We start from the raw sequence: 55,952 nt of genomic DNA on the forward strand, positions 1-55,952 counted from the left end.
AGGTTCCGTCTAAAGACCTTTACCACAATTTGACATTCCAGACCTAAAAATTCATCTTGTAAATAACAAAAAAAGTGGAAAATGAGAAATTATCACCACTTTATATGTGATTATTATATACTTTATTATGTTGAGCACATGTTAATATAATAATACACTGGGTCGAATAAAATTTTGTAAACTCAATTTTAGAAGAGAAAAAAAGAAGAAGCATCGAGCCATTGTCGGTAGATATATCTCGCATCAATCTCTAACATAGACTATAAAATGGTTAGTCAAATGTTATTCCTTAAGTGATGTGGGTCCTGTTCCTCGGAAGATTCATAAGAAGTAGAGAGGTCATAAATGCTCTGATAATTTCGAAAGACTTTGTGCAAAGGAATTAAATGTAGCATTTGAAAGTTAGGATAGCTAGCTAACTAGCTGTCTCTAAAGTCTTGTTCATTTATTATTATTATTTTTACTTCTTCTTTTTTTTTTTTAATCAATTCTCCTATAAATATGAATATTTTGTATTGTAATTTCATCAAGAAATAATAGAAAAATGTGACCTTTTAGACTTTATTCTGTGAACGTAAGTTATAGACCGACCCACATATATTTTTTGTCTCTATTTTATTTATTATTCCGTTTTAATTTACTTTTCTTTTACTTAGATCTCAAAGAGAAATGTTATTTAGTAGACTGTTATATGATTGTTATATAACTTGATGATGTAGCAGAGAAAGCGACAATTAGATTAGCACTTGCAAAAATAAAAAACAAAAACAATAACTAATTCATATAGCTATATACTTAAATAGGATTAGTCAGTCTCAATAGGTTAAGTAATGCTAAACCTTCAACTGCTTTACAACTTGCCGATATGTTATAGCATGTTGAAGAGGTGACTGCAGAAATGGGCTTTATATTTTGTATGCTTTTTTATTCCACTTCAGGGCAGCTCTTCCAGCAGTCGCCTAAGGCCCTAGTGGAAGAAGCCCATAATACTAGATAAAATAAAGAATTAAGATGGATTTTTTACTTTTTTTTTTTAAATAAAAAAAAAATCCCAATTGGTTGTTAAAAGTTTTATTTTGAAAATAAAAAACAGAAGGAAGAAGGAAAATATGTCATCAAACAAAGCTGCCTGGCAAGGCTAATTGGTTATGAGCGATGATATACAATACTAAGGGTGTGTTTGAAATTTCGATTTTGTACGCAATAAGTGCGATTTTAAACTAAATAATTAAATATAAATCGTTTGGAAGCTACGTTTTTAAAAATCGCAATTTGAAAACGCAGAAAATCTACTTTTTCAAATCGCAAGTAAGATAGTGCTTTTTCGAAAACGTAAAATTTTAAAAGCTAATATGCGATTTTGCCAAATGCTTAACTGCATTTTTAAAAATTACTTTTTCAAATTGCACATTTTAAAATCGCAAACCCAAACAGATCATAATAAATGCCCTCAAGTGGTTTGTGTGTTTGGTCACACCATTTCGTAAGCTAAAAGTGGATTTATAAACAAAATTGTAAATACAATTTGGGAGTGCCTTTTTTTTTTTTTTTTTAAACAAAAAAAAAGTCAGTTTGAAAATGTGAAAAAAAAAAATCCATGTTTTTCAGTGAAAGGAGCATGTATTTAAAAATGTATGATTTTAAATACCCAGTTAACACAAATGACACTCTTTTACAGATTTTACCAATCGTTTAATTGTATTTTTAAACATTACTTGTTCATTGATTGCATTATGAAATTGCTACTTTTATTTTATTTTTTTCTAAAATCACATGTTCTAAAATCCTTAAACCAAACAAACAAAAGATGGAAATAATTGCAAGAGCGAAAATAAGTGAAAGCCCGAGGCACCCTGGTATGTCTGGAGGATTAGAAGAAATTAGAGTTAATTGTGATGTAAAATAGGTATAGATAACAAGTAAATAGTCATATATAATTACACGTCCATAGGGAAAATTCTAATTTGAATGATGTATCACTACTAAATTTTTCAGTTCACATTGATTAAGGAACAAAAGGGTTAGCAGATACGTACTCTAGTCTTGTCCATTGCATTATTGGGAATTTGGGAGGTGGGGGGTGGGAGCTTTTGTCAGTAACTAATTCAAGAGTATTATCGGTACAAAAAAAACTCTCTCCCCGCTGCAGAGCGTAAGGGTGGAGCTTTGCGTGTTGAGGAGGAAGTGTTCTAGTCTTAGTTTTAGGTTTTTAGATAAGCATCAGTGGCTTTTATCTCGTCCTGTTCTGGGATGAAGATATCGTTTTTATGTTTTGTTTTGTTGGGGGTGTAAAGGCAGAAAATCTTTGCCTTTTTCAGGCCTTGTGTTTTGCTTCATGGATTCACCGGTTTGATGGGTGGACTAGCCATCTTTTGGATCTGTTGTTCATTCTCCATGGTTTGGAGACAACTATGTTCACAGAATCACGGTCCTATCGGAAGTGGGCGCTGGTGGACGATCTACATTGGTGTACGTGGACGAGTGGTCTGGGATTTCTGCACCAGTAACAGTTCGACAGTTTCGGGTGCGGAAGTGAAGGCGCTCTTGGAGGGGGAAATGATATTTACCCACCCCAATGTATCTTGTGTGAGTGCAGTTGTTGTGATAGTGATGTGTAAGTATCATTTTTCGTCGGTCCTGTTTTAGATTGGCACCACAAGCCGAATTTTAACCAAGACGTGTTCCGACAATCTGGGTTAACTACGACGTGTTCATCAAGCCGTGCTACTGCCTGGTAGTTTCAGACGGTTTGAAAGTATGGCCCATTCCATGCGTTAAGCCAGCCAGTGAACTGTATTTATTGTTTCTTTCTTTGTCTATTGTAGTAGTCTTATTTGCGGTCTGTTCTTTTTTTAAGATCAAAACTTGGTTTATAAAAGCTAGTTTATAGCTCAGATATGCCCTCTCCTACTCCTAGATCGAGGAGAGACTTATTCTTGATATTTTCTTTTGTCTAAATTCTTTTGCAGAAGCTGTGATTTGTAATGAACTGAATTTGACTTTAGCATAGAAAACTTTATGCCCTGAGCTTCTTAGTTTATTAGGGAATCATTGTAATTGGACCGTTTGGTCTCTTTTTAATATATTGGAAGGTATCTTTGAATAAAAATAAAAAAACAAAATAAAATTCAAGAAAACCAAGTGTCTTCCGTTGATGTAAAAACCAGTCACCAAAACATATGTAACATTCCAAACAACAACATAAAATATTAATAAGATCAACTATGATATCACTAACTGTACATAAAACCTCTCTCAGGGATGTCTTCTTGAACACCGGTAACAAAAAAACCAGGCAATTACACAGGCGTTCGTATCCAACAGAGTAATCTTGGGTCATAATATATCTCTTTGTAAGATCTAAGTATCAGCAAATTACACAAGAATTCGGATTCTCATCTGCAAAAGAATTCGGATTCCCCTCTGTGCAACTGACAAACCCATGTTTGTTGTTCATGTAAGGATTGTAGGCTTGGTAGGCCTTCATAAGCTCATCCACATCACCCCTTTTCTCATCCTTCTTTGGCTTTTCTTTCTCAGGTTCTTTCTCCTCCTTGTCCTTCTTTGGCTCTTCTTTCTCCGTCTTCTTCTCCTCTTTTGCTGGTTCAACAGATAATATTTCCGTGCTGCAGAGTTTCTTCAACTTTTTGACTACATCAACCGGATTGACGTCCCCGATCACGTCCAATTTCTGGTCCTTCATGTTCATGCTGATTGATTCCACACCTACAAAAATTACATAACAGAACCAGCCAAATTAGTCAGCTTTTCAAGCTTTAAGATCTGGCATCTCTTTCTGTAAATCAAGGAAAATTCAAGAAATAAAATCAAATATACTAGTTCGACTAATCAGCTTTCATTATTGAGACAGATATTTCTTCAACTTTTGAGCCCAAACGACATGATAACGTATTTTCATGAAGCATAATAGCAGAGACTACCAAAGGGTTAGAATAACCTGGAAGACCAGAGACAGACTTCATGGCCTTTTGCTTCAATCTTTCATCTTGCAAGTGCACCTTCAATATCAGTTTCTGTCATAAAAGACGACAAAAATCCATTAAGATTTATATATCAGGAAATAAATTATTATTATTTTTTTTTTCAAAAAAAAAAGGCCACCAGACCCATCACATGATTTGGCAACCCAAGTTTTGTCACCAGATCCATCACCTATTGTTCCCCATTACTGCGAGGTGATCAAGCTCGAAAAGATCCGAGCTTCAACAACTCGCCGCATCATCATCTTCATAAATCTTATTCGCCCTCATCATCCTTCCCATGAAAATCTTTCATTAACAACATCTAACAGCTGATAAAAATTAAAATATACATACAAAATTTGTACCTTCATTTCCTGATGGAGGGCCTTCAGATCTTCACGTGGTGCTTCAGAACTTCACACGCCGCACACCACGTTATCTTGGCGTTGATGGTGACAGACGCGGGGACTGAAAGATGAGGGGCTTCAGATCTGAATGGATCCTGAACGGTTTTCGTCTCAGCCACGATTGGTTCCTCAAACGGTTCTGGATGGTTCCTTCGTCTGCTTCCCCTGAGCCCTAAATCTTCACGTATGAGCAGATGTTCATCACGACTCCACGGTCCACACGTTTTCTCTTTTGCTGGCCCCGTTTACTAACTCCTTTTCCTTTTCCTTCTCCTTCCCCTTCCCTTCCCTCCCCTTACTTTTACCTTTTCCAAAAAATATCAAATTCAAAACATTCTTTTTCTTTTCATTTTTTATATCACATCAATAATTTTTTATTATTATTTAAATAAAAAAATTCACTACAATATAAATTTTTTTTTTTTTCACTTTTTCATATAAATTCTTTCTACTTTATATCACATCAATCACTTTCTATTTTCACACAACAAAAAAATTCTCACAAAGGGAAGGAGAGGAGAAGGGGAGGGAATTACTAAACGTGGCCAGCTGTTTCTTCGATCTTCACGCCACTTTGAACTATTTTAGGCAACTTTTTTTTTTTTTTGGGTTTGGAGGAAATAATATTTTGATGTGATATTATTTGTGAATATTTTATGAAGAAAATTATTTGTTAATATTTTAATTTTTGGGTTAAAAAAAAAAACAAGAAAATAAAGAAATGAGTTAACAAACCAGCCATTTTCCAAAGTCAAGGTCAAAAATAGGAAAAACTGGAAAAGTGAAGTGAAAGGTGTGATGAAAATTCTAAAAAATTGATAAAAATTAAAAAAAAAAAAAATGGACAGTTGGTAGAATTTATGTGCTAAATTTGGGGTAAAATTCTATCTAGAGACAAAATAGATATATTATAAAAAATTTACTGAAATGAATTTTTTAAAAATATTCATCAAAATTTAGTGAAAATTTTGAAATGAAGAGTTTATCGAAGATATTCAAAGATCGGGATAAGTGTAAAAAGAAAGACTTGCTAGGTCAATATTACATATGCATTTATTTTTATTTTTATTTTTATCGCTTTTTAAAATTATCATTCATCTAAGCTATTGAATAGTAATTATAAAGAGTTGTATGATTGAAGAAAGACCATAAGAGAAAATGAGAGTTGTATGATTGAAGAAAGACCATAAGAGAAAATGAATCATTAAGATCAAAATAAAAAGATCTATTATTTAGTGTATTTGGGTTCTTCTTCCAATCTTTCATTTTGAAAATTAACCATTAAATTGGTATAATCTACACATAATTCACATGTGGGTCTTACAAATTCAATGATTAATTTATGGGAGGATGGAAAAATACAAGAAAATATTTTTTCAAAATAAATGCATATCTCCTGTTTTAAGGAGTCCATTTAAGAATGATGTGACTTTTAAAATTACTATAATTAAGATTTAATAGTGATTTATTACAAATCAAATAATAATTTTAAAGGCTATAATAATTTTTTTTTTTTTTTAAAAAGAAAACTTCAAGTACGTTGAAAGAGGGGAAAAAATTGTCTCAATTTTAAATTTAAATAATATTCAATATTGAGACAATTTTATCCATCTTTTTAACACTTTTACCGGCTCTTATTCCGTTGCTTAGAGGTGAGGAAAAATGAGAGGGGAGTGGAGGGGGAGAGGTTTATTAAACAGGGGTAAGCAACAGAATAAGAGCCTGTAAAAGTGTAATAATAAAAAGTGATAAATGTAATTTAAAATAAAAATAATTTGTATAGAAAAGTGAATAAATTTTATATTGTAAACATGAACATTATTGACACATAATAATAATCGGGTCAGATTCGTGTCAGACCCGTTTATATAATCGGGTCAGTCGAATTGACACGAATCCGACCCGTGAACCCGAATTACCAACCCAACAAACAACCACTTAATGCAAGAACAGTCCGTACCATCTAATGTTCGGTCCTTATCATGGTTACGGACAGCTCACACCTAAACGACAAATTGGAGTGGGCACAGCCGCACAGGGGCAGCTCACCAGCATCGAGACAGTGAGAGACAGCTCACACCTCATTAGAACGTGGGCCATCGAATGGAAATAGTTTGATAGATATATATTTTCTTCAAAAAAGAAAAAAAGTTTGATAGATATTACAAAATGAGGAGTGATCGGTGGTCGGTGCACCGTGCACGTACAATTGTTGCTTAACTGTTATGTGCCTTTTAAGAGACATAGGGTAAAATCCATCTTATGACTTTAAACTTTAGCACAATAACTATAAAATTGTTATGGAGAGTTTTTTTTTTTTTTTTTTTACAAAATTATCATAATTAAATAGTAAAGTAATGAAAATTAAATATATAGCATTATTTATGTAAATTAGGATAGGCAAAATATTTGATTATAAGGTGTCACGTGGACCTTGTCCTACAGGTAGATGAACTCTCCTGTAACGTGAGATTAGGGGTGATTTGTAGACTTATATGTTAAGAAATATGTTATTTGCACAACTTTTATATAATAATTATACGCAATGTTGATACGGAAGAAAGAGATAAGTGATGCACTATGTTTCATTTTTTTAAAAAAAAAAAATTAAAAACATTTTACACATTAATATTATTATGCAATTATTATATAAGAATTATATAAATATCATATCTCATCTTGTTAATTTCCAATTGGTCCTTTTGATTCTCTTTACAATTGACTAGGGAAGTTACGTTATCGGAAGAAAGCAACTTTAAAAAAGTAAAGCTGAACTGAATCCATCACGTGGAGATCGAAGAGTGTACGTAGATACATTTTCTCTCGGCCAATAATGTGGTAAACGGTAGCGGGCAATTGATGAATCTGATCTTACAAATCTACTCGACTTTTTGGCCAGAACTCCCTGCAAGGTTGAGTATCAAAAAACCTTAATTACCGTTTCTTAATTCGGAGTACTGAAGCTCATTCTGTAACGGCTAGAATTCGAATAGCAAGGTATGTTCTCTACTGCTGTAATTAAGTATTTGATGCAGTTGTAGTTGTATCAGTATTGGAGTGAATTGCAGTACGTAGTTGTATGCTGCAGAGTGTAGTGTGGTTAGTTTGTTAACTTCTGCTGTACGTTGTTGGTAGCAGTTCTTGAGTTTCCTTGTTGGAAGTATTCTAGTTTTCACCGGAGGGTTGTATACTGTTTTGGTTGTTTTATAAAGTTTTAATTCATAAAAAAAATAAAAAATAAAAATAAAAATCTTCACCATGTATATTTGTTGTTATCATCATGACTTTAGAATTTTTCTCTTTCTCCTTGCCATTATTAATTTTTTTTTTTTTTTTTTTCCTTTTGTAGCACTATATTCTTTCATTTTTTTAACACCAACCAAGCATCCTTCCTTTTTGTTTTTGTTTTTGTTTTTTTCTTTTCCAATCCATAAATCATAATCTTGTACTTAATTTTCTCATGGTGGTTCTTCCTTACTATTTTACAAATTGGGCAGAATAAAATTGTATCAAAAACCAAAAAAGAAATAAAGAAAAGGATCAATAAATTTGTTGCTAGTGACTCTCTTGCTAAAATTGACTCGTAAATCATGATTTGTTGTTAAAAATATCTCTATAATTTATATAACAGGGAGCTTTAGGTGTGAGATTTGTGTATATGTAACAATTTCAAAAAAGCTTTTTGCGTTCGCACTCTAAAATGATTAGCCAAATTACAATTTGATCAAATTTCATAATATCGTTTATACAGTCTAGCTTTTTTATTACATACCTTCTCAGTAAGGATGTATAAAAGGTTATAATCGGCGTTTATTGGCCAAAACCGCTAACCGCCTAGACGAAGACGATTATTTTTATAACAGTCAGATATCGGTTATTGTGTTTATAATTAGCGGTTTTAAAACTGCTTTTAAATTTGGGTTTTGAACTGATGTTGGACCTTTTGGCTTTTGGTACAAGACTTTAATAATTTTTTAAGGAGAAATGAAACTTAAGTATGAAAACCTAGAAACTTTAGATGTTTATTAAACATCTTCTTTTATGACCAAACCGTGTCGTTTGAGTATTTAAAATACAAAACAACACCATCCTCCCCCACTTTTTTTTTTACTTAATATATATATATAGGAAAACGGTTAGCAGTTATTAACTGTTTTTCGCAAACCCTATAACCGTTAACCGTATTTGCTTAGGCAATTATAATCGCTTTCAAAAGTGGTTATGCGGTTAACGGTTTAAAAGCAATTGTAATTGCCTTGTTTGTATACCTCTACTTCTCAGTATGGATCTATGGTGTTACAATCTCTTCCATTTAAATTCGTGGCATCGTCAGAGACATCTCACGCAATGCTTCAGAACTATATGACCTAATTACTACGTTACTTTGATACAATTCGTAACAACATATGAAAAACGCTAATTATATATGTACTATCACTCCAAAAAGATTAATCAAACTCAATCTTACCTAATAAAAAATCAATGTAAGACTTATGGGCTTCTTTATATTCTATCCACTCAATGTGTATTATACATTTCCTTAATATAGGACTGAAGTATTATACTATTCAATACAATTATCCTTATAAATCATTATTATCCATAAACTCAAATTATATCAAAATAGAGAATTTGTTCATGTTGACAGTACTGTAATACATATGTTTTTTAGAGTAATGCTGGACTTATAATTCTTTTATAATTTGTTGACATGTGTCAGTACATGAATGGAGTCACATCAGCAACTAAAAGAAATTTAACACCCAAAATCACATGCTGAAAGTTGTAAAAAAAAAAAAAAATGTAAAGGAAATGTAGGTATAGTATTTTTCATTTTTTTTTTTGGGGTACTCCTCATAATTATTTTGATCTAGATATACGTAACGTTATAATTGTTTTGAAAGAATGAATGAATTAATTTTCTATTTGATTTTTATTTCTTACGAAACCAGAGAAAAAGAAAAATGGATGGGCCTGCTGTTTGTAAAACAAGACCAAAGGCGAAGGTGACTTCTTCTGAACAAGCAACAAGCAGCTTAAATGGTAGGACATCCCAAGAAGAACCCGTGAAGATAGATGTAGTAGAGGAGCCGGAGGCAAGCCCAAGCGAGCATCGTGCAAATGAAACTCAAACGGATGGGAGTGAGTTCTCTCTTTTCTTGTCCCCATGCAGTCACATCACAAAATAAGTTTTTAGGATGTAAAAATATATGATGGGAAATTGGGAATTATAAAACAGAAGAGATTTAAAAGAGAAAATACCCAACGAAAGTGAAAATAGAAGTGAAAAGCGGAGAGATACTTATGGGCTACATTTTTACTGTAACCGCAATGACGCTATCTTAGGCGGTTAGCAGTTTAAAATAACCGTCGATTAGCGGTTATTGAAACTCATAATCGCACCGCATAATCACTTTTAAGAAATTGACATTTTGGGCTTAGTTTGGTGTTTTGGTCCTTCCTTAAACTTCTTTTTATGGCCTATTTTAAATGGTTTTGGGCTTCTTAAATAATTAGGAGACTTCAAAATGTTACAAAGCTCAAGAATATTATTATTATTTTTTATTTTTTTATGAATAAAGATCAATTTCACTAAACTCAAAACGAAAATCCTATATCAAATGCACCAAAGTCACGTCTTTTTTTTATATATTAATATATAAGGGTAGGCGGTTAATAGTTATTATCCGCCTCCGCCTAAAACCGCTAAGCACCTAGGGCAGGGCAGTTAGTGGTTATTTTCAACTGCCTACAAAAGTGGTTATACGGTTAGCAGGATTTAATGGTTAGCAAATATTAAACGGTTAATAACCGTTCACTTGTACACCCCTAGTGACAGCGACTACCATTAATGGCCAGAGGAGCATGCCAGAGTAGGTCGCTAAAGGGAAGTTGGAGGCGATAGCTTGAGGAGCGGCAACAATGATGAGAGGCGGCTGGTTGCTGGGCCTAAGGAGGTTGACGGTTGTTGGTTCGTGGATAAGTGGGTTGGTTTAAAGGGCCAATCTGACCCGAGACTTGTGGACTGGTTGAATGGATTAGTCTGACCCGAAACCCGCTGACCGAGTTGAATACTGTGGGCTGGTTGAATGGGTCGATCTCGCTTGAAACCCGTGGGTTGGTTTGGCCCGAAACTCGTGGACCGATTAAATGGATTGATCTGTCCGAAAACCCATGGATCAAGTTGAATACATTGGGTTGGTTGAATGGGACGATCTGGCCCAAAACCCATGGATTGGTCTTGCTCGACAATGGCAATCGAAAAATGGCAAAAAATGGTTTACAAAGGTTAAATCGCGCTGAAAAAAGCATGAACCAGGTCAAACCAAAATGAAAATGGCTTGAACCTGGTTGAATTGGATAGTAACACTCTACAATTGAGATGAACTGGCTGATAATGCTTTGAAACCGGGTTGTACCAATTGAAAACCTGCTGCACAGGGTTGAACCACTTTGACAACGAACCGGGTTGAAAACAGGTTGAGTTGGCAACTTGGCGGATCGAGTTGACTCGTCAAGCCACGTGCAAGTGCATCTAACTATGTTGAAGGAGGTCCAGCACGTGGGCATGTAAGTATGATGCACAAGGGTGTGCCGGTGCGTGGTAGATGTTGTTGATGCGTGGAGCGCGTTGGAGAAGCGACAGTGGACTCAGGCAGCGCATGGAGGCGTAGAGTATCGAAATGGGAAGAAACTGCATAGATCCATCGATTTAGGGCTAACAAACCATTGATAGTTTTTGTAAGCGAACAAAGCTAGTAGTAAACAAGCTGAGTTTAATTCGAATAAGCTCGACTCGAAATCGTTTCATTTATTAAATGAATAGAGCTTAAACATATTTTTAAGCTTGTTTATTAAACGAGCTAAACATGCCAAAATTCAGTTCGGCTTGTGAACAATGCTTCGAAAAGCTTGACTCGGCTTAGTAGGCTTGTTCATATATATATATATATATATATATATATATTAATATGGTTTGTCTCAACTTTGTCTTATAAATATAAATATAAATATTATATAATATATGAAGTCTAAAAGCCTCGGCTACTATATGGATTATTAATTATATTCATTGATTTTCACGTAATTTTGTAAGGCTTGACTACTACCTTATAGTCTTATAGATTTTGTCTTTTAGGGATAGTGATTGGAGAGACACTTGACCGACTTTCTCTCATTTTTTAATAAATAAACTCATTTTATTTCAAAACTAATTTTTTTTATTATTTTATGTTTTTTTTAATAAAAAAGATTTATTTATTCATAAGGAGGAGAAAGCCGATAAGTGTCCCAATCACTACCCGTCTTTTAGTTATAGACAATTCTTGCGTGGGAGCGTTAATGCCCTCACGTCTCAACTACTCGACTCATTTTGATCGTATGGCTTAGATCGAATGGGTAAAGATCCAACGTTTAAATGGTTTAAGTCTTCCTGCCTTCTAGTCTCTAGAGAATTCTCAACAGTAGGAGAGTTATGGTGCGTTTGGTTCGTAGTGATATTCAATATTCGAAAACCCATACCCAGATCCAAGTTGAATAAAACTCATGGGTCACTTGAATAAAGTTTGAATAGTTTGAATAAACCCATCATATATTTTTTTTAATTATTTTTTACCATACCAATCATTATAGACAACTTTTCATACAATCCAATCATTTCCAATCACTTTATACTATTATAAAACACTTTTTTCCAATCTTCCAAATTCAACACCCAAACACATATTCAAAAGAATCTAAATTACATTCAACATCCAAATACATTTTCATTGTCTTAAAATCCGTGATCAGATTCTGAATATTATTCATATTCGAAATATTCGATACCCATACACACTATTACTCTCAATCACTCACATTGAATGTGATTTGATCTCTGCCTCTCACTCTTTGCAATTTTCATGCTCTTTCTCAGCCTCACTATTCTTTCTCTGTACACAGTACACTCTAAAGATTTGGCTGTCAAATCTCGAAGATGATGAAAGCCACTTTTATGGGTTCACTCGCGCAAGCCATCCTCTTATTGTATATATTTTATTTTGGTACTTTGTCTAAGTCCCTCGGTTACTCTCTTCAGTCTCTTGCAAAAAGAAATTTGAGTTTTGAATTCTTTCTCCAAAAATCCTAGTGGCATTGCAATTTTTTTTTTGTTTTGGTGAATCTCTCTTTTTCATTCATCTTCATAGCCTTTCCCTTATCTCTACATCTTTTTGTTACTCTTTCGGTCTTTCTCACTATCACTTTGCTCTAAGTTTTGTCATTTGTGTATTGAGAAAATCGAAAAAGAAAAAAGAAAAACACTTCATTTTTCTCATTTATTCACAATTTTGAATGATTTTTCCTTTTATTTTACTCTCTTGCATTCTTGCTCTTTGATTGGGTTCTCGAAAAAAGAGGAAAAACTCATTTTTGTCAAAGGATCCATTCTTTGTCGGGTTTGAATGTATTTTGTTTTTGTTATTTCACTCTCTTGTTGTCTTGCTCTTTGTTTTGGTGCTAAAAACACATTAAACGAGCTCGTGCTCGTTTATTTGATCAATCTTATCGAGTTTAAGCTAAGCTTGAACCCATTGAGAAATAAATGAGCTGAGGAAGAATGTATGGCTTGTTCATATACAAATTTAACGAGCCGAGTCCGAACATGCCAAGTTCGGCTCAACTTGATTACGGTCCTTGAAAAGAGGTACAATGATGACGCATTGAGATTTTGCCGGTGGTGACAGGTCTTCCACATATGGATGGTACTTTAATAGACTTGATTATGGTTTTAGATTTTTAGAACTTGGTCTGAGAGGTTGAGATTGAGAAGATACGGATAACGCAAGCGGAGGTGCGTGGTAGTATGTAGACGATTGGAAGAAGGCCACAAAAAAATGACTCTGATACAATGTAAAAATATATAATTCGAATTATATACGAGAAGAGAGAGCGGAAACTGACAAACAGTGATGGGCTACATTTTGCTTGTATTATAGAGATATTATGAGGGATGGACAAACAAACCCTAAAATAACAAAGGAAAGTGAAAATATTCTTACAAGAAAAATAAAAACGGGAGAATATAAAAATATTTTAACATAGAATATAGGGAAAAGTGTTCTGAATGTGTACCCCTTTTATTTGTTCCGTTCCTTTCCAACTTCCAAATACTTCATAAAATATATTTAATTCCTCGGATTTCTTACGTTTGGCAACTCATTTTTTCAAAAACAAATTCTATTAGTTTTTGCTTCAAGAAAAAAAATCATATTTTATTCAAATTTTTTACCTCTATTTTACAAAGTCAAACCTCAAAATTTACGCAATAAATTATAATTGACTTAGTTATCACGGAAATACTGTTGTAATACCTTTGCTAGTTGGAAAAATTTCAGGGGAACAAACATGTGATCAAGTCTCTACTAATGACAAGATAAGAGATTCTCTCTATTTGGCTGCACGAAAAGGTGATTGGCGAAGTGCTAACAACATATATAAGAAATATCCAAATGCCGCTATATGGTACCTTCCCATAACACAGCAGAAAATGAATGTTCTTCAAGTTGCAGTTGCAGCAAAACAGACAGATTTTGTAAAACAACTCTTGAACTGTATGGAGGCAAAAGAGTTAGAATTCGAAAACGCCAACGGAGATACAGCCCTTCTCATTACTGCTCTGTCAGGAAATGTGAAAATTGCGAAGAAGATGGTGGAAAAGAACAAAAATCTGCCAGGGATTCGAAATAAAGAAGAACATCTACCACTCCTCACAGCAGCTATGCACAGACATAAAGACATGGTGTTGTATCTATACCGTGTGACAGATTTTGAAGAGTTGACTCCTGAAGAGCGCATTAAGCTCTTTTTGTATCTTATTTTCTGCGATTCATATGGTATGTCCTACATGTCACTGAATGTGCGTTTTAGACAATTAATGCATTGAAATTTCATAAGGTTACCGAATGAAATTCTAACTTTGAGAATGAGTTTTAGGCAGTTACACAAGTTGGATAAAGTTACCAATACCTCTTAATATCGACACTGATCATCAAATTATTGTGTTGTTTTGGTGAACAGATATAGCAAAGGAAATTCTGTCAAAGGATCCAACATTAGCAAAAGCAGAGGATGAAAATGGGCGTATAGCATTGAAAGAGTTAGCAAGGAAAGCTTTTGCAATTGGTAGTAGAAGTCAAATGTCAGCCTGGAAAAGATGCATACGCCCATGTTAGTTTCTCTCCAATCCAAACTCTCTTTCCTTTTATACTCAAATATATCTTTCTTTCTCTCGCTCAGTCTCTCTCTATATATACGAATAGGGATGTGTTATTTCTACATCACTTTAGTTTATATCAAGTTTACACCAAGACACTTTGAGTGTGGAACCCACATGCATGGAGTTTCACACCCTATGACCTCGTTTGGTTAGCAGAATAGACCACTGAAATGGAATGCCTATTCCTATGGAATAGTTATTCTTTTGTTTGGTAGGGGTCTATTCCTTTACGAAGAGGAATAACTATTCTTTGAGATAAATGCAATATTTTTCCAGAAAAAACCATTTATTTTATATTTTATTTAAAATAAAAACCCAAAAACCAAACCCTTAACTGGCTGGCTGGCCACCCCAATGGGTGGCCGGCCAGCTAGTATATGGAGCCGGGGGTGGTCGCGCCACCCCTGAAATGCCTCGCGGTGGACCCCCGAGGCGTTCCGGGGGTGGTGCGACCACCCCCTGCGCTTTTAGGGGTGGCCAGGCCACCCATGGGTTTTTTTTTTTTTTTTTTTTTTTTTAATAATTTGATTTTCTTTTCAATTTTTTTTGTTTTAAAAAAAAATGTGGGGGTTTTTTTTAGTAATTTTGATTGAATTCCAATTAAAATATATGTATTCTTACCAAACTAAAGATTAGGAATAGCCATTCCATTCCGCTACCTTCTATTCCTAGGAATGACTATTCATTTTCCTAATGGAATAGTCATTTTGCAAACCAAACAAGGCCTATGTGTCTTAGTGTAGAGTTGATGTACACCAATGTGATGTAAACAAATCATTACCCATAAGGGTAAAAGATATGATCTTTTGCCACCCCAATACACAACTTCTGATCGCCTAACCCATGTGATAATATGGTCCCCTAGTTAGTTTTAGGGTTTTTTTTTTTTTTTTTTTTTTTAAAGAAAAAAAATAAAAGTTGTCACGTGGGCAAAGGTGATCAGAAGTTGTGTCTTGGGTTGACAATGTATCATATCTCTACGAGTAAGGCTAGGAATTATCTTTTTATCTTTCTAAAATTGATGTGACTTTTAAATTACCATTGGATTTAGGATGTATCACTATTGTATTTGATTCAATGGTGATTTTAAAGAAATATGATACGTTTACAACTTCGTACAACTCTTGCACAAATCGAACAACTTTTTTTAAAAATCAATCATTGGATATGTAGGACGCACATGTAGAAAAATAAATCAAATTGTTAGCTTAGAAAAAAAAAAGGTAATGTCAAGAGTTATACGACAATCATTCTCGATTTTAAAAGTTACATAAACTTGGAGAGGATAAAAAGATGGTTTCTAATATTACTCACTTATATACATATATATAAAGAATAATGCTAGAAACCACATTTTTATCCCACAATACTGACATGACATTTTCAACAAATCATTGTTAAAATGAAAAAAGATATTTGTCAGCATTGTGAGATAATTGTGGAATAAAAATGTAATTTTTAACTTTTCTCGTGTGTATATATATATATATATATATATATATATATATATATATATGACAGGAACCATCTTTTTATTAAAATCATCATTGCATCTATTGGTGATTTTAAAATCACATTAATTAACTTGAAAAAGATAAAAGATAGTTCCAAACATTACTCGTGTATATATATATAGTACTTGTTTTTTATTGCATTAATCAAAATTAGACTACCAGTTTATTCGATACTCAAAATCACTTTGGGATGATGGAAGTAGTCTTTACTTGATCTCATCAAACGTTTAGTCTTTAGATGGTGTCTACTTAAGTATTTTGATAGAGAAATAATTGTTGTACAACTCTTGACATAATTCTTGTATAACTCTAACAATGTTTTTTTAAACTAATTATTGGATTTGTTTTCTTATATGTGAATCCTATATATCCAATGGTTGATCTTAAAAAAAAGTTATTTGAGTTGTACAGAAGTTGTAAACGCATCATATCTCATTCTAATAAGATCTAATGAGATAAGCCGTTTACTTGATATGTTTCAAACTATTGTAGAACTTGTACCCATTTCCTTTACGGGCACCAATAGCATTGCATTTGCAGGTAGCAATATTCTTTTTCCTCGGTACAAGCTAGCATTTCTTTGAGATATGATCTATTGTCACCCTAAGACAACTCTTCACCATCTTTGCCATTTTTAGAAGAAAAAAAAAAAAAAAAAAACCTAATGCTAGTTAGGGGACCACCTTGCCACATGTACAAGGTGGTTATGAGTTGTATCTTGAGGTAGTAAAAGATCATATACATAGGTCCCACACCCAATATGTCTTGATGTAGGGTAATGTAATGTAGGAATAACACATCATTTTCACTTAATTTAGTAGGAGATCTAATCCCAAAAGACTCCTAACTTGAATCCAATGATCTCATTGTGTTTTGATATTTGATTATGAAATGGGACTCTTAGCTCTTGTGATATAATAGTTAATTAATAGATTTTCAAATTAAAATCCAATATCAAGGGCCAACGGTAAAAATAAATCACTATTCATGTCAAAATATATAGAATTCATTACAAAGCCTATAGATCTCTATCAGGATTAAAAAAAAAAAAAAAAAAACAATATGTCGATCCCAAGAAATAATCTGGTGTAAGAAATCAACATCAAATCTAAATCAACATGCATGGCATTCTCAAAATGTAAGATGGGGAGGAAAGAGGCAAAAATTATTATTAGTTACAAAAGCACTTGTCTAGCCCACTATAACAATCAAGTTTGTTCATTGATTTATTAGAGGGAAAAAAAAAAGTCAGTTCATTGATGGATATTGTTAAAATAATGTATACAGAATAAATAAAATTTTCAATTTATTTTTAATAGATTCTTTTCCTAATCCTAGGTTTTAAAGGGGTCTATCACAAAGCGTTGATGCGGACCTTAGCCCATCAACTAGTTAAAGAAATTTGGGAAAATGTTCAAAAGTTGCCATCGGAGCAGTTTCAGAAATATTCCTCTACAATTTTTCTTGCTGCAAAGTTGGGGAATGTTGAATTTATAACTATACTTCTAGAGTCTAATCCTGACCTCATATGGATGGTTGATAAAAAGAAGCGAAATATATTTCACATTTCTATTCGATATCGGCAAGAGAGTATATTCAACCTAATACACGAGATAGGCGTTTTTAAGGATATGATTGCAACAAATTGTGACATAAAGAGCAACAACATGCTGCACTTGGCTGGAAAATTGGTTGATGTGGATAGACTAAATATTGTATCAGGTGCAACCCTTCATATGCAACGGGAGCTATTATGGTTTAAGGTGTGTTGATATTATTGTAGCTTCCTTTATTCTAATTCCATATATATTGGTCACAATTTTATTGTTCAATTTACATATCGGTTATTGTAGGAGGTTGAAAAGATTGTACCCCTTGCATTCTTGAAGGTGAAGAATTACAGAGGAAAAACACCTAAGGATTTATTTACAAAAACACATGAAAAGTTACATAAAGAGGGTGAAAAGTGGATGAGAGGCACGGCAATGCATTGCATGCTTGTTGCGACGCTGATTGCCACTGTGGTTTTCGCTGCAATCTTCACTGTACCAGGTGGTAATCAACAAGAAGAGGGTAAGCATCAAGAAGAGGGAACTCCTATCTTTTTGAAACATAATTGGTTTTTGGTATTCTTCATATCAGATTCAATAGCATTGTTATCCTCTTCAACTTCAATATTGATTTTCTTGTCAATTCTCACATCTCGTTACACAGAAAGGGATTTTGTTAGTTCATTACCTAGAAGGTTAATGTTCGGACTAACTGCGCTCTTCATCTCCATAGTAGGCATGGTTGTTGCGTTTGGTGCAACTTGCTTTTTGGTCTATCAACGCAAAAAGACAAAGGTTCCGACTATTATAATTACTTTAGCTGGTGTTCCAATTTGCTCTTATATTCTGCTACATTATGAACTTTGGATCGATATAATCAGCTCAACATACTTGTCTAGAATTCTTTTTCGGTCCCGTAACCGTATGTTTTGTTAGAAAGTGGAATATGTCCACTCTAACAATTGGTCTGTAGAAAGAATTGTCGGAGGCAATCAAGGGATTTGAACAAGGAAGGCCAAGGAAAGAGTGAGCAATTGGCTTGATTGTAGTAAATGGACCATTTAATGAGGACTTTTATTTGTCATGTGATGTAATATACCTCTCTTTTGACCTCATTTTCACCCATAAGTGATACCCTTATACACTAACTTTCTCTTTACATTTTTTTGTTGTTGCATATTTACATTTTTTTTCCTCTTTAGGGCATTTAAGATTGTTGATGAGTGCCAAATATTGAATATTTAAACCCCTTTAATTTATATTAGTTAATTGTTTAGCTATATCTTAATCTAATATTTTGTGTTAGATTTGTATTTTTAGTGTTTGGTAGGTTGCTAAAGAAAAATGACAGCTTTAAGGTGAAAAATGCAAAGTTTGGAAGAAAGCACACTTTGAGAAGACCTAAATGATGTATTTATGTTTAACCAAATCAATGAAATGATTAACTTGGAATTTCTCTAATTGGAGTCGAAATCGGATTGGATTAAATTTCAGATTCTACACATGTCATAGTATTTTGATAATAACTTTCAGCTCGAGTATCATATTAAGGTGAAATCAGTGACGTTGGAAATCTAACTCAAAATAATATAAATTATTGTGAAATAAAATTTTCCTAATTCGAACGTATGCTATGCCAAAAATGTCCTGCAATATAAAAACGCAAATCTGGACAAATCTTATTCCGATTTGTGTTAGAATTGCTTCCAAATTTGATAGGAAATTGAAATGCGATTTTTCTAGGATTTCTAGGGCTTCTAGGGTTTATTTGCTCCCTATAAATAGACTACTAAGCCTCAAGAGAAAGGAAGGGAGGAGAAGTTAGAGGCCAAATATATTTTTCTTCTTTTAGTTTAGTTTTTCTTTAGATTAGGTTTTATTTTTCATAATAATGTGTAGCTAATTTCTCAACTAAGGTTGAGGATGAAGCCTCATCAATGAAGAACAACAATATTTTCATGTAAGTTTTTATGATCTGATTTATTTGGTTTAATGTTTTCAATGTTTTACTTATTTTCAATGTATGGAATGATTCTTGGATATCTTTTGTAATTCAATGATACATTTGATTATTTGAGATAATTTCACATAATTGATTGTTTGGTTTTTATTTATAAAACAATTGGATATCCTTTGTAATTTATTCTACGGATACAATTGATGTTTTGATTTAAATCAAATATCTTGTTGTGATTTACGAATACACTTGATGATTTGATTTATATTGGATTTCTTTTGTGATTTGTGTAAAGAATGGATACATGTGATGATTTTGATTAAATATTTGAAGTATAGTAAAACATACCTAAGATTTTAATTGTGAAAACTTCGGATTAATATTTATGAACATGGAGTATGTTGTTATGATTTGGTAGATGTGGATTTCAAAACCTTAGTACATTTTTCTTTTGTTTTATTTATGTTTTCTCTTATTCACCAAAATCAAACTTTTTTTTTTTGAAATACGTTAAGATTTAATTAATTTAGTCGTAAATTTGTTTTAAAAAAACACAATTCCCTGTGGGATCGACCTCGCACTTGCAATCCATTAATTGCAAACGATTCGTACACTTGCGAGTACAATTAACATTTACATCAATTGTCAAATTTTAGATATATCTAGACAAAAGAAAAAAAGAAAAAGAAAATAAACATTTTAAACAACTTGATTCTACTTAATTTTAGATTATATTATTTAATTATAGTGCATGTTTTTCATTTGTAGACAAAAAGGACAAATTGAAAATAACATTTTACGTATCTTGATTCAACCTTAACTTTACATTCTTTTAATTGTCTGCAATTTCCTAATCCATTTCAAAAGCATTAATGCACAATTGCAATCATATTGTCACGGCTTTTGGGCTTAGTCAAAAGTTAAGAATCAATGTTAATTTGAATTGGTTTGTATATTGTAGAGTGTTAGATTTTCATAGTAACATTACAAAATAGTCCCATCTATTTGTAAATTATATTTTGAAAAGGACTTCGCATATTAACACATCTAACTTATCCCCTAAAGACTCACACTCTACAAGTGAGTCTAGGGATCCTAGAGATAATCTACACAACGGGAACTCAAGTGATAAAGATAGATCCTAGAGTTCCTAGAGTTATATTAGAATTGCAACTCCTTGTAAACACATGATGTGATGATAAGGTCCAGCATGCGGTTGTAGTTAGATAGGAATGTATTCAAACCTAGAGATAGAGTTGTAGCTACCCTAAACTTTTGTACATCTATATATATCTATACACGCTCTCCTTGATGAGCACGGTGGAAAATATTCAGCATAGGTTTAGTTTATGTGGGTGTTCTACTATGGTATCAGGGATGCATATAGACCAACGTCTAGATCCATATGTCTAACTTTGAATCTTCCATACTTGCTGCTACCATAGCCACTGCTCCGCCCTCTCCCACTACTTCCATCGCATCCATTTCTGACATGGCTTCACCGCCCCACCCAACCAACCCTACTTCAATCATTTTTCTCGTCCCCAACATGACTCATTCCCTCCATATCAAGCTGTCCAAAGGGAATTTCATGGCTTGGAGGACTCAAATCCTTGCCTACATCAAAGGGCAGGATGCTTACTGCTTTCTAGATGGTTCTTATCAACCTCATGCCCAACATATTTCGAATTCCAGCACTGTTTGCTGGTGCTCCGGCTACCATTATGAATCTTGATTTTCTTGCGCGGTGTCAACGGGATCAAATGATCCTCAGCATTCTCATTTCAACCCTCACTGAACCATATGTGTTTCATGCAGTCGGTAGTGCTACAGCCAGCACCTTGTGGACAACCTTGATTTCCATGTTCTCATCTCAAGCTAAGACTCGTGTCATGCAAATTTACTTCCAACTTGCCACGGTCCAAAAGGGAAATCACTCCATCACTGAGTATTTCCAGACGATCAAAATCTTGCACGACACCTTGGCTGCTTCTGGATAGCATATCAATGAGTTTGAGGTTGTTTCTGGATAGCCTTGGCACAGAGTTTGATCCATTTGTTACGTTTGTAACAACTTGGGTGGACCCTTTTATCCTTTGATGAGCTGTATAGACATCTCTTATATCATGAGATGCGGATTGAGCAGCAACTTCTAGTACTGGATCTTGCCCAGTCGTTTGCCAGCTACACCACTTGTGCTACCATGCTGAGAGGAAGAGGATACCGTGGTGGCAAAGGCTCTTCATCTGGTGGCAGAGGCTATTTTAGTGGCCGAGGCGCATCTTATAGCTACCGTGGTCGAGGTTCCTATTTCAACAATGAAGCTTCTCCTTCTACCCGGCTTGTATGTCAATTTTGTGGAAGAATTGGCCACACCACTGCTCGGTGCTACCAAAGGTTGGAATCTGTCCACTCCTTCTACTCAGCAAAATCCGCAAGCCTATTAGCAGAATCCCCAGCCTTACTACTCCTCTCCTACCTTGCCAGCTGAGGAAAATGGCACCCCGATACCGGGGTGACTCATCATGTCACTAATGAGCACCAACACCTCAACCTATCAACCGTGGACTATCAAGGACATGACCAGATCTGTGTAGGCGATGGAATAGGTTTGCCTATCACTCACATTGGTTCTGCACTTCTAACTCTTACTTGTCGTCAATATATTCTCACTTAACTCCTTCATGTTCCTCTCATTTGCAAAAACCTACTCTCGTTCATAAATTTGCTCGTGATAATAATGTCTTTTTTGAGTTTCACTCTACTTATTTTTTGATTAAGGACTGTTCATCCGGGATAACTCTTCATCACAACCCTCTTAAGGATGGGCTTTACCAACTCCATCCTTCATCCACCTCGTCCATCAATAATCAAGCCCTTTGCACATCCACCGATCACTGGCACAAGCGCTTAGGTGATCCCGCTCTGTGCACAGTCCAAAAAGTCCTATCTCTGTTTCAACTTCCAGTCATCCCCAATAAGGTTGCGTCTCCTTGCACTACCTGTCCACAGGCCAAAGGATATCAATTGTCATTTTCAGTTTCAACTTCTCGCATATGTAATCCTTTAGATTTGATTTATTCCGATGTATGAGGTCCTTCTCCATACATTAATTTCCAATCTATTGGCATAATCCACCGCCTCTCATGTCCTCACACACATCAACAACAAGGATGTGCTGAAAGAAAACACCGTTATCTCATTGACGCTACTTTAGTCCTTCAAGCTGAAAGTACTCTTCCCAAAACCTTTTGGGATGAGGCATGTCTCACCTCTTATTATCTCATCAATAGGCTGCCCACTGCCGTACTGAAAAATAAATCTCCATTTCAAACCCTTTTTAACCGCACACCTGATTACACATCCCTAAAGATTTTTGGGTGTGCATGCTTCCCGAATCTACGTCTCTATAATTCTCACAAGTTTTCACTCCGTTCCAAAGAGTGCATCTGATAAGTGTTGAATATTTGCATTCAAAGCCCTTAATTCACATTTATTAACCTTAGTTTGTGTTATGAATATGATGTTTTGTGATGTTTTAGTGTTTATCTTAATTTTAGGTCCTAATTGAAAACAAGAGCAAAATAATTAGAATTAGGCCTAAAATGTATCAAGGAATGATGAAGATCGACGAAAGAAATCAAGATTAATCACTGCCAAGTGGTAGTCGATCGATCGACTAAAGAAGTCGATCAATCGACTCCGAACCTTCTAGAACTTCAGATGTCGACATTTTGTCTGTGTGGTGGAAAACAAAGCAAAATTGTCCTGCTGTTATCAAAAGATGTCTCCCTTATTGCTGTGCAGCTGAAAAATTATTTCCTTTGATATTTTTTGTAAACCTTCCTCCTCCATATATATGAGGTTGCCGAGAGAGTGAGAGAGATGCATCTTTTGGTTTTATTTTCCAGATGCAGTAGCATTCCTTTTTAGTTTTAATTTATTATTTCACAGATAGTTTTTATTTTAGTTTTTACTTTTCTTTTAGCTCAGTTTTATTTATGTAGTTAGTTTTCTTTGATGCACATTTTCAATTTCATTTTCCAGCAACTTGCAATTCCTTTTTCCATATATAGATGCACCTCTTTAGTTTTATTTTCCAAAGAAGCTTTTTGTTCTTTAGTTTTCTTTTATTTTATTTTTAATCCTTTTTAGTTCATTTTCCAAATATGTAGATTATTAATTTATTGTTAGTTAATTTCCGCTCTAGCTTTATTTTATTTTCATTTTGAAAGAAGGCTGAAGCACGACCCATAGTCCCAAAGTGCTCTAGGAAATGGTTTTATCTTCTTCTATAAGAGATTTCCAAATTCGTTATGAGTAACTAATTTTCTATAGGTTTTGATGTAATTCTTTGTAAGTGCCATGGTTGGATTGTGTTTTTCTTAAGTTTTTTCTGAATATATTGTTCTTAAAGTTTATATTTATTCATGAAGAAAAATTTATCTTGTCTATGAAAACTCTTTTTAGATTGAAATAAAATCAAACGTTGCATTTTTTTATGATTGAGGGAACGATGGCTATGCATTGATGCTTTTTTACATAAGTTCATGAATGCTTATTATAGTGATTTTATAGGGCATGCCAGGGTCACGAATCGTTTCGCAAGTAGATGTTAGGTGAACGATTGATGCGTGAAATGCCTTATCATTATTTCATAACGAAAGTACTTTCTTGTCTTATGTATGCTTATTAGAGAGGTTTTATAGGGCATGCTAGGGAACACAAATCACTTAACATCTTTTTAGTTTAAATGCTTTTCATTGTAGTGTAATTTTATGTAGATAAAGATTGGTGTGAAACTAAGATGGTTTATTGATGAGTGCAAAATATTGTGTATTTAGACCCCTTAATTTACATTTGTTAAACCTTTAGTTTTGTTATTTTCTAATACTTTTGGTTAGTTTTGGTATTTTAGTGTTTTGTAGGTCTTTTAGAAAAAATGTCGTTATTTTTGTGGAATTGGCAAAGAAGCTGGGAAATAAGATTGAGGCAACAACTCTACACGTTATTGGCAAAAAGGCTTTGGAAGAAAATCCTTCAAATTCCAAGATTTTAATGAAGTCGGTAAACTCACTTTGGAAAAATTCAAATTCCAAATCAAATTTGTCTTTAAAAATAGAGAAGTGGCAAAATCTCTTATTTATGGAAAGAATCCAGAATGAGTATGTCACTTTATTTTCATCATAACTTTTGTCTCAAGTATCAGATTGCATTGAATTTAGTGGCGTTGGAAAGCTAATGAAAAATGAAACAAACAAGTCAGAAATAGGTTTTTCCGAATTCGGAATTATAGTATGTCCAAATTGCCCCGCAATAAAAGAACACAAATCTGTGCGAATTTGGAGTCTTTTTCCTACTTGGATTGGAATTTCAAAGGATTTGTACGACTAGGGGACCGTATCAAACAAATTTCTTTCCAAAGCAAATGCCTTCCATGCACAAGTTGATTTTCTTTCCATATATACCTGGTGATGGATGTGTGGAGCACCAGTCAGATTGACTTTACATGATTTCTTTCCCTAAGTTTTACCAAGACACATGTATTCAAGATCTGATTTATTTCCATACTCGGGCTGCTGTGCAATTAACGCAAGATGTGATTCTTTCCTTAGCTTGACCACCAAGAAACTCAAATTCTTTCCAGATTAGAAGCATCAAAAAGACCTATCAAGCTCTATAAATACCATGTTTTGCTCTTGCAAAAGAGGAGAAAGAGGGGATGAAAAATTGAAATGACTTCTAAAAGTAAAGTGTGTGCAACAAGTGTAAACAAAAATTAAAGCACAGCGGAAAGTAAATGACACAGATATTTTTGTTGACGAAGTGGAAACTCAGTTAAGAGAAAAACCACTCCGGGGCAACCAAACCTAGGAATTCCACTATTCAGAAGACAAAGCTAGATACAAGATAGTAACACTCACATGCACTGATGCAGTGTTCGTACTTTGATCTCTGACGTGTAACCCAACACGAACGCTTCCCAACCAGGTTCACCTACCTGAAGGGGTCTTCAATGGAACTCCTTACCTTAGAGACGACCTCTAAGATAGACTTCGGTTTACAGCATAGCACACTTGAAAAACGGCTTCAGAGGAGATATCACGTCTCTGAACTCTAATGAAATTCACACCGAATTCTTGCAGCTCTAAGTGCCCAGAGGCCCCTATTTATAAGCTGGGGGTCAGAATGGGCGTCAGGCAAAATAAGCCTGTGAGCCGTCCAGACGGTGAACCAGGGCCGTCCGGACGGACAACTGTGCGACAGGATTTTCTGAAATTTTCGCAGAGAAATCTTTCCTGTATAAGAACATCGTCCGGACGGGATGGCTAGATCGTCCGGACGGACGCACGTCCGCTGCAAGCAATTTCCATTACAGGCTTTGCGCGTCCGGACCAAGGGGCAGGAGCGTCCGGACGGCTAAACTTCAACACGCAATTTCCATATCTGATGCGTGTGCGTCCGGACCATGAGGGGGAGACGTCCGGACGGTTGAAGTCGAATCGGTAGTTTCCATATACGATGCACCAACGTCCGGACCACAGCTGTCAGACGTCCGGACGGTCAAATTTGAACTGCGATTCTTGCCTTATGGAGATACGCGTCCGAACGGTATACCACATCGTCCGGACGGTTGATTGATCTTCCCTTTCTTGGAACTTGGAAAGAATCAGAGAATCGTTCGAGAACTGAATAGCGTCAGGACGTGCTACTGAAACGTCCGGACGGAAGCAAGCTGGCACAGAAGATTCTCGATACTGTGTAGGTGTCCGGACGGAAGGAGCACGTCGTCCGGACGGATGATGTTGGACTGTCTGTATCCGGATGGTATGGCACGTCGTCCGGACGGATGGAGCAAGAACAGTAGGCGTCCGGACGGGATGACACATCGTCCAGACGGCTGACAGGGAACTTGAATTTCTTCTAACTTCACTCTGAACAGTGGAATCCTTGTTTGCAGCATCCTTACATATAAATGATTTTGTCCAAACACAAAATAAGGCCAAAATACTAACAGGGGAGATCATAAACTAAATTCAAAACATTTTCTCCCTTTTTAGTTTAGTTTTTCTTTAGGTTAAGTTTTGTTTTTTTTTATCATGTGTAGCTAATTCCTCAACCTTAGTTGAGGATAAAGCCTCATCAATGAAGAATAACAACATTTTCATGTAAGTTTTTATTGTCCGATTTTATTGGGTTTTATATTTCAATTGTTTTACTTCTTTTCAATGTGTGGAATGATTCTTGGATATCTTTTGTGATTCAATGATACATTTGATGATTTGAGATAATTTCACATAATTGATTGCTTGGTTTTTATTTACAAAATAATTGGATATACCTTGTGATTTATTCTACAGATACATTTGATGATTTGGTTTAAACTGGATATCTTTTGTGATTTGTGTAAAGAATGGATACATGAGATGTTTTGATTAACTGTTTGAAGCATAGTAATACATACTTAAGATTTTAATTGTGAGAACTCCGGATTAATATTAATGAACATGGAGTATGTTGTTACGATTTGATGAGTGTGGATTCCTAAACCTTATTACTTTTTATTTTCTTTATGTTTTATTTTTATTCACAAAAATCAAAATCTCTTAATTTTTGGAACTAGGTTAAGATTTGATTAATTTAGTAATAAATTCGTTTTCAAAAACACAATTCCCTGTGGGATCAACCTCGCACTTGCAATCCATTAACTGCAAACAATTTGTGCACTTGCGAGTACAATTAAAATATCATTATCTCTTAACCAATGTATTTTCATGTCGAGGTCATGTGCATATAAAGAGAAGCCATGTGTGAGACATAAATCTGCCATTGGTATGCGGTTTGGATAAAATCAATTCATTATACTTCTCCTTCTACCTTTATCTTTATTTTAATTGTCTTTAATTCAGTTTCAAAATAAAAAACCTTTTTCTGAATTGAATTGGATAAAGTCCTGAATATTTCATAAAGCAAAACAAACACCACAGTCCTTGAGGTTCGACACCCTCTTTATAGTGTAAAGATTCGTATTATTGCGAGTGGTTATAAATTTAAAATCCACGTAGTGTCAAAACCGAACAAGTTTTGGTCCTACCAACATCTTTCTCGGTTATAGTCCTAACCATAAAGTTTATATCAAGTTTACACCAAGACACCTTGAGTGTTGAACCCACATGCATGGGGTTTCACACCCTATGTGTCTTAGTGTAGAGTTGATGTACACCAATGTGATGTAAACAAATCATTACCCATACGGGTAAGAGATATGATCTTTTGCCATCCCAATACACAACTTCTGATCACCTAACCCATGTGATAATATGGTCCCCGAACTAGTTTTAGGGTTTTTTTTTTTTTTTTTTTAAAGAAAAAAAATAAAAGTTATTACATAGGCAAAGGTGTTCAGAAGTTGTATCTTGAGGTGACAATGTATCATATCTCTACGAGTAAGGCTAGGGATTATCTTTTTTATCTTTCTAAAATTGATGTGACTTTTAAATTACCGTTGGATTTAGAATGTATCACTATTGTATTTGATTCAATGGTGATTTAAAAAAAATATGATACGTTTACAACTTCGTACAACTCTTGCACAACTTTAACAATTTTTTTTTTAAAATCAATCATTGGATATGTAGGACCTACATGTAAGAAAATAAATCTAATTGTTAGCTTAGAAAAAAAAAGTTATTGACGTTGTATAAAAGTTATGTCAAGAGTTATACAACAATCATTCTCGATTTTAAAAGCTACATAAACTTGGAGAGAATCAAAAGATGGTTTCTAACATTACTCACTCATATACATATATATAAAGAATAATGTTAGAAACCACATTTTTACCTCACAATACTGACATGACAATTTCAACAAATCCTTGTTAAAATGAAAAAAGATATTTGTTAGCATTGTGAGATAATTATGGAATAAAAATGTAATTCTTAACTTTTCTCGTATATATATAAAGAGAGAGAGAGAGCATTTCTCTTATATAGAGATCCAATGGTGATTTTAATAAAAAGATTGTTCATGTCATTACTCATATATATACATGGGTGATTTTAAAAATCACATTAATTAACTTGAAAAAGATAAAAAGATAGTTCCAAACGTTACTCGTGTATATATATATCTTGTTTTTTATTGCATTAATCAAAATTAGACTACCAGTTTATTTGATACTCAAAATCACTTTGGGATGATGGAAGTAGTCTTACTTGATCTCATCAAACCTTTAGTCTTTAGATGATGTCTACTTAAGTATTTTGATAGAGAAATAATTGTTGTACAACTCTTAATATAATTCTTGTATAACTCTAACAATTTTTTTTCAAACTAATTATTGAATTTGTTTTCAAATATGTGAGTCTTATATATCCAATAGTTGATTTTTTTTTTTAAAAAAAGTTATTAGAGTTGTACGGAAGTTGTAAATGCATCATATCTCATTCTAATAAGATCTAATGAGATAAGACGTTTACTTGATATGTTTCAAACTATTGTAGAACTTGTACTCGTTTCCTTTACATGCACCAATAGCATTGCATTTGCAGGTAGAAATATTCTTTTTCCTCGATACAAGCTAGCATTTCTTTGAAATATGATCTATTGTCACCCTAAGACAACTCTTCACCACCTTCGCCATTTTTAGAAAAAAAAAAAAAAAAAAAAAAAAAAAAAAAAAAAAAAAAAACCAAAAGCTAGTTAGGAGACCACCTTGCCACATGTGTAAGGTGGTTATGAGTTGTATCTTGAAGTAGCAAAAGATCATATGTATAGGTCCCACACCCAATATGTTTTGATATAGAATTGATGTAGGGTAATATGATGTAGGAATAACACATCCCTTTCACTTAATTTAGTAGGAGATCTAATTGTGTTTTGATATTTGATTATGAAATGAGACTCTTCACTCTTGTGATATAATAGTTAATTAATAGATTTTCAAATTAAAATCCAATATCAAGGGCCAACGGTAAAAATAAATCACTATTCATGTCAAAATATATAGAATTCATTACAAAGCCTACATATCTCTATCAGGATTAAAAAAAAAAAAAAAAAAAAAAAAAAAAAAAAAAAAGAAAAAAAAAAAAAAGAAAAATCAATATGTCGATCCCAAGAAATAATCTAGTGTAAGAAATCAACATCAAATCTAAATCAACATGCATGGCATTCTCAAAATGTAAGATGGGGAGGAAAGAGGCAAAAATTATTATTAGTTACACAAGCACTTGTCTAGCCACTATAACAATCAAGTTTGTTCATTGATTTGTTAGAGGAAAAAAAAAAAGTCAGTTCATTGATGCTCGTAAGAAAAAAAAAAAAAAATCGATTTATTGATATTTCCTATTGAACCAAAAGTTTGCTTCATCTTAAAAATCAAAATCAAATAGTACTTTTTTCCTAGTGTATTATATATTTGAAAATGAGACATGTTATTTGTATACATTGTACACACAATGCCTTTTGGTATTTTTTTTTTTTTTAAAAAAAAAATACACGCGTGTGCAAATAACATATCTTATTTGAAAATAGAATCAAAATCATAAGCAATAGACTAATGATATTTGTACACAAATTGTGTGTACAAATAATACGTCTCTAAGCAATAAGACTAGAACTTGTGGCATTCGATATGCTTCAAAAGATAAGAAATTAAAGTGTATGGATTATGCCAAGGACTACAAACATATCTAAAAAAGTTCACAACTTTGACATAAATAACCGTATTGAATACATTACATTATCTTCATTTTTTCAATAAAAATTTCAGTGTCATTTCTTATTATGGATATTGTTAAAATAATGTATACAAAATAAATAAAATTTTCAATTTATTTTTAATAGATTCTTTTCCTAATCCTAGGTTTTAAAGGGTTCTATCACAGAGCGTTGATGCGAACCTTAGCCCATCAACTAGTTAGAGAAATTTGGGAAAATGTTCAAAAGTTGCCATCGGAGCAGTTTCAGAAATATTCCTCTACAATTTTTCTTGCTGCAAAGTTGGGGAATGTTGAATTTATAACTATACTTCTAGAGTCTAATCCTGACCTCATATGGATGGTTGATAAAAAGAAGCGAAATATATTTCACATTTCTATTCGATATCGGCAAGAGAGTATATTCATCCTAATACATGAGATAGGCGTTTTTAAGGATATGATTGCAACAAATTGTGACATAAAGAGCAACAACCTGCTGCACTTGGCTGGAAAATTGGTTGATGTGGATAGACTAAATATTGTATCAGGTGCAACCCTTCATATGCAACGGGAGCTATTATGGTTTAAGGTGTGTTGATATTATTGTAGCTTCCTTTATTCTAATTCCATACATATTGGTCACAATTTTATTGTTCAATTTACACATCGGTTATTGTAGGAGGTTGAAAAGATTGTACCCCTTGCATTCTTGAAGGCGAAGAATTACAGAGGAAAAACACCCAAGGATTTATTTAAAAAAACACATGAAAAGTTACGTAAAGATGGTGAAAAGTGGATGAGGGGCACGGCAAGGCATTGCATGCTTGTTTCAACGCTGATTGCCACTGTGGTTTTCGCTGCAACCTTCACTGTACCAGGTAGTAATGATCAACAAAAGGGAACTCCTATCCTTTTGAAACATGATTGGTTTTTGGTATTCTTCATATCAGATTCAATAGCATTGTTATCCTCTTCAACTTCGATATTAATTTTCTTGTCAATTCTCACATCTCGTTACACAAAAAGGGATTTTGTCAGTTCAATACCTAAAAGGTTAATGTTTGGACTAACTGCGCTCTTCATCTCCATAGTAGGCATGGTTGTTGCGTTTGGTGCAACTTGCTTTTTGGTCTACCAACGCAAAGGGACAAGTGTTCCGATTGTTATAAATGCTTTAGCTTGTGTTCCAATTTGCTCTTATATTCTACTACATTATAAACTTTTGGTCGATATAATTAACTCAACATACTTGTCTAGATTTCTTTTTCGATCCCGTAAACGTATGTTTTGTTAGAAAGTGGAATATGTCCACTCTAACAATTGGTCTGTAGAAAGAATTGTCGGAGGCAATCAAGGGATTTTGAACAAGGAAGGCTAGGGAAAGAGTGAGCAATTGGCTTGATTGTAGTAAATGGACCATCTAATGAGGACTTTTATTTGTCATGTGATGTAATATACCTCTCTTTTGACCTCATTTTTCACTCATAAGTGATGTCCTTATACACTCTCTCATTTTTCACACATATTGAATATTTAAACCCCTTAATTTATATTAGTTAATTCTTTAGTTGTATCTTAATTTAATGTTTTGTTTTAGATTTGTGTTTTTAGTGTTTTTGTCGGTTGCTAAAGGAAAATGTCAGCTTTAAGGTGAAAAATGCAAAGTTTGGAAGAAAGCACACATTGAGAAGACCTAGATGATGTGTTTATATTTAACCAAATCAATGAAATGATTAACTCGGAATTTCTCTAATTAGAGTCCAAATCAGATTGGATTAAATTTCAGATTTTGCACATGTCATAGTATTTTGATAATAACTTTCAGCTCGAGTATCAAATTAAGGTGAAATTAGCGACGTTGGAAATCTAACTCAAAATAATACAAATCATTATGAAATAAGATTTTCCTAATTCAAACGTCTGCTATGTCAAAAATGTCCTGCAATATAAGAATGCAAATCTGGACAAATCTTATTTCGATTTGTACTAAAATTGCTTCCAAATTTGACTAGGAGATTGAAGTATGATTTTTATGGGATTTCTAGGGCTTCTAGGGTTTATTTACTCCCTATAAATAGACTACTAAGCCCCAAGAAAAAGGAAGGGAGGAGAAGTTAGAGACCAAATATATATATTTTTTTCTTTTAGTTTAGTTTTTATTTAGATTAGGTTTTATTTTTCATAATAATGTGTAGCTAATTTCTCAACTAAGGTTGAGGATGAAGCCTCATCAATGAAAAACAACAATACTTTCATGTAAGTTTTTATCATCCGATTTTATTTGGTTTAATGTTTTGAATGTTTTACTTATTTTCAATGTATGGAATGATTCTTGAATATCTTTTGTGATTTAAGGATACATTTGATGATTTGAGATAATTTCACATAATTGATTATTTAGTTTTTATTTATAAAACAATTGGATATCCCTTGTGATTTATTTTACGGATACAATTGATGTTTTGATTTAAATTAGATATTTTGTTGTGATTTACGAATACACTTGATGATTTGATTTAAATTGAATTTTTTTTTTTTTTTGGTGATTTGTGTAAATAATGGATACATGTGATGATTTTGATTAAATATTTGAAGCATAGTAAAACATACCTAAGATTTTAATTGTGAAAACTTCGGATTAATATTGATGAACGTGGAGTATGTTGTTATGATTTGGTGGATGTGGATTCCATAAAACCTCAAGAGAGGTGAGAAGGGTTAGAGAAACCTCTAATCAAACAACATCATAAACAAAAATAAACATAAAGGAAAGAGGAGGAAAGAGTTGAGATCCTTTCCTCCTCCCTATGCTGACTGTATTAAGAGAGGAAGAAAATATGGGCAGGGGAGAGAACAAAGAAAAAATCTCTCACCTTTCTCTACTGCTCACAGACATAGAGAATCTCTTATATGGTCATGCTAATTAAATCGTTATGATCTAGCTAGCTATTAGGTACAACGCTAGTGTGGAAAGTATGCATATGCAATAATAGAACACCCACATAAACCAAACCTATGCTGAATATTTTTCATTGTGCTCATCAAGGTGAGTGTGTATTGATACATATAGATCTACAGAAGTTTAGGATAGCTAAAACTCTATCCCTATGTTTGAATACATTCCGATCTAACTGATGAGTACCAAATATTGTGTATTTGGACCCCTTAATTTACATTAGTTAAACCTTTAGCTTTGTTATTTTCTAATGCTTTGGTTAGTTTTAGTGTTTTTATATTTTGTAGGACAATAAGAGAGAAATGATACAATTCAAGCAAAATACAAGGAAATTCGGATGCAGCAGACCAGTACATTTAGACTGATCATAACAGGACCAAAATATATCCTTTTTAGGAGTTTCTTAGGTCTAAATTGAAGTTCAAGATGTCAGCTTTCCAACGCAACAAGTTTCAGCCAATTTTGAGATGCGTGAAAAAAGATATGGCTGTTTGAATTTCAGTCGTCGGATCATCCCGAAAATCCGGAACCATCTCTCTTATTATTTTTCTTTTGCTTCATCCCTTGTCTCCCCAAAGCTAGAGCCAATACACGTTTTTCTCCACATTCTCAGCCACTTAATCACTTTTTTTTTCACTCAACATCATTCCATAAAACACTCACCACTCATTCCATAAAACACTCACCACTCATTCCATAAAACACTCATCACTCATCTCTCCACTCATACACCCACTCACCCATTCCACACAAACCACTTGGCTATAAAAGGAGACCAAGGCTGAAAATCAAAGGAGGAGGAGGCATGAGCCTCTTTGTACATAACTTCTTGCTTCTCTTCTTCTTGTAGCTTATTTCTTTCCTTTTGCAACTCTTTGATTTTTATGCTTTTAATGTTTTAAGTTGTAGTTATTTTATCATGTGTAGCTAATATTTTCGTTTGGGGTTGAGGATGAAACCTCACCATTGAAGAGAAACCGAGTTTCTTGCTTGTTCATGCTATTTGAGTTTATGGGTTTGATTTCTCATTGTTCTACTTCGATTTTCTTGAAATGATGTTTTGATATCTCTTGTGGTTTCCGGATACAAGTGATGATGTGGAATAAGTTTCATTAAATCGGTTGCTTGGTTTTTCATCTATCAAAACATTGGACATTCATTGTGCGTCGTTTGACTAATACATTGTTTTATCGGTTCGAATGAAGATATCCATTGTGATTGAATGATACATTGGATGTTTGGATTTCAATTGGTACTCTTTGTGATTTGTGCTATGAACGAAATCATTGAATGATCTAAATGATTTTTGAAGCAATGTAGAGCATACCTAAGATTTATACGTGACAACCTCGAATAAGTGTGATGAGCATGAGATTAGGTTGATATGATTTGGTGAGTGTGGATTCCAAAACCCTAGACCCCTTTATCTTCATTATTTTTGTTCATGTTTTCTTCCATTAGAACAAAACCCCTAAATTTGGAACTAGGTTAAAGTAGGATTAGTTTGAATAGAGATTAATTTTCGCAACACAATTCCCTGTGGGATCGACCTCGCACTTGCAATACGCTATATTGCATAACGATTCGTGCACTTGCGAGTACATAATTTAAGACACATCAAGTTTTTGGCGCCGTTGCCGGGGAATTGTTTTGTTTGTGAAAGTTGATTTTTGTTTGAATTGATTTTATTTTTCTACTAGTTTAGGTAGATTTTCGTTTTCTTTTTCTTCTTCCAATTTTTGTTTCTTTTTATTTTTATTTGTTTTTGTTTTATTGTCTAACCCAAAAAAAAAAAAAAAAAAAAAAAAAAAAAAGCAAGGTTTTCTGTTTTATTGTTATTTCAGGTTGTGCGGAATTTTACGAAGTCGATCGATCGAACCAACACTGGAGGTGTTACCTGGAATAGTTCAGTAGCAGAAATTCTTGCCAAAAAAATTATTTTTTGGTCCAAATTTGTAAGTTTTAATTCTTGCCTTTCTGGTATCTTTGGTTGTTTTATGCATTCTTGTTAGTCTTCAATTTTTTTTTTTTATTTATTTTGTTTGTGCTATTTTTTTTTTTCTTTTAATCTTTAAAAAAAAAAAAAAAACTTTGCTAGTGTGGTCTACGGCGCTATCCAAGTGTCTAGGCAAGTTCTGGCTAGGAAAGTCTTGGGATTTAAGTGTGTCCGGTGTGACCCCCCTCACTTTCCTGGGAACGAACCTGGGCTCTTAGAGAATTCTGTTTGCCCCACTTGCAGCAAAAAATTTGGTTCATATCTTTGGTGGGATATTTTCTTGCTATAGGGTGTAAGTGAAGCATGGATTCTTATTTTGATAATCATTGTGATTTTTCTGCACAATATGTTTCACCTAGTGGTAGGACATTTGCTCCAACCAACTACCCTTACAGTTTCAACCCACATGAACCATGTTCATATTGCTCTGATCCTTATCACAGTGCTAGTAATTGTCCCTCATGGGGACAATTCTATCATTATTCACATGAGCAAATGAACACAAACTCCTCCAGCCCGGGATTCGATTCAAATCCCAATTTTTACAACCCGGACTGGAGCAACCATTCTGACTTCTCATGGCAAGCTCAAGCCATGGGAAGTTATGCCCCCCAATTCCAGGAACTGCATCATCCTGAATATCTGCAGTTCGAAAGCTCATCCTATGATCCCCTTCCCCAAAAATCATTAGAAGATACACTGAAGGACTTCATAGAGATGACTGGCCACTCCACCATTCAAGCTCCACACCCAGAGCTGTCATTAGAAGACACTCTCAAGGACTTCATGCAGTTTTCAAGCCAAACCATTAATGAAATGAAGAATGTCACTTTGGAAAACATTCTGACCATTAATGAAGTAAAGAATGCCACCTTGGAAAACACTCAGGCGATTGCCAGGATAGAAAGACAGTTCGAATATCTGGTTGCCGAGTATAACAGACTGGAGGAAGAAGAGTTTCAAGGTCAGTTGATGGCTAAAGGGCACTACATGATTGATGAGGATGATTCCAGCAATCTTCATCATGAGCATGTCCAAGACACATCAACAATTGAGAGTGAGGAAATGGTGGATGGCAATGAAGAGGAAGAAAAGGAGGAGCACCTGGAGCAAGCAGCGCCCCCGCCAAATCCAAATATGTCCGAATACGGAATGAGTACTGAAGCTCATTCCTTCATCACAATCCCTCTTAAGACATTACATGAGCCCCAAGCTTTAATTCTTACATGTCTCAAAGAGCCATCTTATGCCAAAACTGTCAAGGATCTATGCACACAACCGCGCAAATCTAGGAACCATCGTCCTACAAAGATCCTTCGAAGCAAGCAAGTTAGCTACATAAGATGGCGAAACATTTCTCTCGAGGGACATCAATTCTTTAAGAAGAAAGGGTGGAAGGGATTGGTTGGACATCCACATGATCGGGGAAGGCGCTGTAAATTTTCTTTTACCTTTTTGCACAATTGTTTTTTTTATTATTATTTTTGTTAAATATTTTGTTTCTGTTTTACCTTATTTTGTTGTCTGTTTTTGTTTGTTAGTTTATTTTTAATTTTTCAAAAAAATAAAAAAATAAAAAAAAAATAAAAAAAAATTTGGTTCATATCTTTGGTGGGATAACTTCTTGTTATAGGGTGTAAGTGAAGCATGGATTCTTATTTTGATAATTATTGTGATTCTTCTGTACAACATGTTTCACCTAGTGGTAGGACACTTGCTCCAACCAACTACCCTTACAGTTTCAACCCACTTGAACCATGGAAAGCTTGCTAAATGAAAACATGGAAGCCTCGAAGGAGAGGAAGGTGGGGAATGTGAAGAAAGCAAAGAAGGCGAGGCAAGCAATCCGGAAAGGATATGAGCGCGGTACTCATATCGTAGTGCTCTCTCTCTTCTGTCATAGATCGCCATCACCGGATTGAGGATAGATGTGAAGAGCGTCCAGGTTGACAAGACGGAAGAGAAGGTCTTGCATGATCAAGAATAATCTTGCTTCTGGATAGTATGATCAAGAATAGTCTTGCTTCGTTGTCTGTGAATCTGGTTGTGATGCTGCATTTTTCCCAACTTTAAACTTTGAAATTGGTTATGAACTACATCTTCCCTTCTAGGAAGCGATGATGAGTTCAAATTAGAAGAAGGTTTGGCTCTCGAAGTGTGAAGGGTTGAGAGCTCATATGTGTGCTTTGCAAGAGAGAAGACGAGTGAACTTATAGAGAAAATTTGAGAGGGGACGGTGCAAGTGGTGCCGACAGTAAATCATAATATCTCCATCCCTTTCTCGGAACGCTCATCCAGCTCATTCTCGGGATGCCCCTCTACGACTGCTAGTTGCGGAAAGTGCGGCGATGAATCCGGAAAAGTCATTAGGTAAATTCGGAATTCGAGAAGGTGAAAAGGGTGAAAACTCAAAAAGAAGAGAACTCGTGATTCGAGGGCGGCTGTCTACTAGTGATAATGGAGGCTGCGCTCAAAAAGAAGAGAACTCGTGATTCGAGGGCGGCTGTCTACTAGTGATAATGGAGGCTGCGCTCAAAAAGAAGAGAACTCGTGATTCGTGGGCGGCTGTCTACTAGTGATAGTGGAGGCTGCGCTCAGAATGACGTTGATTAGACCGCGTCTCGCCCACTGATTAAGTTCTCTTTCCTTCCCTTCAAATATTTCGAATCACCGCTTCATTTCTATCCTTCTCTCCTTCAGATTCTTTGAGGAATATCATCGTTTCCTAAGTTTTCCAGAAAAATGGCTTCTTCCTCTTCCCAAAATAATCTTGATCTGAATGCTACGCCAGTAGTACAACCCGAGATTTGGCGTCCATTATTCTTAACGCAAAAAGGTCCTCTCATGACCAATGACTCTGTGATGCTGAATGATGCAGCAGCTGCATCCATGGCTCAGGGCATCATAACTCCTCGAGATAATAAGTTGTTGGCGGATAGGACTGATGCTCAAGCCATCAATGACTCTTTGGCTTTCAGTATTCAGAGTGCTTCTTCAATTACAAACATGGCTCGACGTCTGCAAGTTCGAGGGAATGAAGTTCAAGCGCTAAAAGCTCAAATTTTGGCGTTGCAGCGAATGTACATGGACTTTAGGCGTAGGAATCGGGTCCTACAGCAAGAAAATAAAAAGCTGAAGAAGGTGGTAGATTCGTATGCGAAAGACTTGGAGAAGAGGTATGCTGAGTTGGAGCAAAATACCAATCGTCTCCAAGAGCAACACCAGGACCTCTTGCGTGTAGTCCAAAACCTCAGGGTTTTCCGCCCAGAAACTTAGTCAGGTATAAGCATACTCTGGGGATGTTGCAGGAAAGGTCTGATTCGCAAGTTTATGTTTTCTTAAAAGTACTTCGTTTTGTAAGACAATAATTATATTTTTATTTTCTTTATTTTGTATTTTTATTTATGTTTTCTTAGAAGTACTTCGTTTTGTAAGACAATAATTATATTTTTATTTTTTTATTTTTATTTTTATTTTCTTTATTTTTTATTTATTTATGGACTGTAATAATAATAATAAAAAAAAAAAAAAAATGGCGCTACGAAGATCCTGCGAAGCAAGCAAGTTGGCCACCTGAGAAGGCGCTGTAAATTTCTTTTCCCTTTTACTTTTTTGTATAGTTGATTTCTTTCATTTTTATTTCTTTTCATTTTACTTTTATTTCTAACAGCAACTAACATTTTGATGTTTGTGTCTATGAGAAATGTTGCTGTTAAGTTTTTGTTGACAGGTGTTTTGGTGTTTAAGTTTGGGGGACGCCTTGACTTTTCACACCTCGATGTTTCCGTATTTCTGGTAATGTATTTCTACACTACACATTGCGGACAATGTGTAATTCAAGTTTGGGGGTATGGAAAAGCACTCTGTCCATTTGTTTGTTTGTTTATTTCATTTGTTTGTTTGTTTAAATTTTATGTTTGTTTAAGTTTCCATTTGTGTGTTTGTTTAATTTTTCTAATTGTTTTTAGTTATTTTTAGTTGTCTTTTTGTTCTTAAAATGTTTTAATTAAAAAAAAAAAAAAAAAAAAATTATGTTGTCAAGTTTGAGTTAAGCCATAGCTGTGGTTTGCATTTCATCGGCTTGCTTAAGTTTTTGAACACATCATGTCTTTAGGAATCTGAGTCTTTTGACTTATTTTTGGGCTAAGTAAGATTTCACTTGAGTTGAACTATCACGAGCACGTTAGCATGTAATTTGTGGGGTATGAATTTGTGCTTAATTGTGTATTTTGAGAGTTGTTGGATGACTTATTGATAAATAACCTTGGCTTGCAAGATATATATATATTAAAAAAAAAAAAAAAAAAAGAAGATCATTTTGAGTTTTTCACTGAGTAACCGGGCCTCTTGCCTCACTAAGCATTGAGTGTTCGCGTCAAAAGGTGAGAATTTCAATTTGGTTAATTGTATGGCTAGTTTGGCTTCGTAGCCTTTTTGACTTGAGTAATTAAGCCCTTAGGGATGTTTCTACATCTAGTGCCCTAAGACCATTTGGTTTGGGAGCCACTGGCCCAACACTCGTTACATGGGTCAATTAGAAAGCTTAAGGGAGCCGAGCATTGCACAGCCAACATATTAAAAAAAAAAAAAACAAAAAAACAAAAAAAAAAACAAAAATATATATATATATAAATAAAATAAAAAAATTTGCATATCTTGCCTTGGTTGTTTCATTTGATAGGGATTCCAATGATTTTTGAAGTACTTATCTTGATTAAAATGAAACCTCATAATTGCATGTTGATTTCACTCTACACTTTTGAGGAAATGTGATGTCTTAACTGTCCATTTATGAGTGATTTGATGATTGGATCCCCTGTTGATGTTTATGATGGGGTTTGTCTTTTTGAGCATGCCAATGACGTATGAACCATGGTCTGGGTAAAACTTTTTCTCGTTGACAGCATAATGTTTGAATGTTTGTGGGTATCATTTCTGGCAAACCCTCACGAGACTTCACTCGTCCACTAGGGAGTCCTAGGGGTTTAAAAGGCTTATTGCATATGCTAAATGCAATCGTGTCTCCCACGAAAGAGGATTTATGTTTCATGCTTTGATTTTGTTTTTCATTTTGTTTTGCTAAGGGACTAGCAAAATGTAAGTTTGGGGGTATTTGATGAGTACCAAATATTGTGTATTTGGACCCCTTAATTTACATTAGTTAAACCTTTAGCTTTGTTATTTTCTAATGCTTTGGTTAGTTTTAGTGTTTTTATATTTTGTAGGACAATAAGAGAGAAATGATACAATTCAAGCAAAATACAAGGAAATTCGGATGCAGCAGACCAGTACATTTAGACTGATCATAACAGGACCAAAAGATATCCTTTTTAGGAGTTTCTTAGGTTTAAATTGAAGTTCAAGATGTCAGCTTTCCAACGCAACAAGTTTCAGCCAATTTGGAGATGCGTGAAAAAAGATATGGCTGTTTGAATTTCAGTCGTCGGATCATCCCGAAAATCCGGAACCATCTCTCTTATTATTTTTCTTTTGCTTCATCCCTTGTCTCCCCAAAGCTAGAGCCAATACACGTTTTTCTCCACATTCTCAGCCACTTAATCACTTTTTTTTTTCACTCAACATCATTCCATAAAACACTCACCACTCATTCCATAAAACACTCACCACTCATTCCATAAAACACTCATCACTCATCTCTCCACTCATACACCCACTCACCCATTCCACACAAACCACTTGGCTATAAAAGGAGACCAAGGCTGAAAATCAAAGGAGGAGGAGGCATGAGCCTCTTTGTACATAACTTCTTGCTTCTCTTCTTCTTGTAGCTTATTTCTTTCCTTTTGCAACTCTTTGATTTTTATGCTTTTAATGTTTTAAGTTGTAGTTATTTTATCATGTGTAGCTAATATTTTCGTTTGGGGTTGAGGATGAAACCTCACCATTGAAGAGAAACCGAGTTTCTTGCTTGTTCATGCTATTTGAGTTTATGGGTTTGATTTCTCATTGTTCTACTTCGATTTTCTTGAAATGATGTTTTGATATCTCTTGTGGTTTCCGGATACAAGTGATGATGTGGAATAAGTTTCATTAAATCGGTTGCTTGGTTTTTCATCTATCAAAACATTGGACATTCATTGTGCGTCGTTTGACTAATACATTGTTTTATCGGTTCGAATGAAGATATCCATTGTGATTGAATGATACATTGGATGTTTGGATTTCAATTGGTACTCTTTGTGATTTGTGCTATGAACGAAATCATTGAATGATCTAAATGATTTTTGAAGCAATGTAGAGCATACCTAAGATTTATACGTGACAACCTCGAATAAGTGTGATGAGCATGAGATTAGGTTGATATGATTTGGTGAGTGTGGATTCCAAAACCCTAGACCCCTTTATCTTCATTATTTTTGTTCATGTTTTCTTCCATTAGAACAAAACCCCTAAATTTGGAACTAGGTTAAAGTAGGATTAGTTTGAATAGAGATTAATTTTCGCAACACAATTCCCTGTGGGATCGACCTCGCACTTGCAATACGCTATATTGCATAACGATTCGTGCACTTGCGAGTACATAATTTAAGACACATCACTAACTACAACCGCATGCTGGACCTTATCATCACATCATGTTTTTACAAGGAGTTGCAATTCTAATATAACTTTAGGAACTTTAAGATCCATCTTTATCACTGAGATCCAATTGTGTAGATTATCTCTAGGATCCATAAACTCACTTGTAGAGTGTGTGTCTTTAGGGAATAAGTTAGATGCATTAATACTCTCCCGTAAGGTCAATGGGGGAGAGTGAACGAGCTTGGAATAAAGAGAATTTCCAAAGATTTATTTGCAACTTGATCCCTAACAAAGTGGAAGTCGATTTCCACATGCTTTGTTCGAGCATGAAAAACTGGATTGACAAACAATACGCAGCAGCAATGTTGTCACACTATAGTTTTGGTGTAGAAGCGAGAGAGATACCAAGTTCAAGAAGTAGTGCTTTAATCCAAAGTAGTTCAGCTGTGGTGTTGGCAACCGATTTGTATTTGGCCTCTGTAGAAGATTGGGAGACGGTGGGTTGCTTTTGAGAGCTCTATGAGATCAAGTTCGAGCCAAGAATTACACACAAGAGCCTCTATCATCTGGGCAACCTGCCCAATCAGCATCTAAGTATGCTTGTAGGTTGTTACACTGCGTTTGATGTAGAAGTAGGCTGTGAGAAATTGTATGCTTTAGGTATCTTAGTATTCTTTTGACGCTTGCTAGTGTAGTTTAGCTGGTTTGTGCATGAACTGACAAACACGATTAACTGCAAACCTCAAATCAGGCTGTGTGAGTGATAGGTATTGTAATGAGCCAACAGTGCTTTGATATAGGGAAGGATCTTCCATGGGATTACCTACAAAAGCTGATAGAATCGAGGAGGAAGACATAGGAGATGTGATCAGTTTGGCTTCCAACATGTTTGTTTTCTTTAATAAATCCAAAATATACATTCGTTGGGAGAAAAGTAGACTTGACTTAACTTTTAGAACTTTAACCCTAAGAAAGTAGTGAAATCACCCAAGTCCTTAACAACAAAGTCGACACTAAGGAGCTAAAAAAGTTTTGTAATTACAACTGGTGCAGATCCCGTTATGATGATGTCATCGACATAGATGAAAAGGTACATGGTGATAGAGTTATTGCTGTAAAGGAATAATGAGGAATTTGCCTTTGATGCTGTGAAGCCAAGGTGAATTAGTTTTTCACTGAGCCTAGAAAACCAGGAGCGAGAAGCTTGTTTTAAACCATATAGAGCCTTGTGAAGCTTGCATACATGCTGTGGGTAGCTAAGATTGATGAAACCGAGCGGTTGCACCATGTGGACATCTTCGAATAGGAAGCCATAAAGAAATGCATTATGTATATCTATTTGTTTGAGGGGCCAACTTGCATAATAGGCAATAGATAATACAGTTCGGATGGTTGCAGGTTTAACAACTGGTCTATAGGTCTTAGAATAGTCAAGTTTAGCTTGTTGGTGAAAGCCTTTGGAAACCAACCTTTCCTTATGACATTCAATCGAGCCATCAACCTTTGTCTGAGCTTGAAACCCTATTTGTAGCCTACTATGTTAGTTGCTGTCTGTGGAGGAACAAGGGACCAAGTTTTGTTTTGAAATAGGGCATTGAATTCCAGTTGCATTGCAGCACGCCATTCTAGAATTGGGATTGCATTGAAAAAGCAATTAAGCTCCATTAGAGCTGAGTGAGTCTCGGCCAGTAGTGCCCGAGGTATAGGGTACCTTATTGTGCCATCCGTGAGTTGTCGCTGCTGTACAATATTGTTAAGGGATCGTGTGCACATAGGGTGAATGCGAGCAGAAGTTGGAGCAGTGATTGAACCTGAAATAAACACATTTGGTTCTACAAAAGAAGCATGGGACATAGGAGAAGATGCTGGAATTATATGTCAGGATGGAGATGGCAGTGCAGATTGAGTACGAGGAGATGCTGGAAGAAAAAGAGGAAGAATAGGGGCAGGAGAAGCATCAAGGGGCTCAGGTGGTGGTGTTGCAATAACAAAAGGAAATCGATTTTCATGAAAAACCACATCTCTTGAAATGTACATGCGGCCAGACTCAAGGTGATAGCACTTGTAGCCTTTATGGTAAGGATTATAACCAAGAAAGATGTTGGTAGGACCAAAACTTCTTCGATTTTGACACTACGTGGATTTTAAATTTATAACCACTCGCAATAGTACGAATCTTTACACTATAGAGAGGGTGTCGAACCTCAAAGACTGTGGTAGTTGTTTTGCTTTATGAAATATTCAGGACTTTATCCAATTCAATTCAGAAAAAGGTTTTTATTTTGAAACTGAATTAAAGACAATTAAAATAAAGACAAAGGTAAAAGGAGATGTATAATGAATTGATTTCATCCAAACCGCATATCAATGGCAGATTTATGTCTCACACATGGATTCTCTTAATATGCACAATATGAGTGCGTTGTGGGTGTCAATCGTACGATGACCTCGACATGAAAATACTTTGGTTAAGAAATAATGATAAAGCATCTTAGTTTCGCACCAATCTTTATCTATGTAAAATTACACTACAATTAAAAACATTTAAACTAAAAAGATGTTGAGTGATTTGTGTTCCCTAACATGCCCTATAAAACCTCTCTAATAAGCATACATAAGACAAGAAAGTACTTTGGTTAGAAAATAATGATAAGGCATTTCACGCACCAATCATTCACCTAACATCTACCTGCGAAACGATTCGTGACCCAGACATGCCCTATAAAATCTCTATAATAAGCATTCATGAACTTATGTCAAAAGGCATCAATGCATAGCAATCGTTCCCTCAATTATAAAAAAATGTAACGCTTGATTTTATTTCAGTGTAAAAAGAGTTCTCATAGATAAGATAAATTTCTCTTTATGAATAAATATAAACTTTAAGAACAATATATTCAGAAAAAACTTAGGAAAAACACAATCCAAACATGGCACTTAGAAAGAATTACATCAAAACCTATAGATAATTAGTTACTCATGATGAATTTGAAAATCTCTTATAGAAGAAGATAAAACCATTTCTTATAGCACTTTGGGACTATGGGTTGATGCGGTTTTTCTTTTACTTCAATAATAATATCACTCGCAATAGAACGAATCGTTGTAGGATAATGTCTATATTGAGGGTGTCGATCCACAGGGAATGTATTGGTTGCATGCATCAAGCTTTAATAAAATCGGTCCAAATTTATCCTTTGGAAAGTATGTTGTTTTTGTGATTTTCAAGTTGTAAACTACTAACAGAAATTAAATTCTACAAAGTAAATTAAAGTTGTATGAAATGATATGGGAAACTAGGGAATTGATTTCACCGCTATCCTTGTACCAATGGCCATCCTATTAACATGGGACATTCTTTCTAGGCATGATATTACCCGTGTGCGGTTGTCAAGCGCTCAACAAGGTGTCAAGAAAATACCATCATTAAAAATAAGCATACCCCATCCTAAGATTAGTACGGATCATCTATCTAAGCTATGGTGTAGCATCATCCGTCTATCCTAGGCATGAGGTATCAAATTATTAACTTAGTTACATGCAAACAATGATTAAGTGTAGCCCATCCTAAGATTAGTACAAATCATCTACCTAAGCTAGGGTGTAGCATCATTTGTCTATCCTAGGCATGAACTATCAAAATCTCTTGTTGCATGTTCAAAATAATACCATTGCATAACCATTACATTTATCATCTTTTGAACAATAAACATAATTTGAGCACAATCAAAATGATAAGCTTTCTAGATAAACATTTCATCATGATTGCATTTAACTTTAAAACCAATTACGAAAATGTAATTCTTATAGTTATACAATCATCAATGCTCAAAATAAATATCCCAAAATAAAACACAATTAAGCCATTGATACTTGGATAGGGTTTATCAAAACCCTAGGGAGAGCTTTAGCTATGCATGGAGAGCCTTTGAGAATTTGGTGTTGAAAACCCTCCCATGCCCTTGCTGTCCACCGAATATTTCTCCAGAAAAATGGTGCTGGAACTCCCCCTGGTTCTTCTCCGGATTCGTTCCTTTATTTTTCTCATTTCCGGATTGTCTCCCCCTTTGCTTTCTCCTCCCTTTTGTCCTTGCTGCCAGCTTGGATTTGCTGAAAAGGGAGTGAGTGGATGCTGCTGTCCAGTAGCTTTGGCAGCTGCTGTCAGCAGCATGTGTTCCTGCCTCCAAGCTGCCGTGTGGGGAGAAGCAAGGATGGGTTGTTGTCCCTGCAGTGGAGTGTCTGCCCATTCTGCTGCCTTGAAGATGCTGCTGGTGAGGTGGACAGGTGCAGCCCATGGCTACTGTCCAGCAGAGGTTCTGCCCCTTGCAGGTGCTGCCAGAAGCTGCAGGAGCTGAATGAGTTGTCCAGCAGCTGTCCAGCAGCTGCAGGTTGCTGCAGGAGGCGTGGTGGTGAGGAGAAGCTGCTGTCCAGTTGAGAGGAAAAGGTGCAAGGGCTACTGTGCGAAAGTGTGCTGCAGGCAAGGTGGAGTGCTGCAGGTACTGTCCAGCTTTGGGGAATTGTGCAGACCATGCTGCTGCTGTCCAGCAGGTTTGGCGGCTGCTGTCAGGCGCAGAATGGTGCAGCCCATGCTGCTTTTCTGTCAAAGGGGAGCTTGCTGTGTGGTGGAGTGAGGATGGGGGCTGCTGTCTCTTGCAAGAGCTGCAGGAGCTGTATGGTGCTGCCAGGTGGTGTGTGGAGAGTTCTCCAGAATTTGGAGTTGAAAATGTGTTTTCCCAAGTCACATGTCGTCCACTCATGCAAAGAAAGGGAAAAAAAACATGTCTTGATTGACTGCAAGTTCCACATTAATGCTCCTAATGTCCTTCATGCAAAGAAACGAGTCTTCTTTTCTTTTTGAATGCAATTCCACCAAAATTGATATTGTTTTCTCTCCATGACCTGAAAAACACCTAAACACTAAAATTTGCAAAAGAGATTAGAAATTAACAAAACTAAAGGTTTAACAAATACAAATTAAGGAGTCCAAATATACAATATTTGTGACTCAACATGGGTCGTGCTTCAGCCTTCTTTCAAAATGAAAATAAAATAAAGCTAGAACGGAAATTAACTAACAATAAATTAATAGTCTACATCTTTGGAAAATGAACAAAAAAGATTACAAATAAAATAAAAGAAAACTAAAGAACAAACAACTTCTCTGGAAAATAAAACTAAAGAGGTGCATCTATATATGGAAAAAGGAACTACAAGTTGCTGGAAAATAAAACTAAAAATGTGCATCAAAGAAAACTAACTACATAAATAAAACTGAGCTAAAAGAAAACTAAAAACTAAATAAAAACTATCTGTGAAATAATAAATTAAAACTAAAAAGGAATGCTACTGCATCTGGAAAATAAAACCAAAAGATGCATCTCTCTCACTCTCTCAGCAACCTCATATATATAGAGGAAGGTTTACAAAAAATATCAAAGGGAATAATTTTTCAGCTGCACAGCAATAAGGGAGACATCTTTTGATAACAATAGGACAATTTTGCTTTGTTTTCCACCACAAAAAAAATGTCGACATTTGAAGTTCTAGAAGGTTCGGAGTCGATTGATCGATTTCTTTAGTCGATCGATCGACTACCACTTGGCAGTGATTAATCTTGATTTCTTTCGTCGATCTTCAACATTCCTTGATACCTTTTAGGCCTAATTCCAATTATTTTGCTCTTGTTTTCAATTAGGACCTAAAATTAAGATAAAACACTAAAACATCACAAAACATCATATTTATAACATAAACTAGGGTTAACAAATGTGAATTAAGCGATTTGAATGTAAATATTCAACACTAATTAGATGCACTCTTTGGAACGGAGTGAAAACTTGTGAGAATTATAGAGATGTAGATTAGGGAAGCATGCACACCCAAATTTTTTTTGGAATGTGTAATCAAGTGTGCGGTTAAAAAGGGTTTGAAATGGAGATTTATTTTTCAATACGGGAGTGGACAGCCTATTGATGAGATAACAAGAGGTGAGACATGCCTCATCCCAAAAGGTTTTGGGAAGAGTACTTTCAGCTTGAAGGACTAAAGTAGTGTTAATGAGATGACGGTGTTTTCTTTCAGCACATCTTTGTTGTTGATGTGTATGAGGACATGAGAGACAATGGATTATGCCAATAGATTGGAAATAAGTGTATGGAGAAGGACCCTATACATCGGAATAAATCAAATCTACAGGAGTACATATGCGAGAAGTTGAAACTGGAAATGACAATTGATATCCTTTGGCCTGTGGACAGGTAGTGCAAGGAGATGCGACCTTATTGGGGATGACTGGAAGTTGAAACATAGATAGGACTCTTTGGACTGTGCACAGAGCGAGATGACCTAAGCGTTTGTGCCAGTGATTGGTGGATGTGCAAAGGGCTTGATTATTGATGGACAAGGTGGATGAAGGATGGAGTTGGTAAAGCCCATCCTTAAGAAGGTCGTGATGAAGAGTTATCCCGGATGAACAGTCCTTAATCAAAAAATAAGTAAAGTGATACTCAAAAAAGACATTATTTTCACGAGCAAATTTATGAATTGAGAGTAGGTTTTTGCAAATGAGAGGAATATGAAGGAGTTGAGTAAGAATATATTGACGACGAGTAAGAGTTAGAAGTGCAGAACTAATGTGAGTGATAGGCAAACCTCTTACATCGCCTACACAGATCTGGTCATGTCCTTGATAGTCCACGGTTGATAGGTTGAGGTGTTGGTGCTCACTAGTGACATGATGAGTCACCCCGGTATCGGGGTGCCAATTTTCCTCAGCTGGTAGGGTAGGAAAGGAGTAGTAAGGCTGGGGATTTTGCTTATAGGCTTGCGGATTTTGCTGTTGGGAGTAGGAGGAGTGGACAGATTCCAACCTTTGGTAGCATCGAGCAGTGGTGTGGCCAATTCTTCCACAAAATTGACATACAAGCCGGGTAAAAGGAGGAGCATCATTGTTGAAGTAGGAACCTTGACCACGGTAGCTATAAGATGCGCCTCAGCCACGAAAATAGCCTCTGCCACCAGATGAAGAGCCTCTGCCACCACGGTATCCTTTTCCTCTCAGCATGGTAGCACGAGTGGTGTAGTTGGTAGACGACTGGGCAAGATCCAGTACTTGAAGTTGCTGCTCAATCCGCATCTCATGAGCCAAGAGATATCCATACAACTCATCAAAGGATAAAGGGTCCACCCAAGTCGTTATAGACGTAACAAATGGATCAAACTCTGTGCCAAGGCTATCCAGAAACAACCTCAAACTCATTGATAGGCTATCTAGAAGCAGCTAAGGTGTCGTGCAAGGTTTGATCGTCTGGAAATACTTAGTGATGGAGTGATTTCCCTTTTGGACCGTGGCAAGTTAGAAGTAAATTTGCATGACACGAGTCTTAGCTTGAGATGAAAACATGGAAATCAAGGTTGTCCACAAGGTGCTAGCTGTAGCACTACCAACTGCATGAAACACATATGGTTCAGTGAGGGTTGAAATGAGAAAGCTGAGGATCATTTGATCCCCTTGACACCATGCAAGAAAATCAATATTGATAATGGTAGCCGGAGAACCAGCAATAGTGCTGGAATTCGGAATATGTTGGGCATGAGGTTGAGAAGAACCATCCAGAAAGCCGTAAGCATCCTGCCCTTTGATGTAAGCAAGGATTTGAGTCCTCCAAGCCATGAAATTCCCTTTGGACAGCTTGATATGGAGAGAATGAGTCATGTTAGGGATGAGAAAAATGATTGAAGTAGGGTTGGTTGGGTGGGGCGGTGAAGCCATGTCAGAAACGGATGCGATGGAAGTAGTAGGAGAGGGCGAAGCAGTGGCTATGGTAGCAACGAGTATGGAAGATTCAGAGTTAGACATATGGATCTAGACGTTGGTCTATATGCATCTTTGATACCATAGTAGAACACCCACATAAACCAAACCTATGCTGAAGATTTTCCATCGTGCTCATCAAGGCGAGTGTGTATAGATATATATAGATGCATAAAAGTTTAGGGTAGCTACAACTCTATCTCTAGGTTTGAATACATTCCTATCTAACTACAACCGCATGCTGGACCTTATCATCACATCATGTATTTACAAGGAGTTGCAATTCTAATATAACTCTAGGAACTCTAGGATCTATCTTTATCACTTGAGTTCTGGTTGTGTAGATTATCTCTAGGATCCCTAGACTCACTTGTAGAGTGTGTCTTTAGGGGAAAAGTTGGATGCGTTAATATGCGAAGTCCTTTTCAAAATATAATTTACAAATAGATGGGACTATTTTGTAATGTTACCATGCAAATCTAACATTCTACAATATACAAACCAATTCAAATTAACATTGATTCTTAACTTTTGACTAAGCCCAATAGCCGTGACAATATGATTGCAATTGTGCATTAATGCTTTTGAAATGGATTAGGAAATTCCAGACAATTAAAAGAATGTAAAGTTAAGGTTGAATCAAGATACGTAAAATGTGTCTACAAATTGAAAACTTGCACTATAATTAAATAATATAATCTAAAATTAAGTAGAATCAGGTTGTTTAAAATGTCTATTTTTTTTTTTGTTTCTTTTGTCTAGATATATCTAAAATTTGACAATTGATGTGAATGTTAATTGTACTCACAAGTGTACGAATTGTTTGCAGTTAATGGATTGCAAGTGCGAGGTCGATCACACATGGAATTGTGTTTTTTTCTTTAAAACAAATTTATGATTAAATTAATTAAATCTTAACCTAGTTAAAAAAAAAAAAAAGTTTAATTTTGGTGAATAAAAGAAAACATAAATAAAACAAAAGAAAAAAGTACTAAGGTTTTCCGTTGTCATGTACAAGTTATCGTGCCTGAATCCTCTACCTTGGTGTCTTGGCTTCTCCATTGAGTCGGTGGCTCTCTGCTCAACGTTCGCTATCTTCTCGCCAGTGTTGGTGGCCCTTTTTCATGTTCTTAGATCTAGTTTTTTCAAAGCTAGATCTACGTTCCTCCAAGGGTCTTTGGCTCCCACGCGTCACTTCATCACCATCACCCGCATCCCAGCTTTTCGATTCCACTAGCCGCACCTCATTTCCCCTCCCATGCGCTTGTGCGTGGTGCTCATGCCCCGGGTGGAGGTTCCCCACCGTCGATGCGTGGATTGCATGCCCCGGATACCTTGTTGTCCTCCGCTCCACCAATCATTGGAGTTGTTGATTGTTTTATTTATTTATTTCTATTTTATTTTGTTGCTTGGGTTTTAGTCTTCCTTTAGGAGAAACTCTTCTATTTGGATTTGTATTGGTGCCTCTCTTTTCTGTAGTCCCAGATTTGGACTATTTTAGTGCTTTTACCGCTCACTACAAAAAATCAAGGTTTTTGAGCCATTTTTTGTTGGAGCCGTTTTAGAGAAACGACTATAAATGGAGTCGGTTTTTTTTTTCCTCCTAAAACGACTCCATTTATAATAACACTAACTCTATATACTATATATAGCACTAAATTAACCAAAATATGTATAAACCCTAACCTTATATACTTTATATAGTACTAATATATAAAAGTTATAATTATATTTAAGATTGTAATCAAGACACGAGTGTTCACAGAGTTGAAGCCCACATGTGTGAACAACCTTTATACATTTATTAATAACATAAATATATAATATGTAACATAACTATAGTATATAATTAACAAATTAACAATATGTTATTGTATATAAATAGATCTAGTTCATAAACTATATATATATGGTATAATGTTTGCAAGTAATAAGTCTAATATATTCTACTAGACATAACTAAATAACTATAATATAAGTAAAATATATATATATATAATTATCGTTAACCATGTGTGATGTGATATATGTGTACGTGTTTATATATATGTCTTGATTTTTATATATTAATTGGTGCTATATATATAAAGTATATTATATATGTATAAACCCTAAGTATATTATATACGTATAAACCCTAACCTTATATATTATATATAGCACCAATTAATATATAGAAATCAAGATATATATATATATAAACATATATATACAAACCCTATATCTATATAGTATATATATACTATATATATAGCACTAAATAAATTGTATTTAGGGATGTAATCAAGATGAGCCGTGATTGGCTCGTTTATGAGTTGAGCTTAAATTGTCACAATCAGACTAGAGCCAATCTATGAAATGTGTGTTTAAGCTCAGCTCGAACGTTTAAAACTCAGGCAAGCTCAGGCTCGAACTCGTTGAGAATGCTATTCGAGTTCATAAACTAATGATATATGTATAATGTAAGCAAATAATAAGTCTAATATATTTTATATAACTAAGTAACTATATTTAATATGTAATACTATATTTACTTAGCTAGTATACTATATGCTTATTTAGTATATATATAAGACATATATATTATAAAATATGTACTATATTTTATAATATGTATACCTTATATATATATAGTTATATATTATATGTTTATGTTATTAATAAATGTATAGAGGTTGTTCACAAACTCAAGCTTGAACTCCATGATCACAGATTGAAAAATTTAATAACCTAACTCGAACTCTAGTTGAGCTGAGTTTGTTTAGTAACCTGGATCAGCTCAAATGGCATTCTCAACGAGCTCGCCTGAGTTATAAACGAGCCGAACTTGATTTATATATAATTAAGTAACTATAATTTATAACTATTATTTATTAACCATGTGTGATGTGACATATGTGTGGTTATATATATATAGTTAGTTAGTTAGTTAGTTGTATGCTAATTATATACTAACTTTTTTTTTTTTTTTTTTACATGTCCACACAAGAGGGGGAAGGGGGAATTCGAACTACTGACATCTGCTTCATGAGGCGTGGTTTTCGGCCGATTGAGTTACCCTTTGGAGACCTAATTATATACTAACTATACAATATATGTTATATACCAAGTATTAATAATTAATTAATATGTTAGCTAGCTAGGTTAACATACATAATACTATTATCAATGTATTATAATTAATATGTAATACTATATTTAATTAGCTAATATACTATATGCTTATTTTGTATATATATATAAAAAGTGTTTTTTTTTTTTTTTTTCAAAAAATGACCTATAGTCTACAGTTAACTACGATATATATATATATATATATATATATATATATATATATATATATATATATATATATATATATATATATATATATATATATATATATATATATATATATATATATATATATATAATATACATAAAAATATTGAGTGACATATAGTTAATTATATTTACTTAGTATACATTAATTAACTAGATAATATATATGTTAGTTTATGAGCAAACTAGTTAGTATATATGTTAAGTAATACACATATATAAATATTCAGTAACACATGTAACATATATTACTTAATTACTAATATATATGCTTAAATTTATATATCTTATTGTTAGTATATATATATATATATATATATATATATATATATATATATATATATATATATATATATATATATATATATATATATATATATATATGAACGAGATAACGAGTCGGACTAATGAGCCGCAAGAGCGATCTGGTCAAACTAAGGGTCCGTTTGGGTTTGCGATTTCAAAAAGTGCGATTTAAAATAACGATTTTAAAATGTGCGATTTGAAAAAAGTGATTTTTAAAAATGCAATTAAGCGTTTGGCAAAATCACAGTTTAGCCTTTAAAATCGCAAATTTACCTTTTAAAATTCTGCGTTTTAAAAAAAGCACCATCTTATCTGCGATTTGAAAAAGCAGATTTTCTGCGTTTTCAAATCGCAATTTTTAAAAACGCAGTTCCCAAACGATCTATGTTCTGCGATTTGGTTTAAAATCGCATTTATTGTCTACGAAATCGCAATCCCAAACGCACCATAACTAACCCTATATATATATAGCATCAAAACCCTTTTTTCATAGTTTAAGTTAAATTAATAAATTGAGTAAAAATTAAAAACAATTGGAGTGGAGTCATTTTTAAAACGACTTCAATTTGAGCCGTTTTGGTAGAAACCAACTCTAGTTGGACGGATTAGGATAACCCTTTCTTCATAGTTTAAGTTATATTAATAAATTGAGTAAAAATTAAAAACAATTGAAGTTGTTTTTAAAACGACTTCAATTTGAGCCGTTTTGGTAGAAACCAGCTACAGTTGGACAGATTAGAATCCCCTCAAATACTCTACCTGAATTTGAGAGAATTCAGGCAGGTGATTGTGAGAGAGCATTTGAGGGACCCACATAATTGGAAAAGTAGTTGTGTAGCTCAATTTTTATTTGGTCAGGTGGGTTTCATAAGTATTTTTTCACAATCATCTATCGAAATTCTCTCAAATTATTTTTATTTGGTTAGGTGGGTCTCATAAGTATTATCTTACAATTACTTGCCCAAATTCTCTAAAATTTAGGCAGAGAATTTGAGGGGATATGATCTGTTGGAGTCATTTGAGCCCAAAACGGCTCAAAGGGGGTTTATTTTCCGTGTCCAACGCACACCCCATCTTTTTTTGTCAAAATTTTTCGAACTTCTTTTTTCCCTGCCATTTCTTTCTTCTTTCTTTTTTTTTTTTTTTTTGAACAAAATAACTGGAGTTTACATGCTTTAATCTGAAGAGGCCTGAGGGCAAATACAGAAAAATCTGACTTGATGCTGCCTACAAATAAACAAATATTACAAGGACAGATGTTTGAGCCACTCTTTAACAATAAAGCACTCCTAACAAAGATAAGATGACTGATCTAACTAACAAACCATACAAAGTCCAGTAAAATATACAAATTTAATATATAGACTTTCAAAAACTACTTTAAAGAAATAGAGAAAAAAACAACAACAAAAAGCATCGAACACAAGCTGACGTCGGAAGAGAAACTGCGTATCTTGCAGGAATCGGTAGAAAAACACAGATTTGGTCTCCAAAGTAGATGTAGAAGAAGAAAGCTCAGTCAAACTTTCGCCAGCGATACGGACGAAAAGGTAGCTTTCCTACGAAACGTTTTGTATTAGCCTTTTTGCCCGAAGAAACTAGAAACAAGAAAAAACATAAAACTTCATACTCTTAGAAGGACTAGGAAAATCAAAGCTCTATACCCTTTGAAGGACCAAGAGAACAAAAGCTCATATGAATCTAAGCCAGAAAAAAAAATATAAAAAACCTCGTAACCCTAAAAAACCATGAGGAAAGAGACATTGGGGGAGGGATCCTCCTCAAACACCTTTCTTTTTCCATATTTTTCTCTCTAGGGCTAGAGAGCATTCCCAGCAGATTATGTAAATTTCAATCTATTTTACATGATCAAACTTGCTTTTTGCTAGTTTACATAACAACTTTTAAAACTATCCTCCATCAAATAATTTAAATTTATATCTATTTTATTAAAATAATCATTTTTAATATTTTTTTTTATTTTTGTTAAAAACTCATGCCCACTCCTCTCCACAAACCCGAAATCACCTCTGCACCCATAATTTTTTTTTTTTTTTTTTCTTTCTTCTGGATGATTCCGCCCACGCCATCTTCTCCCTCCTTTCCCCTCCGGTGTCCTCCTCCTCAACATCTCCACCGTTGATCGCCTCTCCCTCATCAAATACTCAAATCAAGCCCTCCTACGGCGAGCGCGTAGGCACCAAACTCACAAGCGCTCAAACCACTCGGGACCATACCGGAGAGGACGTTGGACGAGAGGTCAAGATTGACGAGACCGCCGGAACTACACGTACCGGCGAGCCACGAGGAGATTTTCGCCCAGGAAATTCGAAGCACATCCCTTCCCATCTCTTCAACGCCGTCGGACTCCTCTCTCTCACAACTCTCTCTCCAGCCCCATCCCGCCCCAAATTGCTGCCCTCAGAACGGGATCCGGTAGGGAGGAGCTGCATCATTTTAGGTTTGATTGGGAAAGAGAAAAGGCAGGAGAAGAGTCGAAGAGGAAGGTAGAAGTTTCGAGAGACTCAAGAGAGAGAGAGAGAGAGAGAATGAAAAAAAAAAAATAATAATAATTATAGGTTTGTGAACAGTATCACGCCCCATGTAGCGTGATACTGTTCACAAATGGAGCATTCCTGTATTCT

General features: G+C 34.8%; 3 protein-coding genes across 4 annotated transcripts; 2 read left to right on the forward strand and 1 right to left on the reverse strand.

The window, feature by feature from the left end:
• Positions 1–3,127: 3,127 nt before the first annotated feature.
• Positions 3,128–4,664, reverse strand: LOC133869816 (heavy metal-associated isoprenylated plant protein 39-like). Its single transcript, XM_062306895.1, has 3 exons — positions 4,349–4,664; positions 3,959–4,034; positions 3,128–3,726 (listed from the first exon to the last, which is right to left on the reverse strand). The coding sequence occupies exons 1-3, from the start codon at positions 4,352–4,354 to the stop codon at positions 3,368–3,370; spliced, it is 441 nt and encodes a 146-aa protein (XP_062162879.1). The 5' UTR covers positions 4,355–4,664; the 3' UTR covers positions 3,128–3,367.
• Positions 4,665–7,107: 2,443 nt separating this feature from the next.
• LOC133869564 (ankyrin repeat-containing protein NPR4-like) lies at positions 7,108–18,857 on the forward strand. 2 transcript variants are annotated; one of them, XM_062306598.1, is made up of 6 exons: positions 7,108–7,387; positions 9,343–9,532; positions 13,765–14,262; positions 14,447–14,596; positions 17,498–17,922; positions 18,013–18,857. In XM_062306598.1, exons 2-6 carry the CDS (start codon positions 9,355–9,357, stop codon positions 18,643–18,645), a joined length of 1,884 nt encoding a protein of 627 aa, XP_062162582.1. In that variant the 5' UTR covers positions 7,108–7,387; positions 9,343–9,354; the 3' UTR covers positions 18,646–18,857. The 2 variants fall into 2 exon arrangements, with proteins under 2 accessions (XP_062162582.1, XP_062162584.1); XM_062306600.1 differs by having other exon boundaries at positions 17,777–17,922.
• Positions 18,858–30,565: 11,708 nt separating this feature from the next.
• LOC133869251 (ankyrin repeat-containing protein NPR4-like) lies at positions 30,566–31,666 on the forward strand. Its single transcript, XM_062306206.1, has 2 exons — positions 30,566–30,961; positions 31,052–31,666. The coding sequence occupies exons 1-2, from the start codon at positions 30,566–30,568 to the stop codon at positions 31,664–31,666; spliced, it is 1,011 nt and encodes a 336-aa protein (XP_062162190.1).
• Positions 31,667–55,952: the final 24,286 nt, after the last annotated feature.

Source organism: Alnus glutinosa, chromosome 5, assembly GCF_958979055.1.
Source record: "Alnus glutinosa chromosome 5, dhAlnGlut1.1, whole genome shotgun sequence".
Lineage (NCBI taxonomy): Eukaryota > Viridiplantae > Streptophyta > Magnoliopsida > Fagales > Betulaceae > Alnus > Alnus glutinosa.

Coding starts and splice junctions, on each gene's coding strand:
- LOC133869816 (XM_062306895.1), bottom strand. Junction 3,727..3,958: donor GTCTGTCTCTGGTCTTCCAG/GTTATTCTAACC, acceptor TAATTTTTGTAG/GTGTGGAATCAATCAGCATG.
- LOC133869564 (XM_062306598.1), top strand. CDS start 9,355: ATGGATGGGCCTGCTGTTTGTAAAACAAGACCAAAGGCGAAGGTGACT. Junction 9,533..13,764: donor TGAAACTCAAACGGATGGGA/GTGAGTTCTCTC, acceptor GAAAAATTTCAG/GGGAACAAACATGTGATCAA. Junction 14,597..17,497: donor GAAAAGATGCATACGCCCAT/GTTAGTTTCTCT, acceptor TCCTAATCCTAG/GTTTTAAAGGGGTCTATCAC.
- LOC133869251 (XM_062306206.1), top strand. CDS start 30,566: ATGCGAACCTTAGCCCATCAACTAGTTAGAGAAATTTGGGAAAATGTT. Junction 30,962..31,051: donor GGGAGCTATTATGGTTTAAG/GTGTGTTGATAT, acceptor CGGTTATTGTAG/GAGGTTGAAAAGATTGTACC.